This window comes from Mesoplodon densirostris, chromosome 15 (genome assembly GCF_025265405.1).
Source record: "Mesoplodon densirostris isolate mMesDen1 chromosome 15, mMesDen1 primary haplotype, whole genome shotgun sequence".
Classification (NCBI taxonomy): Eukaryota; Metazoa; Chordata; class Mammalia; order Artiodactyla; family Ziphiidae; genus Mesoplodon; species Mesoplodon densirostris.
This window is the reverse complement of record NC_082675.1, coordinates 81,887,837-81,959,925: the sequence shown is the minus strand read 5'-3', so window position 1 is coordinate 81,959,925 and position 72,089 is coordinate 81,887,837. Positions and strand designations below refer to the sequence as shown.

Genomic DNA, 72,089 nt, shown 5'->3' with positions numbered 1-72,089 from the left:
TCAGTTGGAGCTGTCGGCAGGAGCGCTGCACATGGCCACTCCATGTGTCTGAGCTTCTTCTCAACCTGGACACCTCAACACGGTGGACTTCTTACATAGCAACTCAAGGATTCCAGACAAGTGTCCCAGGAGAACTAGATGGAAACTGCATGGATTTCCTTTATCTGGTCCCAGAGTTTAGGCACTTCACTTCTGCTGCACTTGATTCTTTACAAGCTAGTCACTAAAAGGTCCAGATTCCAGAGGAGAGAACATCATCAACCCTCAACTCTCATGAGAGAAATAGCAAAAGATTTCCAGACATGTTGTAAAACCTCCACAGTCCAATAGCTGTTAGAGTTGATTTTGTCTCATAAGATCTGAAATTATTCAGAAGAATATATTATCTCCAATACAAGTTTGCCACTAAGACTGAAAATTACCTCTCTGTTCTATTTCCTATCTAACCTGTGTCCAGTTAAGTAATTAAACAAAGCATATCAGAAGACCTTGAATGAGATTAAATGACACCAATAAGGTAATCCAATAATAAGTTACAAAAAGATATTCCAATAATAAAATTCCAACAGTATAGAAATGTTCCATATGTTGAATATAGTTTCTCATTAATGAAATTCCCAGGAAGAAATTAATGTAAATACTAAAAGTTTTCAATTTCAAAGACTTCAAAATCTGAAGGAATTAAAATCCAATAAAAAATTTCTTGCACTTTTAAGTTAAAGCTCAAAGAAATTAATTCCTCCTCAATTTCTTTTTCTGCTCCGTCTCAGCTAAAAATGATTCTTAATAACTGGACAAATTGGAGGTTCTTTCTGTAGCAGCAGGCTAGGGAATCACTCCCTGAAATGACTAAAGTTCCTCAGGCTTCAAAAGTTGTGTTAATTCAATCCCAAGTTTTCCATCAGCCTCCACAAAGATTTGAGAAGTTCAGATATCTGGAAGGACACGAGTCCACAGAACTTACTCTGACCTGGCTCTTATATAAAGTCAAAGTATATGATCCATTAAGAGACAGAGAATGGGGGGCAGGCAGCGCTGAGGCTTTGAGAGACATCTAGGTGCTGCCTCCCCAGGGTTCTTACTCGCAAACTGACGTGCTCTCTGGATTGAACCATCAAGATGTGTGCAATGAATCGAGGCTTCCAGAGAGCTCAAGGCAGAACTTCCAAGAGATATTTTTAATCTACCTCTGATCACATAGTCAGGTCAGACGGTCTAACCCATTATGCCAGTTGAAAATCATAAGTAAACAAAGCAGCCCTCTGGGTCAGAATTAAATGGCACATTATAAATTCTATTACCCTTATCTTGGCCTAGAGTCAAAGCCAGACGTCTAGGCATCCCCAGAAATAAAGACAGATCCATTACAGACCAACTGTACATTTCCTTATCCTATAGTCTCTCTTTTAAAGATTATCACTACACTGTCCCTATACCCAGAAAATTTAGAAAACAAAGCAATCTGCAGCCTCGAAAAGCAGTTAAGTAAGCAAAATTTGATTCATACTACCCAATACTTAGTAGAACATAGTAGAAGAACAAAGAACATAGTAGAAACCCACTGGCATTGAGGGAAGGAGTGTAGATGAAAAAAATGACTGCTTTCATCTCTGTCAGAACACCCACACCCACCAATCTGCAGTATGGTCCACGAGCAATTAATTTAAACCTACAGAATGGATAAATTAGCCATCAAGAAGTGAATTCTGCCATGGTGTTTATCTTACATCCAGGCATAAATCACTTCTATCAGAGTGACATATGGAATTTAATGGTCTTTTGTGACTTGAATTGTGTCTCCAAAAAGGTACACTGAAGTCTTAACCCCTGGTATCTGTGAATGTGAACTTCAGAAATAGAGTTTTTGCAGAAGGCCTTAAGGTGCTAGTTAAAATGAAGTTATCCTGGAGGAGGGTGGCCCTTTAATCCAACATGACTGGCGTCCTTACAAGAAGAGGAGAAGAGACAGACAGGGAGAACGCCATGTGAAGAGAAAGGCAGAGATCTGAGTGATGCATCTATAAGCCAAGGATGCCGAGGATTGCCTGCCATCACCAGAAACTATGAAAGAGGCATGAAACAAATTTTTCCCCCAGAGCATCCAGAGGAAACCAACCTCGCAGACATCTTGATATTGGATTTCCAACCGTCGTAACTTAGAGACAATACTGTGGTATCATTTTAAGCCTTCACTTTGTGGTCAATTGTTAAGCATACCTAGAAAACTAATACACAGCCTGACTCCATTTTTTTTTTTTTTGCGGTCCGCGGGCCTCTCACTGTTGTGGCCTCTCCCGTTGCGGAGCACAGGCTCTGGACGCGCAGGCTCAGCGGCCATGGCTCACGGGCCCAGCCGCTCCGCAGCATGTGGGATCTTCCCAGACTGGGGCACGAACCCGTGTCTCCTGCATCGGCAGGCGGACTCCCAACCACTGCGCCACCAGGGAAGCCTTTTTTTTTTTTTTTTTTTATTAAGCCTCACCTCTCCTTCTTTTCCTCCTGCCCCGTATCTGGGAAAGCAGATACGGATGCCCAGCGCCCCACCCCGCCTTATCACCTGCTGTAATCCTCACCCTGGTCCCACCCACTAATCACAACAAAAGCCCCAGCCTCCTTTCCCTGCCCCCTCAAGCCATTCTGCACCTCTCACCAGAAAGCCTCGTTATGTGAGTAATAAACATTTATACTTTCTTTGCATGTTTATGGTGTCAACACTTGACATCTGGACCAAATTTTGGATAGTGGTCCTTTCTCTTTCTTCAGGGAGGCCACATACGGAACATACATGCCTGTTGCAAAGTTGAGACATCTGCCACATTGGCGATCCTCTCCCTGAGTCTTGTAGCACAATAATTCCTACCCCATTCACCATATTCAAAACCTCTTCATTCCTGCTTCCTTTTGGATCCCGTTTCTCTGCTACCCCAGGATTGCACTGGAAGTGGTCCTGTTTACTGACAGAGTCATCAGGTTCTCTTGTCAGGAAGAATTGAATCCCTGGCTCAATCCTGTCTACTCAGGAAAGGTGCATCTCTTTGGTTCAGCTCATGAATGTTTGCTGGAGCTGGTTCGACCCCCTGGGTATAAGTCACAGCGTTGGAACCAGCTCTGCAGCAGAGGCTACCCTTGGTCCCATCAGCCCTTCTCTTACAGTTTTCCCAGAAAATGTAGCCAACTGGAATCCTAGAGAATCAGAGCCTGCGTTGAAAGAATGTAATGTGAGAACAAGTGTACATGAACAGTGCAGTGAATACTTAGTTGAATACCCAGGTCCCCTTCATGGCAGGTACACCCACCCGCCACCTGGCAAAACTCACAGATGACACTCTCCCCAGAGAAATGCCCTCAGCCAAACAGAAGCCACTGCCCCTTCCGGGCCACTCCACCCAACTCTCTGAGGGTAACTTATAGCCAATAACTGACTGAAATAGAGGAGGTTACAAAGGTTGACTCCTTTGTCTCAAGATAGGGCCAATCTTGTGCAGTTCACGCTTAGAGCTGTGCTGTTGAATATGGTAGCCACCAGACACACGTGGCTATCAAGCACCTGAAATGAGATATTCTGTTTACACATGGGATTTCAAAGATTTAGTGTGAAAAAAGGGAAGATATTTCATTAATAGGTTTAATATTGATATATGCTGAAATGACAATATCTGGTTTAAGACATAGATATGATATAAATCATCAAGATAAAAATGTATGAAGAAAACATAGTGCAAATATAATAACTAGCACTATGGCATAAAGAAGAAGTTCCAAGTGTGATGTGCTTAACTGATAGCATTAGGACACAATACCAAGTGCTGTGCCCGGAGCAACCACATGAATAATGGTTTTGATCAGAGTACTACAAAAACACTCCTTAAGTCAGACAGGTCTTATGTTGGCTCACACTCAGTTAACATGAATTTACTCTCAAGTTGGGGAGAGATCTTCGTGTTTTACAGATGGCATTCCGGGGCTCAATATTTAAGATTATCATCATTGTTTTGATGAACAAAAAAAAATTCACACTTCTTTAAAAAGGTAGGAACCCACAGAATAAGATGGGACTAGGATTCAAATTTTAAATAATTTTAAATTTGAGACTTTCTCAAAAATGACATCCACTGGGGAGTTTTGCACTTTTTTTTTTTTTTTTTTTTTTGCAGTACGCGGGCCTCTCCCGTTGCGGAGCACAGGCTCCGGGTTCACGGGCCCAGCCGCTCTGTGGCATGTGGGATCCTCCCGGACCGGGGCACGAACACTTATGCCCTGCATTGGCATGCGGACTCTCAACCACTGCGACACCAGGGAAACCCTGCACTTTTGACTGGTGTTTGTCGTAGGACAGCCTTTTGTTACTCCAAATACTTATTTCAAAAAAAATATTTCTAAACATTATGAAAATTCTTGTCCAGTTTAACTCTATTATGCAGTGATAAAATATTGTTTATGTACAAAAAGGTATGGTATTTGGCAAAAAAGAGCTGTTAGAAAAAGTGTATCCGGTCACTAGATTAAACAGGTGATGTTACCAACAACGCTGCCTGCATAACCTCATCCTGCCACATGATGTCGCTCTAATGTAAGGTTCAAAGGATGGAACAAAATCTCTAGAAGAAAATGCAAAAGACATACTTTGCAAATAAAAATGTTCAGTTAGAACTACTGTGAGCAACACATATGTTATAACATTAGGCGTTCCTAATGGGTGAGTTTATACTGTATCTCACATGTCACTTATCAAAAAAAGGACTTCCTGTTAGAGAGTCCTGAACATATGGAAACCTGCAGCTTGGTGAGAGCCCGCAGTAAGAAGTGTCCAGGAAAGTCATGGGTGTGTGTGCACTTGAGTTTCCTTACCAGATCTGCCTTCATGCCAAACAGGTTATGTAAAAAACAAAAACAAACAAACAACAAAAACACTACACCAGGAAATGCTACAGTAGAATTTAAGTACATCAAAGACATAGATGAATTTATAAAGCTTACAGTGTGTTAGAGCAGATCACCTGCAAAGGAACAAGGATCAGAAAGACATTAGGGGGCTTCCCTGGTGGCGCAGTGGTTGAGAGTCTGCCTGCCGATGCAGGGGACACGGGTTCGTGCCCCGGTCCGGGAAGATCCCACATGCCGCGGAGCGGCTGGGCCCGTGAGCCATGGCCGTCGAGCCTGCGCATCCTGAGCCTGTGCTCCGCAATGGGAGAGGCCACAACAGTGAGAGGCCCACATATCGCAAAAAAAAAAGAAAGAAAGAAAGAAAGAAAGACATTAGGAATCACACACACAGAAAAAACGGACACAAGAAAACAAGAAGTAGAATGATTTTTTTAATATTTAAGGAAAAGAATTTTGGATATAAAATGATATACCCAGGACTTCCCTGGTGGCTCAGTGGTTAAGAATCCGTCTGCCAATGCAGGGGACATGGGTTCCAGCCCTGGTCTGGGAAGATCCCACATGCCGTGGAGCAACTAATCCTGTGCACCACAACTACTGAGCCTGCGCTCTAGAGCCCGCGAGCCACAACTACTGAGCCTACGTGCCACAACTGCTGAAGCCCGTGTGCCTAGAGTCCGTGCTCCGCAACAAGAGAAGCCACCACAATGAGAAGCCTGCACACTGCAACAAAGAGTAGCCCCCGCTCGCTGCAACCAGAGAAAGCCCGCATGCAGCAACGAAGACCAAATGCAGCCAGAATTAAATAAAATTTAAAAAAGAAAGTCAAATAGAGACATGGAAAATATTTTTTAAAAAAGAAATTATATACCCAAGCAAATGTCCTTTTAAATATGTTGTTATAATAAAAATATATATATCAGCAATATAAGGCTTCAGATAATTGTCTAAATTAAGAAGTCCTTTATAAACACTCATGAAGGAAATACTGAAATGAGTTGCTTCAAGAGATATGGGAATGATGATCACATGACATCATAAAGTATTGTGTAGTGTAAAAAAACCAAATGCCAAAGAAATTCAAAAGAAAGAATATCCATAAAAGCTCTAAATTCTAGACAATATCAGCAGGTAGAGGAGGAAGAAGACAATGTAACTACTCATACCTTTCACTCCCTCTTTGTCCTGCCAGGTTGTAGGAAATAAGATGGAACATGACTAGAGAATGGCACATAAAATGATCAAGTGTTTCTTTCAAGAAATGCACTTATATGGTTGTGATCTTTGGCCTGAAGAAATATCTGAAAAGGTTAACATTTATGAAAGTCTGCATGGAAATAAATGGGAGAAACTCATTTTGAGAAGAGTTTAGGAAGCATTGCTTTAAATCTGAAATAGACTGAAAACTGCACATAAAAAACCCTTGGCATTTGTGGATTCCTATTTGTGGTTTAAATATACGTGATACATAAAATTTCTCCCTAAGCAAGGTGATGACAGTAATCGCTTGCTATTGTCATCTTGTGGCATTCAAAACATACTGCTGACTCTAAAATGCAGGTTGGATTTAAAATAATACATATATTGGTCCCCTGCTGTTTTGGCTAATCTCTACTTCTGATGCTGCAGCCTTGTGTAATGAACACACTTACAGAGGACACTTCTCTAGCTGTTTGTGTTTTCCAAGCTAGGTATCTCTTATCACCCTGGGCCTCTTAATGAGCCCTGAAACCAACTTCCTCAGGGGCAGCAAACTATTCTTTTCAGTTCTTCCCAGAGGACAGGTTTATTTTTGCAAATATAGCAACCACCGCTAAATGCTTTTTCTCTGGCTTCTTAAGCTTCGTATTGTTGTGTGTCTCTTTGCAAAGATAATGTAGAAGGTTTCAGCTCTTTAGAACTCTTGCCTTAAAAAGCCAGGCTTTGGGGCCTCCCTGGTGGCGCAAGTGGTTGAGAGTCCGCCTGCCGATGCAGGGGATACGGGTTCGTGCCCCGGTCTGGGAGGATCCCATATGCCGCGGAGCGGCTGGGCCCGTGAGCCATGGCCGCTGAGCCTGCGCGTCCGGAGCCTGCGCGTCCGGAGCCTGTGCTCCGCGACGGGGGAGGCCACAACAGTGAGAGGCCCGCATACCGCAAAAAAAAAAAAAAAAAAAAAAAAAAAAAAAAAAAGCCAGGCTTTGTCCATAATAAATCTTTATTATAAATAAAGCATGGACTTTGTTGCTCTCCATTTATTTGTATGTGTATCTGTAGCCTCTCCTGGGAAATGCAGGCACAACTTGGGCAAATAACAGTAGTCAGTTGCTCTTTGATGTTGAAACCCATGGCTCCAGCAGATGTCGCCATTCTCATTATTAAACAAAATTTGAACCTAAGGGTCCTTCCAGGTGGATAGAAACCACCTTAGCTCTTATGAAGGAAATATCACAAAAGAGAAGTAAACACAGGCGATCAAGTATAAATTTTCTTTTTTAATAATTGAAATTATAGAGACGGTTGGTTGGAAGACCTTTTAGGTAAGTTCTCATTTTAGGAAAGTTATTGGTAGTTTATTTCCAAAGTCTTAGTTTACTTGTCTATAAAGAAGAGTTACCAATTCATAACATTTGAAGTTGCTACAAGTGTTACGTAGTAACACATGCCATGAGCCCGGCATGCATGGCATGCGGTATGCATTTGACAAAGAATTTTGCTGTGCTTCAAAAATAGGATTTGCCTGGCAAAGCCAAATTATCAAGAACTCAATCCCTAAGTAGTCAGCAGTGTGAGCAATACAGTCTCAACAAAATGATAGTTCCTTAATATTTTATTAGAAAAACGTTTATGGTCCCATTGAAATCTACATTTTCAGTGCCTCTCTCAAAGAACTTTTTGAAATTTCCAAACTTATGACTCGAAGTTCAGCCTTCCTCTCCCTTGGTTACTATCACAGTATCTTCTCTTCCCTGTCTGTTCCCGGTAACCACGAGGTAGTTCTCAAAGGGACTTAAACAACCAGATTTGTAATTTTGATACATTAAGAAAGTAATATGTGATGTGTATTCCTCTCCTTTCCTTCATTTATTTCTTCATGTGTTTCTTAGTGAACAATACTTATTTTTAAGTCTGAATATGTGGTCTTGTTTTCCACAACAAAGATTATAAGTATGCCAGAGGTATGAGTAATCGGTATCTTACTTTCAGGCCCATCTCATATCTCCCCTTCACCGCCTGAGGCTGACCTGGTTGGCCTTTGGCTTCATTTCTGAGCTGCTTTAGTGCAGAAAGACTTGTGAATTCACATAAGGATCACAAACTGAGCTTGTTTAGCCTCTGCATAACCTTTTCCCCAGCTCTTACATCTCTATACAGTTCTCCTTATAAAATGGACGTCTTCCTCTTGTCCCTAGCCTAGATCACTCTAGGGGACATTCCCAGTCCAAAGATCAGGTCAGATCAGGCCCTGACTGGGTTCCATCGATGTTAAACCTTTATAGACCCAGGTCTGTAAATATGCAACTGGCTTGGCAGGGATGACTCAAAATTATGGTTTTCTATCCATGATTCTGAGAGTCACAATATTCTGAAACATATAAGAGAGAACTGGAAAACTTCAACCCTGAATAGATGAAATCATATTATCTGTGGGCAGGTGAGAGTTACAAAAGAAAGATAACCTGGAGACCTTAATACAAAAGCCCTCAAGAAATGCCAAACACCCATTTAGAGGAATAAGACCTCAAGGTATGATTACTGTTTTCTGAGCCCTTTGTGGGGTCCATCTTAGAAATACCAGAAACGCTTAAAATACACAGGGTACTCACATAAAAGCCCTGAACTCCAGAAAACTCTGCCTGGCCCACATAAAGGAGATTCAGGATCACTTCCCCAAAGCACTATATTTTATTGAAATTAACTCTTCCACTCTCTGAATTTTAACACTTGAGTAACTGAACATGTATCAAAATGGAGACAGTTCCTCTGAGTGATTTTAGAATACTAAAGTCAGAGGATTGAGAAATTATTTTTATTTGAAAGAAAAACATCAGGAAATATATATTTCCTCTAAAAAGAGCTTGGACTACACCAATTCAAATAATTTTCTGAATTTTAATTGAAGTGAAAATGGTGTTCAGACGTTCAAAGTAGAACAATTGTCTGTTTGAAGAGCTTTCTTCTAAATGAATTTGACAATTGATATATACCTGAGTTAACATTATTATGTAGCATATTATATAACAGATATATATTTACATATATATAATTATTAATAAAATTAATGGTTTCTCCCTCTGTCCAGTGAACTGGCCTAAGGGCAATGGCATCTCAGAAGGGACCAGCCTAATACGTAAATTAAAGCCCAGATTATAGTTTCTAAAATTAATTTTCCATGAAAAGGAAGCAGGATTTTTGGAAAGATAATTGAGTCCACGTCTGGGGAAGGAAGGTATAAAAGAATGTAGAACTTCTTCATCAGAAGCCAAGGTTTCATTCAAGGGTTAATGAAATCAGATCAAAAGAGAACAGGAACCAAATTATAGAGGTTTGCTTGTGAAAAGATGAGCATCAAAAACAGAATAATGATGGCCGTTAACTGAAATACATTAAATCTATTAAAGTCCTGAGTCCATGATACACAAAAAGATAAATATTAATTAAATACACCTTCTTGAAGAAGGTCAAGAGATCAGAATATATTCCTACTGGATCTTACTAGTTATTGTTGACACACTGATCATACTGATGAATGATACACAATCTAGTAAGCATTAAATATATCACCTAAAAGACATTTTTTGACTCAAGGAAATGGCCTTATAAGTGAGACATGCAGTCAGATTGAAGACATATGACAACTATGATCAATCTGTCATTTTAAAAATCAGTCAGATTTGTATGCTTTTAAGAATATGAATGAGTCGAACATTGCATTAACGTTTAAAAGTCCTTAAAATTCAGAGGAAAAGATACTTACAGATCTAAGTGTTCTAATCAGCTACTTATCCTGGGTGGAGCTGCAGACTTCTATGAGCAGACAGAATTAGGTGAGTCAATACTCTGTTGAAATTATGAAGGAATTATAATAACTAAAAAGGTTTAAAGTGTTTCTGCAGATCGACAAGAATCTAAGTTTATTCCTCTGGGCAAATTCTCTAGAAGTGAATAACCTAATTAACTAGACTATTAACTGACTTCTATAATTGGGTTAGCCCCTTTCAACCTTAGGGAGATTTAGTAAATACAGGCATTTTTGTGAAAGTTAAAATAGAGCATTGATATTTTTGCATTTCTAAGAGAATCTGACCTATTATCATAGCTTGGAATCTAATCTAAGATATGTAATCAAGGAGTTTATTTAGATGAAACCTTACATTTTATATTCAGGATTAAAACATCTAAGAGAACCTTAGGTCAACTGTCTTCATAAATAAATTTTACTCACAGGGTGTGAGAATTCCCAATGTTCCACAACAACATACAAAATGAAAGCCAAATGGTATGCCAGTGAAGTTAATGCCTTTTTATGAAGTAGAGCATTTTGCAAATTGTTTGATATTTGTGTTTCCTTTTTGTAAGATGCCTGGTCATGTGTTTTGCTCATTATTATATGCTTTGTATTTTTTCTTTTTTTTTCCGTACGCGGGCCTCTCACTGTTGTGGCCTCTCCCCCTGAGGAGCACAGGCTCCGGATGTGCAGGCCCAGCGGCCATGGCTCATGGGCCCAGCCACTCCTCAGCACGTCGGATCCTCCCGGACCGGGGCATGAACCCTCATCCCCTGCATCGGCAGGTGGACTCTCATCCACTGCGCCACCAGGGAAGCCCCTTATTGATTTTTTTAACTAATCCTTTTTTAGTTATCTATGTTGCACGTAACACTTCCAACTCTGTTGCTTGTCTTTTCACTTTTTCTATAGTGTCTTTCAACAAGTGTATCAACACTTTCCTTTTGACTAGCAATTTTAAGAAATCCTTTGAGTCAAATATGATCTTATATATTCTTCTAAAGGTTTTAATATATTGCTTGTCCATTTGCCTTCTTTCAGGCTGGAATGAATTTTTGTTAATGGTATAAGATGTGGATCCAAATGAATTGTTTTGTCTTTATGCATATGAAATCGTCTCAGCACAATATGTTCTATCATAGTTTTCTTCATTGTTCTCTCTGTCACATGCCCTTTGCATTTATGCAGAGTCTGTTTCTGGGCTGTCTATTCTACTCCATTGATCAATTGTCCCTGTGTTGATACCGTATCATCCTCATATGGCTTTAAGTCTTGATATCCAGCAGAATAAATTCTCTCACCTTATTCTTTTCCTGTATGAACATCTTGGATATACTTGAAGGTTTGCTCTTCTATACAAATTTTTAAATCAGCATGTCAAGATCCTTATAAAACACTTAAGATTTTCAGTGAAATGTCATTGAATGATAGGTAATCTGGGGATAACAGACACCTGTGTGATGTTGCATTTTCTATCCACCAAAGTGTTTTATCTTTCCATTTATTGGTGTCTTGTTTAGATTATTTAAATAATGTTTATAATTTTATCCATATGGCTATCATACCTCTTAGTCTTATTTAACAAAAAAGGCAACATTTTTTGTTATTATTATAAGTGATATGTTTGTTTTTGTTTTTGTTTTGCGGTACACGGGCCTCACTGTTGAGGCCTCTCCCGTTGTGGAGCACAGGCTCCGGACGTGCAGGCTCAGCAGCCATGGCTCACGGGCCTAGCTGCTCTGCGGCATGTGGGATCTTCCCGGACCGGGGCACGAACCCGTGTCCCCTGCATCGGCAGGTGGACTCTCAACCACTGCGCCAACAGGGAAGCCCTAAGTGATATGTTTTTAAAATGTATGTTTTCTCTTTATTGCTATTTTTAAAAAATACAATTAATTTTTGCATAATGATCTTAACCTAGACATTTTGCTGAACCTTGACTAGTGCTAATAACTTGCATGAAATCTTTTTTTTTTTTTTTTTTTCTTTTTCTTTTTGCGGTATGCGGGCCTCTCACTGCTGTGGCCTCTCCCGTCGCGGAGCACAGGCTCCGGACGCGCAGGCTCAGCGGCCATGGCTCACGGGCCCAGCCGCTCCGCGGCATATGGGATCCTCCCAGACCGGGGCACGAACCCATATCCCCTGCATCGGCAGGCGGACTCTCAACCACTGCGCCACCAGGGAGGCCCCATGAAATCTTTTTAAATTTTTCAATATACATAGTTTTATCTAGGATTAATAACTGTTTCCTTTTCTTCCCATCCTTTTGCTATCTCCTTTTCTTCTTTATTTTACTAGGACTTTATTTAGCTAGGACTTTCAGTGCAATATCCAATAGGTGTGATAATAATAAACTTTTAATCTGGTTCCTGATATTAAAGGAAATTCTTCTATTTTTTTTTTACCCTTATAATGTTGAGTGTAAATTATTGACCCTTGTTATGTATCTGGTACTTCCCAACCTTTTGAGCATGATTAACACCCACAGAAAATACAGTTTTTAGCATGCAATGATGGAAATGGATGAGGCTTCTCAAGGCAGGAGACAACAGACCAGGTTGTTCTGCCTACTCAGGCCACACCAGCTGCACCTAAGGCTGAGGAGATAACATGGTAGCATAGCTGCAACATATTCTTGTTTTGCAGGTTAAAGCTTTATCTTGATCTGAGGAATGTATTGGGTTGGCCAAAAGGTTCGTTCCTTTTTTTCCGTAAGATGGCTCTAGTAGTACTTAGTTGTCTTTAACTTCATTCGAAACAATTTTGTTAGATTGTATGTGACAGCTGTCATATCAGTGTGCATTTAAAAAAAGACATCAAAATTGGTGAGTTTTTGTGTAGCCATTTTAATACTGAAGATGGAAGAAAAAAAAGCAACATTTTCACGCCTATTGTGCTTTATTATTTCAAGAAAGGTAAAAACACAACTGAAATGCAAAAAAAGATTTGTGCAGTGTATGGAGAAGGTGCTGTGACTGATTGAACACATCATAAGTGGCTTGTGAAGTTTTATGCTGGAGATTTCTCCCTGGATTATGTTCCATGGTTGGGTAGACCAGTTGAAGTTGATAGCGATCAAATCTAGACATTAATTGAGAACAATCAACGTTATCCCACGTGGGAGATAGCCAACATACTCACAATAGTCAAATCAAATGTTGGAAATCACTGCATCAGCTTGGTTACATGAATTGCTTTGATATTTGGGTTCTACATAAGTGAAGACAACATTCTTGTCCGTATTTCCTCATGTGATTCTCTACTGAAACGTAATGAAAACGTTCCGTTTTTAAAACAAATTGTGGCGGGCAATGAAAGGTGGATACTGTTCAATAATATGAAATGGAAGAGATCATGGGGCAAGCTAAATGAAACACCACCAACCACTCCAAAGGCCAGTCTTCATCCAAAGAAGGTGATGTTGTGTATTTGGTAGGATTGGAAGGGAGTCCTCTATTACAAGCCCCTTCCGGAAAACCAAACGATTAATTCCAACAAGTACTACTCCCAATTAGACCAACTGAAAGCAGCACTTGACAAAAAGCATCCAGAATTAGTCAACAGAAAACGCAAAATCTTCCATCAGGATAACGCAAGACCGCATGTTTCTTTAATGACCAGGTAAAAACTGTCAAATCTTGGCTGGGAAGTTCTGATTCATCTGCCATATTCACCAGACATTGCACCTTTGGATTTACACTTACTTAGGTCTTAACAAAATTCTCTTAATGGAAAAAATTTTATTCCCTGGAAAACTGTAAAAGGCACCTTGAACAGTTCTTTGCTCAAAAAGATTAAAAGTTTTGGGAAGATGGAATCATGAAGTTGCCTGAAAAATGGCAGAAGGTAGTGGAAGAAAAGGGTGAATACGTTGTTCAATAGTTCTTGGTGAAAATGAAAAATGTGTCTTTTATTTTTACTTAAAAACTCAAGGCACTTTTTGGCTAACCCAATAACTAGGAGGACCAAACTGGCCCAGTATTTTTATTTCTTTTTTTCAGTCCTTGGGTACTATTAGCAGCAGTGGTTTCAGTTGCTGGGTATACAAAGGCAAATCAAGAATAAATATCACACCTGCATATTCCATTCGAGTCCTCTTGGAACAATAGGAAAAAAGTCAGTGTAATCTGCTATGTGCTGAACCTTCTCCCCAGGAATATTTCTCAGAAATAGCTGCAAATGTTGCTTTTCCTATTGGAAAGCAGCATAATTTTATGAACTATTTGAACTTCAGCAGAGCCCAGTGGTATATGTTGCCATTCAGCCCATCACTGCATGGCTTGAGTTCCACTATGTCTACTCCTTTCCTGGGCCCACTTTGCTACTTCAAGTGATAGAACTAGAGCATCAACTTGATTTCAGTCACCTTCAGAACCTAGAAAGAATTCTTTGGTGAGCAAGAGTTCTACCTTGATTTGCACTCAGGATTGCCATAGTGATTTCTGAAGAATGGTACGTGACACAGGGTCCCTTTATTATTCAGTTATCTATGTCCACTTACCAGACCAAATGGCAAGTCCATAAGCAACTATTCAAGATTCAATAAGCACGTAATTGCGGGGATTTTACTTGTGTCCAGTTCTCTTACTGCCAGGAATAGGGACTGTAGCTCAGCCCACCGGGCTGCTGACTTGCTTTTGCCTTCTTCTGTGAAGGGTTTGTGATGTGCTGGACACAGGACAGCTATTTTCCTCATGGAGCCATGGCTCTCCATTCTGGAACTGCCACCTGTGAATCAGGCCAAGTCCCTCATATCCTTGGGAAATCGTTGGAATGATGAGCCCCATCAGTAAGAGCAGCAGACACGTCTTCAGATGGCCTTTTCGGAGGTCCTAGTGGAAAACAGGCTACTTGCTCATGAATAAGTTATGAATAGGTTGAGTCCCACTGTGTATCATGGCTGTAATATAGCTGCCATTTTATGAAGGAATTCAACATTTCCCTTCTTGTTGGGATGCTTTTTTGCTACTACTCATGACACGGGGGTAGTTCAGCAGTTGATATAATTTTATGTTCTTCAGTTAATGGGGCTGTCATAGTAAACACCCAATAACTAGCTAGTAACTATCTTTAAAATAAATACACCACAGTATATCTGAAAAGTATAAGATAATTTTCTAGTTGACCATGATTATGGGCTTTTGCCAAGAAGACTTGAGTCTGCATGAAGGCAGGTGGTTGACACTTTGAATATCATTTCTGCATTGGTGTCTGTATTAGTCAGCACAGGCTGCTTTTAACAAAATATCATAGAGTGGGTGGGTTAAACAACAGACATTTATTTCACAGGTCTCAAGGCTGGGAAGTCTGAGATGAGGGTGCCAGCATGGTCAGTTTCTGATGAAAGCTCTCTTCCTGGCAGGCAAGTGGCTTCCTCATATGGGGGAAAGAGAGCTCTCCTGTCTCTTCCTCTTCCTATAAGAACACTAATCCCAACATGGGGGCCCCACCCACCCCATGACCTCATCTAAACCTAATTATCTCCCAAAGACCCCATGTCCAAATACCACCACATTAGGAGTTAGGGCTTCAACATATGAATTTGCAGGGGGGCACAAACATTCAGTCTATAACATTATGCCTCTTGATGCCCCAAATTCATGTCCTTCTTGCATGCAAAATACATTCACCCATCCCAACAGCCCCCCAAATCCTAACTCCTTCCAGCATCAACTCAAAATAAGTCCAAAGTCTCATCTAAATTAGACATGGTGAGATGTGAGGTATGATTCATCTTGAGGTAAATTCCTCTCCAGATGAGAACCTGTGAAACCAGCTGCTTCAGTCAGTTCAGGCTACTGTAACAAAATACCACCAACTGGGTGGCTTAAACAACAAAGGTTTATAATTCTGGAGGCTGGAAACCCAACATTGGAGAGCAGCATGGCTGAGCTTTGGTATGGCCCTCCTCCTGGCTTGCAGGTGGCTGTCTTCTCTCTGAATCCTCCCGTGGTGGAGAGAGAGAGCATGAGTTCTGGTCTCTTACTGATCTTATAAGGACACTAACCCCATCATGTGCCCGCTGTGATCTCATTTAAACCTAACTGCCTCACAAACACCCACCTCAAAATACCATCAGATTGGGCATTAGTGCTCCAACATATGAATTTAAAGCTCCAACACAATTCAGTCCATTACGGTCCACACAGGATAGTTTGAGCTACAGACTCTGCAGTTTCAAGAAGGCTTGTGTTGTTCCAGCTTCTAACCAAAAATGACCTTTTCCCAGGTGATGTAAATTAATTAGGCCCAATCATGTCTTTAAGTGGGGGATATGATTTCTCCAAAAGCAAGTAGGCCTATTAGGCATTAGGCCTCTTGTCTAGTCTAACAAAGGAGGTTGGGAAACAAGAACATTGTATTCCTAGTGGTCTGCAGTGTATCACAGGGCACTCCAGCCCATATAATCCTCCCAAAGTTTACAGTCTATGTAAGGTTCTGGATTTTTTTCGGGGTTCATAAACCATCTTCCATCAGTCATATGATCATAGTAAATTTGCTTTCAGGTTGATTCTCTGTTTCAGAAATAATCATAATGTCATCTCTATTGAGCACTAGAACACTGTAATCTAGTTGTATTACACTAGATCTGCCTCACTATACTTGTGACGGTACTTAAGGGAGTCCAAATATCCTTGAGGCAAATGTACATTGGAAAAAATTCCACATGAATGCACACTGTTGATGACACTCCCTAGCAACCGATATTGAAAAAAGGCATTAGCCAAGTCAACTATGGAAAACTGGTCATCTTTAGTTTGTTGAGTAATGTGTAGCAGTTGAATAGTCTGGACTACTGGGGACTGCAGAAGCTATTAGGGCTGCTGTTTACTGGAGTCTCCTGTAGCCCTGAGTCAGCCTCCAAGATCCATCATCTTCCTCACAGGCAACATCAGCTTACTGTGGAGTGAAGGTGTGGGATCAACACACCTGTCCTTAATTAGGATGGTAATTTTTTGTGGCTGTAGGTACATGACTGTGGTTCAAATTAACCACTTCAAAACTCTAAAGGCTCCCATTATTCAAACCCAGTTACTGCTGGATTTAGGGCAGATCTACAAGTTGTTTATCTTCCTTGTTCTACTCAGTACAGGGAAGGATTTTTAGTCAATGACTACATAGATAGCAATGATACATTCAGGTGAGGAAGTTACCCCCACAGCAGAATTTTGAAAATCACTTATTCCAACTTTTAATGACTTTAATTTTTATTCTTCTTATAGTAGCATCATTCTATTCCCCTAAATTAATTCTATCACCTCCCCAAGGGGCTCACGAGCAGGCCAAGGCAGTGCTCCTGTATCCAGCTGACCTAAAAGAGTTTCTTCTCCATCGGCAGGCCACCTCACCCACACATTTGTAAAAGGCCTTGGTTCTGGCACAGGAATTGGTCAGGAGAGCCCATCCTTCGTGTCATGCTCTTCCTCTATTCCTGCTGGTGGTTGGCAGTATTCTAAAGATGTCCTATCAAGATTCACATACCCTGTTGATTCAGTTGAAAACTAATCTAGGCACTTCCCTGAAGGGACTTTAAAGATGGAATTAAGGTTACTAATCAGGTGAATTTACAATGGCGAGAGCATCCTGGATTATCCAGGTGGACCCACTGTAGCCACATGAGCCCTTGAAAACTGAAGAGGAAGGCAGAATCCAGGGAGTTGCAGAAGAAGGGAAAGTTAGAGAGATCTGAAGCATGAGGACTGGATCGACTGCTGCTGGCTTTGAAGGGGACCACAATCAGGGAATGTAGGTGGTCTTTAGAAGCCGAGAACTCCCAGCCACCAACCAGCAAGGTAGCAGGCTGCAGTTCCACACCCACATGGAAGTAGATTCTACCAGCAACTGGAATGAGCATGTAAGTTCTTTTCCAGAGCCTTCTGACACCTTGACTTTGGCTTTGTGGGAACTGGAGCAAGGAAACTAGCTGAGCTTACTAGGCTTCTAATCTATAGAACCATGAGATAGTAAAGTCTATTGTTTCAAGAAGTAGTAATAGAAAACCCATACCTTGCCTTATTAGTAAATGTGTGCATTTTGGAAACTCGATGTTGTAGGCTCATGAGAACCTTTCTCTATCTGAATTTCCCCTAATTTTGGACAAGACAAGCATTTCTGCTTTGATATTTTTATATCTTGGGAAGTTCAAGGAGAGACAGTTGTGTTTCCTTGGCTACATATAAAATTCTAACCAATTTCCTCCTTTTTAATACCATTTTAAATTAACCATCTAAAGACTTCTACACCATTAGGTCATGAATTCTTGCCCTTTACTTGTTTTGATTACTTTTTTTGGTAAAACCCTAACATTTGTATTATCTTGAAGTCTTATGGGAGGAAGCTAGGATTAAAGATCCCAAACTGCCTCTTTTATATCCTCTGAGGTCTCAAGGGCAAAATCACATATGGTGTCGATGGTGGTGGGACATCAAATAGTGAGTTTGTTTCACTGTCACAGAGCCAGTCCAGCACTGCCTGCATCAGCAGCATTTCTGCAGCTTCAGTAGATACTGACATTTCAATGACAAGGGAAGGACACAGCAATTACTCTTCTCTTCTATTCATTCTAGGAATGAATAGCTCCTGTCCTAATCCACTCTTGTCAGCAATGATTTTTCCTAGAACTATCCCCACAAAGATAGCAGCCAAGAGGATCAGGGATGAATGCAAACATCCCCCTCTACTCAACAGTGTTCCAAGCCAGAGACACTGCAACTTGATCTAAAATTCTCAGGAGCCATTTTAACAAGGGTCATCAGAACAGTGCTTGTAACAATTTACAAAATGCCTCCACTTTGTTACTAATTAATCCCTTTCTCCACTGGCTTCCTGCCCTCCATGATCTACTGGCCCTGCCTGGATTACCTTCTTGGCTGTAGTGGGTCTCCCAGGCTAAACTGACCCATCAGAAGTTATATTGCCCAGGTTCCTGTGGTTGGAGCTCCACTTGCTAGCCAAAGAGGATGAAACTCAACCCAAGGATATTCTGAACCTTTACTTTTGCTAACGTTAAAAGCTTCAACTGGAACGGATTTAGCCAACCTGCCATCAGTTTGCTCTTGTCTTCTAATTTTGCTTGCTCTTGGCATTTAGGTTCTATCATTTCTAGATTGCAATGGAAAGTCTTATAATCAGTAACTGATTTCAAACCCTGTGCAACTTCAAACCAAGTGTGGAAACCACCTCTGCACCAATAGTTCATTTTCATCCCCTTTCTCAGAATCATCCTTTTTCTTTCTAATTAATGCCTAAGCCACACTTTCAGCAAAAAGGAAGTCAGAAGTCTACTAAGCAATCCCACGTCTAATGCCAACTGTACCAGAAGAGTGTTTGATTGCTAAAGAAGACTGCTTAGGACCCCGAAACAACAATGCTTATAAATTTATACTCTACTATAGGAAAATGATACAATATAACTATAGTGTTGAAATAAAGGTTCAGATCACTGCCAAAGACTATCTCATAGCGAGGGGTCTGGGAAGGCTTGGTACAAGTTTCTGTCTCCTATAAGGGTCATGGTTGTAAGCACTTTTTTTCTTGGATCAGAAAGATCTACACGTGCATGGAATGCCTTGGAACTAGGGAGCCCAAAATGGAATATCACTGGGTTATAAAATATTTTGCTGGTCATATACACATATTCTTGCTACAAAATCAGCCTTAACAGTAGAAGTTTGCAGCGGGGGGAGATGCAAATCATCAATCTCATTCTTGCCAATAAACAATGCTGACAGGCTCGTAAAAACCACCCTAAAACTCCTCCAAACCATGGTTACAAAAGCGACATTACTAATCAGCATGTTTCACATGTTGGAACCAGAGGTTAGTGTCATGCAGGAACTTTAGCAATACAGTTCAGACAGATTCCAAGTCTGCCAGAAATTAACCTGCACAGCACATCATGTTGAAGAATGGTCCTATTCTTAATTTTCTATTATGACTGGGGAGTTGATAGATATCAAATTCTTTCACTGCATTTAATCATTTCAATGACTACATATTTTTCATCTTTTATCTGTTACTATGCAAAATTTACACTAATTTTCCCCCTAATGTTAACCCACGTTTGTTTTTTCGGTGCTTTGCTAGATCTGGTCTGATAATATTTTATTTGGAATTATTTTCCATTTTTGTTCATGAATGAATTGATGTGTATAATTCCTTTCTCATTCCATGCCTCCTCTGGTTTTGTTACCAAGTTTATACAAGCTTTATTGAACCCCTGGGGAGTGTTACCTATTTTTCTATTCTCTGGAAGAGTTTGTAACAGATTTTTTTTCCATAAAAGTTGTATAGCATATTTTCTTTTTAATTTCAAACTTCTGATTTGACTTTTTAATGGCTATCCAATTACCGTCTTTTTAGTTTTAGAATCTATCTTGGTATGTTGAATTTTTATAACTTTCCGATTTTATTTTTTCATAGATTTTGTGATAAAGTTGATCTTTTTAATCTTGGCTATCTATATTTATGTCCCTCTTTTGGTCCTAATATTATTAATTAGTAATTAGTTTATTGAATAATCAATAATGGCAACATTTTCTCCTTCCCCTCCAAGAGACTGTTGTAGGCTGGAAACATGCAGTGGGATAGAGGGTCTTGATTTACCTTCTCTCTTTTTGCCTTTCCAAGCTAGCTAACTGGGCCTGGACTCTTCAAGACTTGGTATGTAGGGAATAAGAATGGGATGAATGAAGGAGCTGTCTTACTTTAACTGGTGCAAGATTAAAATGACTTCCACTTCCCTGGGCCTGAAGTATGATTCAGCCTGTATCCTGGTGATTTCTGAATGCTTTAGATGTATTTTCATTTCTTCATCCTCTTTCATGTCTTCTCTATTTCTGGATTCACTATAACAAGAAATGTACCCATTTTATCGACTGCTTCAAAAAACACACTTTAGGACTTCTTTGAGTCTCTCTTCTGTATCTTTTTTCCCTATCTCTCTAAATGAGTTAAGGTTTAAAGCATTTAGAACACAGCCTGACTGTATATGTACCATAAATGATAACTCTTATAACCCACTAGGAAATAAACTTCACTAGAGTCCACTTTGTTCAATGCTATGTTCTCAGCCCACAGAACATTTCCTAGCACAATAAAATAAAATGAATGTTTTTTATCTTTTGAGCCTTCTTTTTCTGTTGTTTCTCCCACTTCTTAAAGAGAATATTTATTTCACTAATTTTCATTCTTTTTCATTCTAAAATAAAAGAACATTTACATCTATAAATTTCTCTAAATGTACAGATTTTCCTGCATCCTACAATTTTAATAAGCATATTTTCCTTTCTTGTTTAGTTCTAAGTATATTTTAGTTCCCATCATTTTCAAACATGTTATTTGTGTTTTTAAATTTCTAGATTTGGGTAATATTTTCTTTTGTTATAAATTTATAAACTAATTGTGTTGTGGTCAAAGAATATATTAGTAATAACAAATTTTTTTCAACCTGTTGAAACTTACTTTATGATACACTAGGTATATGATTTTCTCTTACTTTTTCCATGTATATACATTCCCTGCTTGTTGAATGTAGAGTTCTATAAATGTCTACTTTGTTTTCAAACTTTTGGTCTCAGAAACTCTGTATATTCTTAAAAATATACTGAGGACACCAAAGACCTTTTTTAAAAAAATGTGGGTTGTATCTAACAGTATTTCCCATATTAGAAGTTAAAACTGAGACATTTAAAAATAAAACTTTTTAAAATTGTCATTTAAAATTAACAATAAAATCATTAAACAACATCAAGAAACAACAACTATAAAATGTATTTTTTTCTAGTTTTTTTCCTCATATATGTTACACAAATCAATCTAAAAATTAATAGTATTTTCTGAATTTATTTTCCCTCAACACCACTAAGTGAGATCTGCAGACCAGAAGCAACAGCATCACCCAGGAACTTGTGCGAAATACAAATTCAGAACTACTGACTCAGATTCTGTAAGGAGTGGTTGGAAACTGTGTTTGATCAGGCTCTCCAGGTAACTGATGCTTAGTACATATGAGAAGCATCGCTTTAATGCTGTACAATGATGTTTCCATTTAAAAAATATAGTTTTATTCTTATTTTTAAACTTTTATTGTTAGAGTCTATATACAGAAAAGTACATGAACCATAAGGGCAGAGCTCAATGCATTTTCACAAAGTAAACACATCTGTGTAACAGCACTCAGATCAAGAAACGAAACATTAGCTATACCCCTGACTTTTAACACTCGATTAATTTGCTGTTTTTTGAGCTTTAAGCTCAAATCATATCATGTAGTGAGTACCTTTCTTTGGTTTCTCACTTTTGCTCTATATTTTGTTCATGAGATGCATCAATGCAGTTCCCTCCACAAAAGTTAATTCATTCTCTATTGCTACATAGCACATTGCTATAGTATCCATTCTGCTATTAGACATTTGAGTTGTTCAGTTTTTTTACAATTACAAATAGACCTGCTATAGACATCCTTGTACATGCCTTTTGGTTAGGATGTGTATGTATAACACACAAGGCATATATATGTATAATATGTAGTTCATTTGAAAGGGTTCCTAAAAACATGTCATATTTAATACAGAACCTTCTAAATGTCAAGGAAATTCATCACCACTGGAGACAGATAATCAGGAAAAACACACATTTTTAATTAAAAATGTATTCCATATTGTACTATGAACTTACTAAACACAAGTTTTAGCATTTGTAAATTTAGCCTGTTTTCTATACAAAAACCTTTAAAAAGTTTGTTTTGTTTTGACCATTTTCAGATCAATGCTCTATTCTGATTATTTTCAGGTTGTCTAGGTCAGCAGTGTGCAATGGAAATATAATGCAAGCCACATATGTAGTTTTAAATTTTCTAGTAGTCTCATTGAAAAATAAACAGGTTAAATTAAGTTTAATACATTTTATGATCTCATATCTAAAATATTATAATTTCTACATAATCAAGATAATGAGAAACATTACATTCTTTTTTTTACTGTCTTCAAAGTCCAATGTATTTTTAGGTTTTTCCAGTCATACTTAAACATTTTCCAGTAACTGAATCAAGTATCAATTTAAAATGTAAGTTTATCGAAATTAAATAAAACTAGTATTCAGTAACTGCATCACACTAGCCATATTTCAAGAGCTCAATAGCCACATGTGGCTAGTGGTTATGCTATTGGGAAGCACAGGCCTGGGTCAAGAGTGGTTTTGTTGTGCTCCACCTGCTAATTTAAGCTGTGATGAAAATTCTAAAAAAATATATTTCCTTTTACACACTGTGGAAGACAGAATTTTGAAAGAGATGAGAATGAGAATTGTTTAGTCTACTTCTTTTTGGGGGATACCTTTGTGCTTTCCTCTCAATTATGCTGTGAATCTAAAACTGCTTTTAAAAAAGTAAAGCCTTTTTTAAAGAGAGTGCAATATAGGAGATTTTTGCTAAAATAGCAAACACGCTGATGGTAATAGGATTCAATCTAACTAATGAAGATTATTTTACACAAGGTACAAGGGATGAGAACAGCAAGGCTGGTTCAGTAGGGAACTGTTGTGAGCGCTGCATAGTTAGTGGAGGACGGGACTAATGGGGGAGAAATTAGAGGAAACAACAGATAATGAAAGTACTAGCACATAGTATAGAGCTAGGATTTTATTCTGTATCCCAGCGAGCAGTGTTAAAGTTTAAAGTAATCTGATTTTATATTAAAGTTCTGAATTGTATTTCTGAAACATCCATTTAGGAAGTGACACACAGAGTGCCTTAAGAGGGGAAACTAGAGGCTAGGAGCCCAATTAGGAGGCTATTTCAATTATCCAAGCAAGAGAAGATGAGACCCTGACCTGGGGATAACGGACATGAAGAAAATGGGGACAGATTGAAGAGATATTTAGGCAATAAAAGCAACAAGATGTGGTGAGCAGTTGAATATGGAAAATACTAAGTAGGGAAATACCTAGCATAACTTCCAGGGAAATCGGTCAAACATTTGTACCATGAGCCAAAATAGGATGACTGAAAAAGGAGACAAGCAAGGGAGAGGGAGAAAATTCCAGGGCAGAAAGAAATCCTGAGAGCTAAGTCCAGCTCTGGAGTCTGGGACTTTGTTTCAAATGGCAACTCCGTCATTTTAAATTATTAACCAAATTAGCTTCTGAGCCCCTTGGTCCTCATTTACACTATTTCTTTGAGAACTTTCGTGAGGATTAAATATTTACATATGTTAAACTTTTACAATAAACTAGATGCTCAATTTAAAAATATACGTATTTGAATCTGCTGAATGCCTCCACTGGCTACTATGCTGTATGCACAAAAGGGATGAAACCTAGGGTTTGCTCTCAATCAGATTATAACTTAATCTTCTAGTCATTAGGAATGGGCTGACATCATAATCCATTTCTGTTCTCACAACACACGTTCAATAATTGACTTAATCTAAATCCTCTGCTATTTCTCCACCTATAAAAGTTTCATGTTAAGTCAGATGTAGTTCCCGCAGCAGTCACTACCGTATAAAACTAGATCCCTTTTATAAATTACTTTTGTTACGCAGAAAAACAGATAGCAATATAATTTTTTTTTTTTTTTTTGCGGTACGTGGGCCTCTCACTGTTGTGGCCTCTCCCGTTGCGGAGCACAGGCTCCGGACGCGCAGACTCAGCGGCCATGGCTCACGGGCCTAACCGCTCCGCGGCATGTGGGATCTTCCTGGACCAGGGCTCGAACCCGTGTCCCCTGCATCGGCAGGCGGACTCTCAACCACTGCGCCACCAGGGAAGCCCCAATATAAGTATTTTATGGTAAGTGTCTTATTTCAAAAATCAGGAAACTGGAACAAATCATAAAAAAAAAAAAAATCCCATGGTCAGCTTCATGTTTTCAGGCTTCAAGAGAAGCACTTTTTAAAAGGGGACTCTTGGCAAAAACGCATTCATGGAGCAAAATGAGACAGACCTCGCATTTTGCAAACAGGGCCAAAGAAAATTCCAAATTCACTCTGGAGACATATGTAAGGTCACGCAGCACCCAGAGCCTTCCATCTTTCTACCCACTGCTAACACCCACCTCTTTTCACGAATTTGATTGCTAACTGCTCAAGAGCAGCAGGTGAAAGAGACGGCAGGATTCAGCCTCAAGCGTTGCCAGTCTCCCTCAGCTTCCGCTCAAAGTCTAGCAGGCGTTTAACTTGCCGGAAACGCCCCCGACCCCCACGCACACACACGCAACACTCCGCCCCCACAGGATAAGCGCCCCTACACTAGGTTCCCACGCTCCCCGAGGCGGTCCCCGGAGCAGAAGCTTTGAGGACGCGACCGCGCAGGCGTCTCAGTTCCACGCAGGCCGTAGTTCCACGCAGGCGCCGTAGTTCCGCGCATGCTCAGAGGCGGAGGTCGGAGGGGTCCTGGGACGGTAGCGGAGGTCGGCCTGCCCCGCCTCCGCCGCGCTTCCCTTCCACGCCCAGGCCGACCGGCTTCCCTTTCCGGGAGCGCAGGCGGCAGCCGCTGGTGTCTTTTTCTCTCCGCTCTGCAGAGTCGGCTCTTGCAGCTCCTCTGCGGCGAGCATGGCAGCTCGGAGACGCGGGGCCGCCTTGCGGCTCTGCGCCACAGGTAAAGGCCGCGCGGGGCAAGGCGGACGGGCGCGGGGACCCTTTCCCGATGGGATCGGGTGCGGGGGCCTGGCAGGGTCTTGGCCCGGGGTGGGGAGACGCCTGCGGGGCCGCCGAGATGCCCTCCGGGTCCTGGGTCCCGAGACTGAGCGGACGCCTTAGGGTCCTTCCCCGGCGCAGCTTCGCTGGGTATCCGCGCCTTCCGTTTGCTTCCGTTCTCGGTGCGGCAGGAAGTTTCAGGAGCGCTGACTCCGTCGATGGGTGTCAAGGATGCTGCCTTCCCAGCTGGTGGCCAAACCTGCTTTGCTTTTAGGTTCTGAGTCTTGTCACATCTGAAGAGTCTTTACCCACGCGGGGGCCAAGAGAGGGAGGTTCAAGGACGGGTCCTGGTCGGGCCTCCGGGGGCTGTGCGATGTGAGAAGTGACCTGCGGGCGTGTTGGCCTTTCTCATCCTCCGGCCGGCATCGGGTACCCTGGTTCTCACCTCAGTGTGTCCACTTACACAGCAGCCGTTTAGTTCCCGCTACGTGCCAGGCACTGTTCTGTAATCAGTATTAGGAGCGTAGCTCAATTTTGTTTCTATCAATTTGGGGGCGGGGGGGACGGTATTTTGAATGGCGTTTGAACTTTATACTGAGAAGATAATTGTTACCAGAGAAAAAGAAATATAGAAGAACAATTTTCATCTCTACTCCAAAAAGATGGAGTAGTAAGGAAAAATAGGGCTTCCCTGGTGGCGCAGTGGTTGAGAGTCCGCCTGCCAATGCGGGGGACACGGGTTCGTGCCCCGGTCCGGGAAGATCCCACGTGCCGCGGAGCGGCTAGGCCCGTGAGCCATGGCCGTTGAGCCTGCGCGTCCGGAGCACCGCAGCGGGAGAGGCCACAACAGTGAGAGGCCCGCGTACCGCAAAAAAAAAAAAAAAAAAAAAAAGGAAAAATAAGATGAAAATAAACATATATTTAAAGAGAAATTCGGTGTCTCATATTTACTAGACTACATAGAACTTGCTGTCACCATACGGTCGTAAATATTTATTAAACAGGTGAACTGCAGTACTTATGCTTTTGCATCATTTGTGCCCTGGGATGGATGAATGATGAGTTTTTTGGTAGGCTGTAAAAAACCAAAAACATTTTATAGGTGAATAAGCATATAAGCCAAAAGATAAATCAGCATTTATTATACTGTATACATTTTGTCTTTTTATTTTTTTCAGTTTTTTTACTTGATATGGCTTTCTGTAAAGGATATGTAGAAGATTTAGATGAATCGTGAGTATATATTTTTTAAAATAGTATCTTCACTTCCAACTGTGATGTTATCTGAATATTTGTATGAATCTAATATTTTTTTAAAATAACACTTGTTTTATTGAGCACTTAATCTACACTACATAATTTGCTAATTCTGTATGGAGGTAGATTTTTTTTTTTTTAAGTATAGTTGATTTACAATATTATATTAGTTTCGAATGTACTACGAAGTGTGAATGGAATCTTTTAATAACAGAGACAGTAATGACCAATGCTGATGTAGCACCAGTTTTGTTCCAGGAGTTGCCTTAAGTGCTATATATGTATGAAATGGGATTGTGCTCAAGAGTTTTATGAACAGTTATAAGAATAAAAAATTGGCAAACTCTTCTATCTTACCATTTTACCTGTACATTTGTTAAGTCTTTTGGCCTTAGTCACTACTGAGTGGGGGCTGGAATTTGGTAATCACACAGTAACACAGCATTAATCACAGGGCCTTGCTTATAGTAGGTGAGGAGTGCTGCTTCAGACCAAAATCCTGTGTGTGATTGATCTTTCAGGCCTGACCATAGGCAATTACAAGGCTTTTCCTGGCAGGCCTCCAGCGGGAAGCTGCCCTCCCCACACCAGACTTGGGGCACAGCCAATGCACTGCAGTCTCTGGAGGGAGTTGTAGTCGTAGACTCAGGCCCCCAGGGCAGCCGTGCTCATGTGCGTGTCTTCATTCTTAGCCCAGTTGCCTCTTTTGAAGGCCTCCTTGTTGGGGGTCTCACCTAAGGCACTTCTTAGGAAAACCTCCTCTGGGAAACTCCTTATCGAGGGGTGTGGCTGAGGCACTTTCCTCCACTTGGACTCAGTACCCTTCCACTCCTGTCCTTTCCCTCCTCCCTCCCTCTGCCCACGGGTCCTGAGAGAGGCAGGAGCCTTTGGTTCAGGGCTCCTCAGCAGTGAGGGGAATTTCTCCAACTGTGCTGTGTTTGCCTGCCCCTCGCCTCTTCCAGTTCCACTCAGAAAAATGGGACACTGAGGAGCTGGCACCTGTTTGTTCTGCCTCTTGGCTTGCACTGTCGTAGTAAGTGAATAAAGTCTTGATTGTGACTTTCAGTTTGGCTTGTTGTCCTAATTAACCACTTGTACACGACAGAATTGGTACAGCAGCAGGGTGGTCAGTTGAGCACAGTCCTGCTCTGGAAGGGAGGAAAGCCCAAAGATCCCACGGGGCACTCGGCAGCCTTGCTAATGGGTACTGGGGCGCCCTAGTGGGTTGTTGATGGGCACTTTGATTCTCAGGGAAACCATTGTTAACACAGAGGTGATTCTGTTAAACTTCATGGTGCCTGGAAGGGTGTCACTCTAGACCTGGTCCTTGAGAACGCCCCAGCAGTGTGACTTTGCTCAAGGAGGAGGAAGCAGCAGGGATAGGCAGGTGCGGATGCCCAAGGCCCTAACCTTCCTCGGCCGGGTGCCACGTGAACTAATGGTTTGGGCCCATCTGTAGTGAGTTTCCGGGACCTGAAGAACACACGTGGCCCACCTTCACAGAGGCTGAAGTGGCCCTGCAAGCCTCCTGGTGGTCTCCTGGGCCTGTGGGGAGGGCTAGGAACAGTGGGTAATGAGACTGTTAGCCAGACTCAGAGTTGTAGTTTTGTCCTTTCTGTTCCTGTTTGTTACTGGACCCAGTTAAGCCTCCTCATGAAGTCAGGTCAGTCAGGCTGTGATACAATCGAAGCCTTAACTGACAAATTTCTGGACATGGAAAAAGCAGCCACCGTGAAGAGCACAAAGGTTGACCAGCACAGAGTGACAGTAAGTGGGAACTGCGTGCCCTCTCCGGGTGACCCATGCAAGAGCCTTTCCAGAAGCTCTGAGTGAGGTTGCTCAGTGATGGGGTCTCAAAGGAGGGGATTGATAGGCTCCTTACCAAGGACCTCATGGCCAGGTACCAACCTGTGAGGGGTCTGATGGGATTTTTCAAAGGTCAGCATGATGACAGCCCTTTGGCTATTAGAATTACACCCACCATCCTGCCTGTGAGTCTGGAGACAAGTCAGAGAGTCCCAAAACCTTTACCCAGACCTTGACAGGGTGTTCAGTTGAGGCCTCTCTCTCCCCCAGGGGGCTGCCAAGGTCAGAGTTGATTGGGGAGGTGGAGGGGAATTGCACGTCTTGGGCCTTTTGGAGATGAGTATACAGGTGAGTGTGATGCCTAAAACCCCTGCTACCAGGAGGAGGAGGGTACACATAATGCCCTCAGGGTTTGAGTCTGTGATGACCAGTACCAGCACGCTTGCCCAGGCCCGGTCCTGGCTGAGTGCTTTTGGGCCCCTACTCATCAACGTGCTAACTGGCACAGTTGTGTTAGCTGTGTGCAGTCCTGCTCGCCTTGGTCCCCAAGCCCCAGTGGGGATTGCTGCACTTCAGGCCATCTTCCTGCAGCACTGGAAGACTGAACCTACCTGACATTCAGCTTTCAGTGCCATTGTCTCCCCAAAACGGTGTTGGCTGCCTGGTGAGTAAAAGAAATAACTGAACTGAAGGAAGCCACAGTGCTCTGTGAGCCTTTTTCTATTCAGGAGCCCCACCCCCACCCCCTTCTGGCCTGTGCACAAGGCCTTGGGTACCTGGAGACTCAACATTGATGACAGGTGGCTCAGTACCATGGTGGCATCTGACATCAGGAAGATGCTACTAGAGGGAGCTTGGTCTGTGGCATTAATGATGTCCCGTGCCAGCATGTGTCTTCACTGGGCTGATAAGGATCAATTTCCTTCATTTGGAATGGATTCAACACAGCTTTAATAGCCTATGCTTATCTAAATTCCCTGCCTGTCTGCTCTCAGTAGGTAGGCCATGACCTGGAAAAACTCCTAGAGGGAGCACAGACCTTCCACTATATTGATACCAGCTCCTAGATTGCCCAGACATGGTCACTGTCCAACAAGGACCCGACACCATGATGACTCACAGGTGGCAACATGGCTGGGCTGTTAATACCAACAAAGTGTAACAACTGAGATTCCTGGGGGGTGATCTGGGAAGCTGTACAACATCTCATTCTAGAGGAGATCATTACCAAACTCTTGGCCCTTTCTGACCCCCAAAATAAAAAAGGCTCAGGGATTGATGGGCTTATTGGGCTACTGATGTTTTCACGTAACTCGTGCAGGGACCTGGCACCCATCTGTCAGGTACTAGAAAGGCCACTGCCTTTGAGCTGGGCACCAACCAACAGGATACTCTAGAGGCCCTTAGGCCGGCCGCCAGGCTTCCCTTCTCCTGGGTCTCACTGGTCCACATCTGCCATTTGAGTTACATGTCTCAGCAACCTCTCAGTTCACTGATGGGAGCCTGTGGCAGAAGGATGACATCACAAACCAGCACAGACCTGGAAAGCCCCCCAAGTTGGCTGAAAGATACGTAGCTTTTGAGAGGCAGTTACTGGCCTGTTGGCCCTTGGTGGACGAGTGTGGTAGTAGACTCACGAGCAGATGTTCTAATCATGTTGCTGAAGAACCATAGCTTTGGAATCTCATGAACTAGGAATGGCACCTCCAGGAGCTCAGCTGGAGTCTCACAATTCAGTGAAAAGGTCTCCCGAGTGTCCCTCCACCTCCCAGGAGTGACACCCAAGGAGCCACTGCCTCCTCTGGCCCAAGGGGGACCCAGACATAGAGACCTCCCATACCACACCACCTATGGGCCTGGTTCACTGGTGGCTCCTCCTGGGATGCAACTCGAGGCAGCCCACTTCCAACCTGAGAGAGACCTGTCCTTCCCAAGCGTGGTGAAGGACCTTTGCACAACGGGCAGCTTCATGCAGTGTGGAAGACAGATCTGTTCCGCTGTTCCCCCACCTGCTCCTTGCTCCAGCCCTCGCATAGGCCCTGCTGTATGTTCACCGACTCGCTGAGCTCTGGCAGATGGCTTGGCCATTGGTTGTGTGGCATATAAAGCAAACCCCCTGTGAGGATGGGACATTGGGATGAAGATCGGTTCTGCCCCTACTAAGCGTTTTGTTCCCTCCATGGTTGCTCACCAGTAAGGCCCCCTGTGCTGACAAAGGGAAACGACCAATGAGCATCCCATGCTTGTCCACTCAACACGGGAACTGAATTGTTCTCCACCCCAGAGCAAGCAGATGTGCAGCTAACTGCCTCCTCCTGGATCCACAAGAGGATGGCCCTTGGAAATTCAGACACCGTTGTAGGTTGAGCTGGCAGGCACAGATTGCCACTGCTGTGGGAAGACTGAACCAGCGTGAAAAAGCTGTCCCGCTTGTCAGACCCTGGTCAGGGCTAAACATAACTACCCAGGAACACGTTACTTCACGTTGGGCCAGGGCGTTCTCAGTAGATAGAACACATTAGGCACCTCGTCCCACCCACAGTATCCCCCGGATCCTGACCACAGTTGACACTTTGTCTAGCCATCCCCACACATTCCACTGACTCGGGCCACACTGTCAGGCCCTATAGGACGACATTTGTTTCCTATCCAGGTTCCCTGAGAGCACTGTATCTGGTAACAGCCCTGGATTTGCAGTCCAAGCTACACATCAGTGAGCTCAGTCATGGGGCATACAGTGGATTCTCCGTATCACCCCTAATCCACAGGGGTGTTGAGCATTTTAATGAACAGTTAAAGGACAGGTTTAATCAGCAGATGGGAGGGGACAAGACTACCACAGCCTGGATTACACATCTCAGGCAAGCGGCCTGGGGGCTGAAGGCAGCAGTTCCCCAGTCCGGTACTTCTCATGAACCCTGCACGTGCGAACACGTTGTCTGCCCCTCCCTTTAACTGTGTGCCCTTCTACAATGACGACACTTTCCACTCCATGTGGGGCCCTGTAAGGGACTTCTGTACCCTTCGACTCCTTCCCAAAGACTCAAACTGGTGGGAGAGGAGGATGGCTATTAAACATCAAGGGCGGGGGGACGGCAGCCTCCAACATTGGCCGCTGGGTGCAGAGCGTGGGGTTTTGTCTACAAAGACCTCAAGAATAATGACCGTGAATTAGAGGGCTCTGGTTCAACAGCTTGCTTAAGGTGGCCGTGACGCTTTCCTGGGTAGCCCCACGAGATGAATATAAAATAGAATTTTTTACTATAAACCACAAGGGGAGCCAAGCCAAAATATTTGGGGGATTGATTAAGGGCGCTGTCCTTGTCCATGGTACACAGCAGACTGTGTTGCAGTTGTGTAGATGTGAACACCTTTGGGCTTAACAGCTACGATATGGGGATATGTTCTCTTTGTCTTACCTATAGGGTTAAGAATCTTATTAAAATATCCCCACAGAGAATTTTTGTCATTCATCTAGTACAAATTGAATATAGATCACTGTGCAAGGCACTAGGAGATGAAACAAATACACTCCTTCTCACTTAGTGTATCTGTGGTTGGATAATATGTAAGTAACTACAACGTGTGGAAATTGAGGAGAATCATAAAGAGGGTGAAGATGATATGGAGAGATGGTTTCTAGCTTTGAGGAATTTAGGAAGGCATTACAGAGTTAGCAGTGCTTTTGGCTGGATAGGATTTGAATATGAAAGAATGTAGAAAGTCAAACATTGTGAATTTAGCTGTGGTAAGTACCATAGTCTGATTGGAAATCATACTCATATTTGAGTATGATTATATACTCAAATATATAATAATATATATTGGATTGGGTGCTTATATTTGAGTGGTAAGATAAGTTGGAGCCAGAGTAGTGTAGCAATTTGTACTTTTTTTTGTAGGTGGTGGCAAGGGACCTAGAAAATGTCAGATAAGAGTAACATGATCAGAACTGTGTTTCAGGAAAATTCTTTGTATTGTGTCAGGGTTCCCCAAAGCACCCCCAGCTTCACTGATTGACTGGGAACACTCAGAGGACTGAGCCTGTCTGGAAGTCAGAGCCATGATTTGTTACAGTGAGAGAACACAAAGCAAAATCAACAAAGGGAAAGGGCACGTGGGGTGAATTCCAGGGGAGACCAGGAACAAGTTTCCAGAGTCCTCTCAGTAGAGTCACACAGGACGTGCTTAATTTCTTCATCAGGAGTTGCAACCACAAGTGTGAAATGCTACCTAACAAGGAACCTCATTAGAGACTGCCCAGGAACTTTTATTGGGGATTGGCCATGCAAGCACCCCTCTGCCTATCCATTACCAAAATTCCAGAGTCCCTGAAGGAAAGTAGCTGTTCATCACAAAACCACGTTGTTTGTACAGTGGCAGACCAGTGAACCACCCTTAACAGGAAATGGTGGGAACCCTCCTGAAATTCAGGTTCCCAGATGCCACCCAGGGACCAGTCCTGCAAGCAGACCTTTCTAAGGCTAACCCCTCAGGCCTGCTCTGTAATGCACAGGTATAAGTGGAGTAGCGGGGTACAAGCTAAAGCATTTGTCTGTCTGTGTTTCTACAAAGTCCCACTTTAATTGGTTTTTTTTTTTGACTCTTTACTCCTAATTATCATTTCTCTACTTTTATTAAGATGTTTAATGGATAAGATCTAGAGGTCTCTCAGTAAAAATAAAAATTTATTGAAAAAATTTGTTCTATGCTCCTATATTTATCAATTATCTTTACCTGTACTATTCAGTTGTAAAGTGGAAACCTACAATCAAAGATTTGTTTTCTTGTTTTTTGTTTTTTAGATTTAAAGAAAATCGAAAAGATGACATTTGGCTTGTAGATGTGAGTATGTAAACTTTTTGTACTAAGTAACCGTCCCTACCATTTTAAGTGTTATTTTGCATTCTCTTCACCCCAATATGTAATAGACAGTACTAATGTATATTACCCACTTTGTTTGCTCAGGTAGTACCATTTGGGTTTTTATATTAAAGTGAACCTCAAAGCCTTAGGATTCCTGGCAGGGGAGTGATGAAATTCAATGAGGTCCACTTGTGGATTATGTCTGAGGTAGATCATGGTATGATTTTATTACAGAATTCACTCTTATTTTTTTCATATTATCCAAGAGATTGAGTATATTAATATCACTTGGCAGTCAAAATCATATTTTCATCTTAGTAGTGAACAAAATCAGATTTTCATCTTCCTTTCCTCACTTTGACACTTTGAATGTATTTAAACCTTACGATGTTTCGGATTCATTTTGACATGGCTCAGTAAAAAAGTAGAGTGGCAGCAAAAGAGATGGAATGAGAATGGCAGAGCTGACAGTTATTGAAGCCAGGCAATGAGGCGTAAAGGTCCCTGGTTTAATTCTGTCTGTTTTCCTTTTGTATATGTTTGAACATTTCCATAGTGTAATATTAAAAGAGAGATAAGTCTTGTTTCATAAAAGTACAACAAGCAGTTTGTTACACCATTTCACTGGAGGAACCTCAGTACCACCCCAGCCGTCTGGTGATTCTGAAGAACGAACTAGGGTTTTCGTTTCATCAGCCTGACTTGTCACTGTACCGAACCAGTCGTCCTCATGATCCCCCACGTCTCACCAGTGATTATGCTTAGAACAGCAGAGGCACCTACTGTGTTGGAATTTTTGTAATAGAAATTTTATCATTAACACTTAAGGGGTGTGCATATGATATATGAAGTGTATTTGGTGGTTTAATTTTATATATAACATGGACATACTTGGGAGCAAAGATGCTTTATTGTAGATCATCTACTTTGAATAGGTATCAGTAGTCATTTAAACTTAAAGTAGTATCAGTGTTGAGGTATATCCTAGGAGATGACCTGTCTAGTTTGTGTATATGTGTGTTCTTTTATTTTGAAACCACTTTTTTTTTTTTTTTTTGCGGTACGCGGGCTCTCACTGTTTGTAGCCTCTCCCGTTGCGGAGCACAGGCTCCGGATGCGCAGGCTCAGTGGCCATGGCTCACGGGCCCAGCCGCTCCGCGGCATGTGGGATCTTCCCAGACTGGGGCACGAACCCGTGTCCCCTGCATCGGCAGGTGGACTCTCAACCACTGTGCCACCAGGGAAGCCCCTATTTTGAAACCACTTTAAAACTTATATTTAGACTTCTTGTCTAAAATAGATTATTATCCAATCATGTAGTCAAAAAGATTCTTTTAAAATTAAGATTGATACCCAAAGTAGCACAGCATCTTAGTGGTTTTCTCTCTCTCTTTTTTTTTCAAACAAGTTTTATGCACCATGGTGTGGCCATTGTAAAAAACTGGAACCAATTTGGAATGAAGTTGGTCTCGAGATGAAAAACATTGGTTCTCCAGTTAAAGTTGGAAAGATGGACGCTACTTCCTATTCCAGTAAGCATCTACTCAGTTTATCATTCTACTGTTCTCGTAATGAAAGTGTTTTAATTACATGAAGCAGTATTCAAGGTAAGAGGAAGAAATATATATATATATATATTTGCTCATGTAAAATTAAAATAATCTTATTAGAGATTTCAAACTATATTTTATGAGTTAGATGAATTAACCATTGAATGTGTAATATGCAGTCTATGTTAATCTTATACCCAATATAGATGTATGAGCCATTGTTCCTATTTTGAGCCCACTTGAGATAATCAGTTGCCTGAGACAGCCACAGAAATTTGAGTGTTGAACTCTTGATATAGCTGCATGGCTTAAGAGTGAGAGTTTGCTGTCTGAGTAGCCTGAATGGCATGGAAGAGGAGTAATGGGAACTCGAAGGACAAGCTGAGTTAGGATAAATACAAGTGAGAATTGGGAAAGTGTTCACATTAGAGAGAACATTAAACCCAAATCATAGAGCTGAGAAAGAGTTTAGTGAGTCTGTACCAGAGACTAGAATGTCTTCAAGCAGAAACTGGCAAACCACAGCTCTGGACAGTCTGACCCCTGCCTGCTTTGTATGTACAGCTTGACTGGAACAAGTCACTCTCCTTTGTTTACCCTTATTTATGGCTGTTTTCATGTCCCAGAGGCAGATTTAAGTAGTTACAGCAGAGACTGTAGGCCCCACGAAGCCTGAAGTATTTATTATCAGACCCTGTACAGATAAAGTTTACCAACACCTGTCTTAAAGGATTTGGGAAAAGGCAAAATTAAGTTTAGAGAAGTATGAGGCATCACACAGATTTGGAAAGAGCATGGCTTCAGAAAGTAGATCAGATACGGCTCTCCTACTACTTTTGCCCTGTAGCATGGGAAAGTTTCTTGACGTCTCTAAGCTTTGATTTCCACACGGGTAAATATTTAATTATAATGAATTTTTTATTGGTGATTTTGAGATTAGAGTGAGGTAGCACATGTACAGTCCCTTGTAGTATGCAGTAAACGTAGGTTCCCTTTTCCTTTAATTCATGAAGAAAGTGGAAGTATGAAATGCAAAATGCATATTTCATTTTAGGAAATCAGCATTGTACTCTGGATATAAGTTTGGAACAAGACAGACGTGTGTTTTAAGCCCAAGTCTATGATCTCTTGCTTTTGTGGCTTTGGGGAAGTGCTTAACCTCTCTTAATTTTAGTTTCCTTGTCTGTAAATGAGAGAGGGATAATTCTCAAGGTTGTGAGGACTGTATTAATATTTCTTATTCAAAACCCCTAGCACAATGGCTAGTACTTACAAGGTGCTAAGGGATAATACCAGATTTTAAGAGCCTCTCAGGTGGGACAAAGTGTTTTGGATTTTATCAGTTGTCAATTGAGAGGTAATAGACATATTTGAGAAGGCATATGATTTGATAAAAATGTTTTTGAAAAGAAGAACAGATGAAAAGAAGAACAGTTAGAGATAAACAGATCATCTAAGTGGACTTTTTATGCATCTTGGTATAGGGTGCTGGGAGGGCAGACTTGGGTGGTTGGCAGGGCAGTAAAGAGGAAACAGTAATTCTTATAGACATTTGCAAGGGTTAAATCACGGATGGTATAAAGAAAAACAATTGAAAATAGTGTAAGATTCCTAGCACAATTCACACTGAACTACATTACCACTGGTTAAATGGAAGAGAATAATACATTTAATTTTGTGTGTTTTCTCATGTTAGCAGCTGTTTTGAATTTGTGGTATTTTGCTTTATTGATGTTTGGGAATATGGGGAACTAGAGTGCAGGTGTGAGATGTTAGAACTGGAATTACTGAGTCACACAAGTGACTTGCTGCGACTTTGAGAGGGGATGAGATCGATGGCAGGAAGTTATCTTAGAGAGAGATAAGATAATATTCTTGAGTTGGTATTTCTTGAAATAAGCTTTTACAGTGTTTAAGAAATTATTCCTTTTAACTGTTGTGAAAGTAAATTCTTGTGTCTAGGCATATATGTTGATTAGACATGCATACACATACATTCGTCCATACAGTCATTCATTTATTTCAGTCAGTCAAAGGATAACTAATACACATAAATAAATTGTCTGGCGTTTAATGTTTGATGTCAGTGATGGATGAATTTTTCATTCTGTTTTAGAATCAAGAAGATGTTTTATGTGCTATGGAGAAAAGAAATATCATCTTCTTAAAAAAAAAGTAGTTAAGTATTCAAAAACTACCGTCTAGAGATTACAAATAGATTTTTGGCATATAATTCTTAAAGTTTTCTTAAATATTTCAAGGCAGCTCAAATACAGGCATTTTAGTAGAACTTGGAATCAAATAGGTGAAGAAATTGAATTTCTTTTTTCAGGCTAGCTGTTGGCAGTATTCTGCATCTAACTGTAGAGCACTAAATGATTGGTTGTTTTGTACATGTTTCTTCCATCCCCATAGATTACTTTTCGGACGGTTATAGCATCGGTGTTTCCCAGCGTTTATTCTGCAGGCTGCCTGTATTAGGATTTCCTGGGGTGCTCAGGATAAATTCAGAATTCAAAGGCCCACACCAACCCTACCAAATGAAAATCAGATTGAGTCATAAGAATCTGTATTTTTAACATGGACTTCAGGTGATTATGCTGCACACTCAAGTTAGAGAATCACAGAGTGAAGTATTATTTTGATGGATAGTTATTTATAGGATCTCAGTTTAGGGTGGGATAGGATTTTTCAGTGATCAAGTGTAGAAAATCTCTTAGACTGTTTGATGGTATCTTATTTCCCAATCATGTAATTGCAGTGATTGAAATAAATGCCATCACACTCAGTCCAACAAGTCTCTGTGTATAGAAGTTTTGAACAGGAGAGATTTGAACTTTCATGACTTAGCCTGCCCTGTGTGTATCAAAAATTTCTTGATGCATGGTTTTAATTAATAATATATCAAATAACATTAAAAAGTTGTATAATGTTCAGTGTAAATTCACATATTATTTTAGCCTTTCTTTTTCTACATATTCCTTCAAAAATGAGCACAAAGGGCTTCCCTGGTGGCGCAGTGGTTGAGAGTCCACCTGCCGATGCAGGGGACACAGGTTCGTGCCCCGATGCGGGAAGATCCCACATGCCATGGAGCGGCTGGGCCCGTGAGCCATGGCCACTGAGCCTGCGCGTCCAGAGCCTGTGCTCCGCAACGGGAGAGGCCACAACAGTGAGAGGCCCACGTACCGAAAGGAAAAAAAAAAAAGAGCACAAAAATTGTTTCTCATTCACCGGTTAAAATGTTATGATGTTACCTGTAGTCATGTACTGATTTCTATTATGAAACCACTGAAATTCCATTTATTCCTCAACCTAAGTGTGACATCATTTTATAGTAAAGATCATATTTTACCCCCCTTTCATGTATAAACTTTCAAGGGCATTTGGCCAATAACATTCTTATTCTGATTCTTAGATGTCAGATATATTTGCAGATCAGTCTTACCTTTCTAGATTATAAGCCCTTTTAGTCAGTGATTATATTTTCGCGTTGCTCAAACTTGGTACTGTTGACATTTTGGGCCAGATAATTCTTAGTTTTGTTGGGGGGGGGAGAAGAGTTTTCCTATGCATTGTAGGATATTTAGCAACATTCTTGGCCTCTACCCACTAGATGCCAGTAGCTCCCTTCTCTCCCCACCCCCTAAGTTGTGGCAACCAGAAATGTCTCCAGACATTGAGGGCAAAATCACCCCCAGTTGAGAACCTCTGCATTATTTTATTGCCTTCCCATTTTAGACACATAGTGACACTCAGTAAACACTAAGAAAAATAGTATTTTTGAGCTGAAAAGGATTTCAGGTTGAGTTCAACTCCTCACTTTTTCCCTCCTTTCATTGTGTAGATGAAGTAACAGAAGGTAATTAACAGTGAACTGACTTTACTAATTTCAGACATCAAAGTTAGCAACAGAATTAGGCCCAGAATCCAAGGTCACCATGATTCAAAACTGGGCCTATCTTCACCATCAAGTTGTTATCATTTCAAGGAGAAAACAAATGAAATAGGGAGCTTTATGCTTGACCTTATTTTCTGAACATTTTAAAATTACAAAATTTCAGGGGAAGTTACTCACGTTGCACATGGATTCTTCAGTTTGTAATGGAATCGATCTCAGGTTTCTATATAAACCATTGTTCTTTGATAGGAAAAGATAAAGAACAAAAGATTTAAACTCAGACTTGAGTTTCAGTATCGGCCCTGCTGCCTAATCAATGCTTGCTTTCTAACAAGTTAACAAGTCTTCCGAAGTATTAGCTTATCTGAAAGATAACATTAGCATCCGTCACCCCACCTCACAAAATTGTTTTGAGGGGTAGTTGAAGGCATATTAATGCCAGTTATAAGATATCTACACATGCTAATTCTTATTAATATTTTTTGCACATTAGTGTGTCAACAGGTAATTACTTAACAGTGAGGTCAGGACCAAGAATAGAAGAAAATGGACTCAGCATTTGAGCATCTGTATGTGCCGAACTCTCTGTTAGATTCCTTTCCACACTTCCTGTTTTAAATGCCACCCATAGCCCTACAAGATGAGTGGTATCCCCAGAAGTGGAAACAGAATCCAAAGTGAAGGAGCTTACACTGAGCTGCATGGACAATAAATGGAGACGTTGGAACCCTAACCTGGGTCATTATGTGCCTGTAACTCATGCCTTGCTGTGTGCCTCTCTAATTATACAATCATTTACATTTAGGAAAACCTACCTTTGAAGTTTTAGCAGTCATTGTCAGTTGAAATTCTGTCAGAGATGAAAGTAATGTTCAAAGAACCAAAAGGCTAAAGGGTGGGTGGTATCATCTCCATCTTATAGGTTAAGAAAACTGAGGTCAAGGAAATTAAGTGATGGGGTGATGTGTGGAGCTGGGATTTTCTCTCTGAAGCCTATCATGAGAACCATGACGTCAGCTATAAAATACCACCACTGTATTTTCTCATTGATTGCATATTTCACTTTTTAAATTTGATTTGTGTACAGTTAAATTTTACACTAAATTATGTAAGCAATTGCTACTGGGCTACACCACCCCCTCCAGTCAATTTTATTAGTCTTTATATTTTGGCAGTTTTTAATGAGGTTTAGTTGAAAGTAATAATGGCTTATATTTACCTGTCTTCTTAATTTGGGATGGGGAGCATTAAGAACATACATTACACACATAATCTGTGTTTTTTCTTGGAAGAGGGCAATCTCAATAACAGCAGTATTCAATTAGAATATGCTTGACCTGAAAATACTTGCAAATGATGTAACCAATAAGGGTTTAATACCAAAATATATAAACAGCTTATAAACTCAATATAAAAAAAAACCTGATTAAAAAATGGGCAGAAGACCTAAACAGACATTTCTCCAAAGGGGACATACAGATGGCTAACAGGCACATGAAAATATGCTTAACGTCGCTAATTATTAGAGAAATGCAAATCAAAACTACAGTGGGATATCACCTCTTACTTCTCAGAATGGCCATCATCAAAAAGTCTACAAATAACAAATGTTGGCGAGGATGTGGGGAAAACAGTTGTACACTGTTGGTGGGAATTAAATTGATGCAGCCACTACGGAAAACAGTATGGAGGTTCCTTAAAAAACTAAAAGTAGAGCTACCATATGATCCAGCAATCCCACTCCTGGGTATATATCTGGAAAAAATGAAAACTCTAATTTGAAAAAATGCATGCACTCTAGTGTTCACAGCAGCACTATTTATAATACCCAAGACATGGAAACAACCCAAGGGCCAACAGACGATTGGCTTAAGAATATGTGGTATATATATATACAATGGTATATTACTCAGCCATAAAAAAAGAATGAAACTCTGCCATTTGTAACAATGTGGATGGACCTAAAAAGTATTATGCTTAGTGAAATAAGTCAGACAGAGAAAGATAAATACTTTATGTTATCACTTATTTGTGGAATCTGAAAAATAAAATGAATGTGTATAACAGCACTGAAACGGACTCACAGATAATAGAAAACAAACTAGTGGATACCAGTAGGGAGAGGGAAGCAAGGAGGGGCAAGATAAGAATGTGGGATTAAGAGCTACCAACTAGTATATATAAAATAAATAAGCACCAAGGATATATTGTACAGCACAGGGAAATACAGCTATAATAACTGTAGATGAAGTATAATCTATAAAAATATTGTCACTATGCTGTACACCTGAAACTAATATTGTAAATCAACTATACTTCAATAAAATGTATGTGTGTATGTATGTATGTGTGTGTGTGTATATATATATATAATATATATATATATATATACTTGACAGAATAAGTCCTAAATTAGAGATAGGCACAAATAAATTACGTAATTGGTCTAAGTTCACATGACTATTCAGAGGCAGAGCCTGTATCTTCATATATATATATACCAAGTTCCTATTTTTGTTACCTCTGTTGTTTGTGTTGCCTCTAATAAAAACCATTGTTGATCACTGTCTGGAACCTTCTGGTCACCTCTCTCCATGCGTTTAAGGGAGAAGCTCTAGAGTTGACAAGGAAAGGAGGAGAGATTTTTGATATTATTTGCCACAAATTCACTTTGTCTTTATTATTGTGTATTGATGGGGAGTGATGAGAAACCAAAATTAATGATTACTAAAGTGATGAGTAAATCAGAACTCACAAATAGAGGTAGTTTTCTTATACCAAGCTATCATAAGAATATATTCTGGAAATAAAAGAAAATTAACAAAAGGAGAGATCATGTGAGTAAATACAGTATACTTTGAATATACTAGGATAAGTATAAGTATATTGTATTTTGTCTACTAACTGAGAATATTTTATTTCTTCTTTCCTGTCCTAATTGCCTTGAATCTGTAAAGTAGTATAGTATTAATTTCCCATAGTGATTACTATCTCTTAAAGCCCTAATTCTCTATTGTTTGCTTGTTTTCATTACTATTTCTCCTTTCCCTCAAAAAGATGCCACTGTAGTGACTGCATCTCATTTTAATTAACGTGCGATTTCAGAATAATCTTTGAAATAACTGGAATTACTCTAGGTTATTACAGAAGCAGAAACTTTTAAAACAAGTAGATAAAGTTGCTTTTAGATCATATATTAAATTAATTTTGCAATTATGATTTATGCTTTTAACATTAAAATACAAAGCAATTCTTTTAAGACTCAGAAAACACTAAAGTAAGAGATGGGCCTTTTTTGAAGAAATATTTGTCCTGGAAATGAAGTCAAATGAGGAGTGAGTCTTTATTTATATATGTGTGTGCATATATATATATTATTTTTTTAAAACAAGAGTATCTTTTAAAGTAAGTACTTTAGAGATAAAAATTTACTCTTTTGGCATTTTTTAAATTTTGTTATAGTATTTTTGTGCAGGTCATAAGTTGGATTATTAAGTAATTACTTTGTATGAGAATGTCATGTTTTTTTTTTCTATGTGTTTATATTCTTTTATAAGAATTGAAAACAGCATATCTATATGGGTTTGTATAAATACATATATTTTTTAAGTAAAAGGCTCATTTATTACCTAGTTTCTCATTTTAAAAAAATTTAGAATTATTTATTCTTTTTCTTATCAAGGCATTGCTTCAGAGTTTGGAGTTCGAGGTTATCCAACAATTAAGCTGTAAGTTGAGTGTTGTATGTTTATATGTGTATTTTTATTAGTTCACTCTACTTACATTTTATTACATTAATTTCTAGTAGCTTCCTTGGAGGACTGAAGATTTGGGTTCCGCAGTTCTTTCTAGGTGCAGTGTGTGATCCAGGGAGAGGGACTTCATCCGTGCTTTTCTTTGCACTTAAGTTAATGTGTGGTTTATGGCTAATTCACCAAATGTGTTTTGAGTTTACTGTGACAGGTGCTGAGCAGGACAAGGTATACAGTTGTAAATTAGGAAAGCTCTACCCCTGAGGAGCTCAAGGGTATATTCTGTTTAACTTGTGAATCCTGTCTCCTAACCAATTTTACTTTTCTATGATTGAAATAGACTTATTTCATTAGAGATGAAGGAAAAGAGAATCAAATTGATGGATGTTAATTCTCATCTGTAGATGTTGATCACGTCTAAGACAGAGCATATACGGTAGAAGAAATACTGTGATAATTCTAAAGGTCTTGTGTTTTATAATCATAATGTTGAATTTTCTCATGAGTTTAATCCTGATCTCATCCTTATTTCAATAATGTGGAGAGTTACGGAATTATTTTGAAATTTATTTTTATTATAAAGTAAGTTATTTTAGTATTTTAAAATCTCAGATTTTAAAATTTGACTAATTTTAATTTTTGTATTTCTTGGATTTTGTGTTGGCCTCCCTTCCTTCCCCCACTGTTTAAAAATGTTTGCTAAGGGAATTCCCTGGCAGTCCAGTGGTTGGGACTCTTTGCTTTCACTGCTGAGGGCACAGGTTCAGTCCCTGGTCAGGGAACTAAGATCCCACAGGCCACATGGGGTGGCCAAAAAAATAAATAATATAAAATAAAATTAAAAAAACACACGCACATACACAAAATACTTCCAGGGCAGAACCTTTAAAAAAAAAAAGTTTGTAAGCCTCTTTGACTTTCTTGTGTTCAGTAAATTATCTTTTCTATTCTTTCTGTTTAATTATAGATGTTCTACTGTGCTTTCACAATTTTCTTTAAAATTTCAGTTAGTTGGACAAAATTCATTGGCAGGCTTTTGGAAAAATATCTAATTTTCTAGAAGAGGTATTTTTATGCATTGTTTTACTCTTTAATCTTGGAGCATCTGTCATGTTACTCTGATGTTGTATTGCTTAAAACTGGTTTTACCTTTACCAAAGTACTTTTAATTCCCTGTCCTTTCACTTACTTTTTAATAGAGAAGATAGTGAGAATTAAGCTTTGATGAGTTCTTGACTGTGAATGTATATATTTTTCATTTATCAGAAGGCATAGACACAATGCAATTATCAAATACAGAGTAAAATATTTTCATGTAATTTTAATAAAATACAGCCTTTTTCTTTGCATTTTGGTTGTTGGTTCCCTGAAGCCAGTTATTGGCTGTTTTTTACATGATTATGCTACTTCTAAAACTCCACTGCATTTACTATTTTATATGCTGTAACTTGTGTTACAATAGAGAGTGATTATCATTAAATGTGAAAATAGTTGAAATAATCTAAACTTTTACCCTATTTTCTTTTTTTAAGATTAAAAGGGGACCTGGCATATAATTATAGAGGACCACGAACTAAAGACGATATAATAGAGTTCGCTCACAGAGTGTCTGGGTAAGTTCGTATTATGAAGGGCCTTTACTATATAATATTAGTATTTGCAAATTAAATGTATTTGAGTAGGCAATATTGAACATACATATTTTTAGGTGTTTAGCCTAAATAAAATTTGTCTATTTATTTATAAAGGAAAGCTAGGGTTGCGTAGCATATGCAAAGAGCTCCTCGAGAGGAATAAAAGGATCCGTGATCTTATGTACTTGTTAGCCTCACATTTAAATTCACTTTGTGTATAGAAGAATATTTTCCCCAATGGATTTTTAATACATTTTCAAAACTTGATTAGTTCTAACAACTTTGTGAATCTCAATTTTTTTTATTATAATTTTGCCTTTGTACTGCCTGGTTTACATTCATTTATTTTTCTTGTTATCTAATTTCAGTTTTAAGAGAAACCCCACAGTATTATATTCTAAATAAATTTGGGCTTTAATCCCTAGCCTTTAATACCAGAAAGTTCTTTTTAGATGCAGCTAAAATACCTTCCCTCATCTTTTACATGGTGCTTTATGCCAACTGTGAGGTATTATTGCACATTTTGCTTAGAAGGTAATATAATTAGAACCCAGAGATCTTTTTGAGTTACAGATCTCTGAAGTTTAACTGCTAAGGAAACAGAAATTCTTCTGTGTTTCCTTTTGGTTTGAATGTGGTGATTTTTTTTTTTTTTTTTTTACTCTACATCTTGCTGGTGTATAAAGAAAGTTGGTGCATATAATTATTTAATGTGATTATGTGTAACTTCTGGAAGAGAACATTTATCAAAATAGGTTAACCTACTTTGACTTTGAAAGTATGGTTGCTTATGAGTTTGACAGGATATATTATATTGATAACTTTAAATAATTTTAAGATAAGTTAAAATATTGGAATGGATTTGTTGGGTGGCATGATACTATCTAGCTTAAATTATTTGAGAAAAGGCACAGAATTAGGAATGGTCTTTATATATTAAAGTTTGCAAAGCTTTAGTAAAGTATAATTTTCACTGTATTTTCTCATTGATTGCATATTTCATTTTCTTTATTTGTTTTGTGAATAAATAAATTTTGAGATAACTTTATATTACATGAGGGGGTTGCCAGTAGGATTATTTTATTCCCCTATAGTTTAAATTAGTCTTTATGTTTTGGCAATTTTTAATGAGTTTTAGTTTAAGCTTAAGATGGCGTTCTGATGTAACTGGGAGTGACTCTACTGCAAAGGAAATTTCAAGAGTCAGTTCTGGGGTTGCATCACTTACTTAATTACTAAAGTATTAAAATAGAGGCTAGAGTATAGTGATGCAATGCATTTAAAGAATTGTGTGTTTCGAAAATGTTTGCCTTTGCCGAATACATTTTATTCTGTTTTGCAAATGTGATGGAGTAAAAATCTAATAATATAGACCACACTAAAAAAAGACTGCCTCTTAGCTTTTAGTAGTATTTCATAAATGATATGTTTTATAATAATCTTTGGTATAATTCATTTCTCAGTCTATTTGGCTTTGAAAATGACTGTATAATAAAACTTATTGTAGTTTTGTTTTCTCTTCATGAGATTCTTATATGCTATTATGACTACCATTTTCCATTTTATTTTTCCTGAGAAGAATAACATACTTAGGAAACATTTTAGATTTTAACCTTTATAGCGTGTTTTAAAACTAGCATTTAAATGGTCAGAGTAAGACATAAATATTCTAAACATAATATTATAAACTCCTGGGATAGTATTTCACAGTGTGTTTGTGTGAATGATCTTCCGAAAGGGAGAAAAAAAATAATTCTCATGCGGATTGTTTTGTTTTTAGCTGAGGATTCTAAATGGATTATAGTTCCATCTTTGCCTATCAAAACATTTGTTAAGATGATACTCTCTAAAGGGATGTATTTAAAGCTTATTTTTTAAACTGGTAGATTAAATTGTAGGTACTGTATTTTTATTATATGGGTATAATAGTGGTCATGGGCCATAGTTTATTAGATTTATATAGATTGAGTGATATACTTAAAATGCAATTCATACAATATTAAAGCTTTGTAACTTTAGATATGATAGGATGACATATAAATAGGAGTAAATTATGTACTATCCTTAGTTCAAGTGCAAGTTTTTTTGTTTTGTTTTATTTTCAAACAGGGCTCTAATTCGGCCACTTCCAAGTCAGCAAATGTTTGAACATGTGCAGAAGAGGCATCGTGTATTTTTTGTTTATATAGGTGGAGAGTCACCTCTGAAGGTATCAAATGATTTTATTCTTTAATCCACAAGCACAGATATATTGTAATTTAATTTTCTGTATAACGAGGGCTTCACCAAAAACTCAGGACTTATTTCACTCTTATTAGAAATACTTTAGTTGAATCTAAGTATTTTTATAATAAAAACACTTTGTCATATACCCTCTATAGTATTTGCCTTTATGAAACAGAATTGAGTAAAAAGTGGGTGGGTGTTGCCTGTGTTAGTATATTTCTTCTATTGACCTGGTTATTTAGATTTTGTATTGCTTTTTAGCATTTTGAGTCTTTGAAACTGCAACATGCAGTTTGAGTGTAAACTTTTTAAAAGCGAAAGCTTATTGTCTTAAGATTATTGTATGTATGTATGTTTGTGTTTGCATGTCAGACACACACATCTCTTCCTATAATCATCAAATTAAATTAATAAATATGAATTGAGCTTGTTATATTTAATGAATTTTATTTGAAGGCATATAAAAGCACTTAGTTACAATGGTCTTTTGCCTTAGAAACAGTTCATTTCATTTTCTTATATTTAGTCTTTTCACATGAAAAGACTTAAGGTAGCTAATTGTGATGATACTACTTAGCAGTGATACTACTTGCTCTGAATGTTTAATGAGGAATGAATTTTGATCTTGATTAATATTTAAAAGTCACCTTTTTTCTGTTTATATCTTCACAGGAGAAATACATTGATGCTGCTTCAGAATTAATTGTATATACATACTTTTTTTCTGCCTCAGAAGAAGTCGTCCCTGAGGTAATATTTAAAGTTGGATTTTAAGTAGTGTATTAATTACTATATATATTCAGCAACTGTTTGTTGTCCTTTAATTGTGTGCCATGCACAGTTTTAAGTCCTGGATTATTGATGGCAAGCAAAATCATCAGGACCCTGATAGGATGGAGTTTACGTTCTCATGGGTGGGGGAAGTGGACTAAGTTTTAGTATTGTAGATAAGAGCCTTCTCTTGGGTCCTCAGACTGAGATAGTGGTCCTCGGTAAACAAAGCTATAAACAGGATATCATAACTGCTCTAAAAAATAATAAAGGAGCAGTGTGAGAGTAAGGACGTTTAGAGGTGGGATGGCTACTCTCGACTGATTGATCAAGAAATGTCTGTCTGAGGAGAAAATACATCTGAACTGGGACTTACAGGATGTGAAGGGGCCACGCACAGATCTGTGGCCATAGTAAACCAGAAGCAAGGAACAGATGTTACAGATGGCCAAGATGAGAACCTGCCTGGCATAGTGGAGTAACAGAGCCGTAGCCAGGGTGGCTGAACTGCAGTGAGAAAGGAGATGGGAGGTGGGCAGAGGCCAGTGGAGGCCTTCTAGGTCATGGCCACGCACGTGAGGACTTGGTCTCAAGTTCATTTTAAGGACATTACTCTGTGCTAAGTGCAGAAACAATTGGATCAGGATGAGACTAGATCAGGAAGCTCAGTTGAACTCTTGAAATAATCTAGGATTTAGGCTTGAATGTTGGTAAGAGAATTAGGAAGAAGTGAAAGAATTGTATTTGGAGATCGAATTTTTTGAGCTTGTTCTAGAGGAAAAGAGGTGCATCAAGGATGACTCTTAGGTTTTGGCCTGAACAGCTGGTTAGATGGTGGTGGTATTTATGAGCTGGGGGATACTGGGGAAGGAACAAGTTGGAGTATGGGAGGAGTGATGGAGTTTTGAAGGTTTATTTATTTATTTTGTGTGTGTGGGACATGGGCCTCTCACTGTTGCGGCCTCTCCTGTTGCGGAGCACAGTCTCTGGACGCACAGGCTCAGCGGCCATGGCTCACGGGTCCAGCCGCTCCGCAGCATGTGGGATCTTCCCGGACCGGGGCACGAACCCGTGTCCCCTGCATCAGCAGGCGGACTCTCAACCACTGCACCACCAGGGAAGCCCCTGAAGGTTTATTTTAATTTAAGTTGATGTATTAGGCATCCAAGTACAAGCATCAGATAAGGGTTTGGAGATAAGTCACAGCTGCATAAATGAAATATACTTCTTAGACATGGGATGCAAATCTTGGGGGAGATAAGAGGGTCCAGGTCCTAACAGCAAAGGACAATGAGAAGAAATTGCCAGTAAAGTAGGAAAACAAGGTGAATGGGAAGCCAAGATAAAAAGTGTTTAAGAAGGGAGTGGCCAATTGTGCAAGATGCTGTGAAGCAACCAAGGTGAGGAGAGGAAAGAACCATGGTGTTTGTCCCCATAGAGGTTGTTGGTGGTTTTAAGAGAAACAGTTTCAGAGGAGTAATGGGGACAAGTGACTCACTGGTGTGATTTCAGAGGCTGGCTCACTCAGGGATATCCTTGAAAGGGAGAGATGCTGAATGCTGTGAAATACTCCCAGGGTACCTGTGTGGATGAGTTGCCAACCATGGGTGAATAGAGGCATGCTGGATGGTAGAGCCTCACCTGAGAGCTTTACCACTGCCCTTACAATAGTTATTTTCATGGTGCTGTAATGTAACCAGATCATTCCAGATCACCTGTGACATACCTTCCTCCCTTTTTAATCTTTCCAGGATAGCTGTCCTTATTTTAATTTTATTATTATTTTTACTTGATTAGTTATCTACTGATTTATTTGTTGTTGTGTTCGGTATTACCACACTCATGTAGTAATTCTGTGTGGCTTACCTAAATTATATCTTTTCTGCTCTGATACTGATTTCTCTACTGTAATTTTATTATTTTGAAATAAGTACAACACAGGTATAAGAAGCAGGTACCCACTGAATGGATTCCTTATTATTAATGGCCATTGTAAATTCCCATTCATAAAGCAGTTTATCGTTTAAGCCTGCTCTCACCTCTCAACGTGTGTTAGCAGATCTCACTCTCCTAACTCCCCAGTGAGGTGGGTGCTCTGAGTCCTGGATTCACGTGAAGCCGACTCCCCAGATGAAGTGATGGACTCGTTGTTTCACAGCCTGGGAGTGCTGTGAACCTACCTGTGCTGATTGCTACCTTAGCCCCTGCTCTTCTGCCGTTTCAGAGTGCCTCCTGGCCTTCACTTCCTGTGATATCTTTGAGTCTGTTAACAACTCTAAGAATATTTCATGGTTTCACCAAGGCAAACAGGGCACCGTGCCAGGGGGTGTATAAAGAGGTATCAAGCCCAGTCCTTGGATGAGCTAGGGATTGACTGTGTTCTTTTTAACTGTTGGTAACTTTTTTGTGGTTGTCATTGTGGTTTTTCTCCCCCCGGTAACTTTCAATGCTTCTGAACTCACTGCTACCAACTGAAATTTTTTTTCTGATTTTCGCAGTATGTGACCCTGAAAGAGATGCCTGCTGTGCTTGTTTTCAAAGATGAAACTTACTTTGTTTATGATGGTAAGTTCCAAAGTTTTAACTCATGTAAACACTTTATAATTACAATGTTGTATCTATTATAGGGCTGAGGTGTTGATGAAAGATTTAGTAAATGCAGCTACTGCTTACATTTCCTGTTAGTTGAATGACTGCTAGGTTTTTCTTACCCTTCAACTTTAGTTTTTCCACTCAGCGTTCTTTCATTCTGAGTTTGGCTACAGTAAATTTCTCTTTTTGTCAGATCATTTGCCTTTTTTTTAGAAATGAGCCCTATGCAATTTCTATACATTACTTTAAAATATTCAAAATTAATTTTAAAAAGGTCTAACATTTGAGACACACAAAGATGTGAAAGAAGTAAACCATCTTCAGTAGTGGTGAAGCCCTGGGGTGTTCTTCTGTAGCCTCTTCTCTCCCTCCCTGACCGAAGTAACCACCCACCTGCTATTAGCATTTCTTTGTTGAAGCAAATACTTGGTCTATTTTAAAAATATTTTTATTATATCAAACACACATTATAGTAAAGAGAATGCTAAAATAATAAGACTCTACATACCTGTCAGCCAGGTGAGACAGTTACTAAGATCTTACCACGTTTGCTTCAACAATTTTTTTTCTTTGTTGAAGCATCTTAACAAATCCCAGTGGCATTTCATCGCTATGTGCTTCATTATACGTCCTGACTACATGTTTATTATGCATTTCTTTAAAAATGGGGGCTTTTTGGAGTTTCTTTCTTTAAGATAACCACATGCTATTGTAACACTAACAAAATTAACAGTAATTCCTTGGTATTATCAAATACTTACTACCAGAGTTCGCAGACTGGGCTTTGAGGTAGCTTAGGGCAGTGCAGCAGACTCACAAGGGCATGCGGAGATAGTTCGGATTTCAGGAAGCATTGAAACTCGACATCTGTTGGACAGTACACAGCCACTGAAAATCAAAAGCGAATGCAAAATCTCACCTACTAGCGATGTTAGTAACATTGTAAATTACATAAAATTGATGAAATAAAAAATTCAGTTTCTCATTCTAACTAGCTACTTTTCATATACTCAGTGGCCTTGTGTGGCTTTTGTTGGAGAGCACAGATAGGGACCATTTTATTCGTACCAGAAACATTCTAGAGAGTTATTTTTACTGAATCAAACTTGGGTCCACTCTTCCTGTGTGCAGTAAAGCCAATCTGCTGACACTGGGTTGTGGTGAAGGAAAGGGCGGCTTCAGTGCAGGGCACCAAGCAGGGAGTCCAGGGCAGATAGTGCTCAAAGGCCAGGTGAGGGAGGGGAGTCACAGGGTATGTGATCAGCTGGTGCACAGTCCTCTGATTGGTTGATGGTGAGGTAACAGCAAGGGCCATGTCAGTTAACATTGTCCATCCTCAGGCTCCAGTAGGCCTGGGGGATAAGTGCTCCTGGTCATCAAAACAACTGAGGAAATGTGCATCAGATACGGTTACATAAGCAGAGAATATGGGGGAAGGGTCGCCCAGGACTGCCCCTTAGGGGTTCTGCTCAGTCATTTTATGATGGAGAAGAAACTAGAAGTGTTTGAGAGCTGTAAGCTTTGAGTTGCTTAAATGACTCAAATGAATAGAAGAATATCTAATAAAAGGAATATTTTGATTGTCTTGTTTTAGTCAAAGGAGCATTTTAATTGTTTTGACAATAACATGAAGACAAAGCAGTTCTAAAATCTTATGTCTTCACTATCTTTAGATAAATGTGAGGACCTTAATCTGGTAGTAAGGCAGATAGATAAATATCCTGAAATTACAGAGAGAGTAACTAAGAATGTTAGATAAAGGAGAGAGATATGTAGTTAAATTGCAGGTGCATTCCTTTGCTCATTCATTGGATATTTGTTGAATGGCTGCATGAGACATTGGGCTTAAAAAGGAAATTAAGAGGAACTTACATATGTGAAAATGTGTTAAGGAAAATTCATATTCCATCCACTTATTCTTTATCTACACTCCTTGTATGATAAGCACTTAGTATATTCAATATATTATCTTATTTGATCATTACAACAATCTTTTGAGATCAGCAGTCTTACTGTTTTATAAACAAACAGGATTAAAGAGATTGTTTTTGTTTTTTCCAAGTTAAAATAGTACGTGGTATAATCAAGATTCAGCCTTCAAATCTCTTGTTCTAGTTGCATTATGAGTTTCTTAACTCAGAGAGCCACTTCGCTTTTTTTGGAAAAAGGCCTGATTTTCTTTATTAAGGAATGCATGGAAGTCTAAATAATGGCTAAGAAGTGCCCTTCCCCATCCATGTTTCAGATGTGGCCTCCGATGCATAAGAAAGAGAGGGGTAATGTGTTCAGTATCTACAGCTGTTTTGAAGGCCAACATTTTCTAACTCAGTAGTCAGTACTTAGAACCTGCCTGAAGTCTTCAGATAAAAGGTTACTTTGGAAGCTTATCCTACTATTACATTGTTGTTAATAATTTCAGGAACAGTGGGATGGGGCTTAGGAGGATAGTTTATTTCCTAATGAGTTTTAGATTTATCACTTTTGTGAATAATCTTTAGAAAATTTGCTTTTGACCTGGAGTGGAGATTATGGCCCAATAATCAACTTCTAGTTTTATGTTTGTTTTCCTAATTCGTAAATCCAAATCCATAAATACTTTCAGATTTGTATTATATTACTTATTTTATAGGTTTGATAACTTGAAAATGTTTTGTTTAGCAATGCAAGTGACAGAAAAAGCACATCTTTCAAGAAATCAGTAAAATCCAGTCTTCATCCATATTGGTAGGCTTTTACATCAACTTCTTTTTCATGCAGTTGTAATAATTTTTCAGAATTACTTCAGAATTATATTTCTAATCAGGACATAATTCTCTTGGATATTGTAAATGTTTCCTGTCTGCTTATCAGAGGAAGTATTTGACGTTGAAAAGGACTGAAATAGTACGTGTGACTTTATATGTGAGTTTGTTTTACATATGAAGGAGGGTTGTAAACTGAGGTCAAAATGTCATAAAATAGAGAAGAACAAAGAAATTGTAATAAGAATTGCCCATAATGCCATCATCTAAGAATAACCATCAACTCAGGAAACCTATTTAATAGGAGTATATATATGCCTTCATTTTATCATTCTATCAGTTTTTTCATACTTTATTTTTTAGAGTTACAGTCATATTGTAATATTGTTTTGTTACCTGATTTACCACTTAATTACTATAATTTTTTAAAATCTATAAATGGTCTTTCTCAACATGTACCATAATGATTTAAATTATTTCCTGTTTAGGATGTTTCAGTTATTTCCTTTATTTTTATTTATCTAACTTTTGCTATTTTCAGTGGTGCTATAATGATGAATTGTTTTGTGCATTAATCCTTTTTTTACATTTGATTGCTTCAAATAGCTTTCTAAAAATGAAATTTATGAATTTAAGATTATGATCCTATGTCAGGCATTTTATACATGCTGCTAGATTAAACATTATAAACATTTTAACGTCATATTTCCACTATAATTTATCAACTTTGTTTTGTTTTTTTAAGAGTACGAAGATGGTGATCTATCATCCTGGATCAACAGGGAGAGGTTTCAGAATTATCTTACAATGGATGGCTTCCTCTTGTATGAACTTGGAGATACCGGTAACAAGCATATATACAACTCTCCATCACACTACAAAACTTTTCCTTAACTGATTACTCCAATCTGTAGAAAATGAACTTTTTAAGTTCTATTTCATAATATCATTCCTTCTTTCAGATCTGAATGCCACTTCAACTTTATGAGAATATAGATTAACATTAACCAAAGAACATACCTTTGCATGTGGAATAAAGATTAGCTAGAAAGCATTTACTAATAGAAGTGATAGTGACAGGGAAAACAGAGCCTGGAGAATAAGGAAATGAGAAAAAATAACCAAACAGAAAGCTGTCTGCAGGACGCTGATTTTGTAATAGGAGTTGGAATACAAATTATCACAACCTTTGAAAGCCCACTTTTACCTGTGAAGAAAATATGGGCATCAGATTGGCATGGTTTCTTGAAGTTATGTAATTGAAAATGATAAGCAAAGCAAATATAAATATAGATGCAAAAAAGAAAGCTGTAAGGAACTACAGCTGTAAGGACTGGTCTAAGATGTGAACTACAAAAATTCTAAGAAGCTAATAAGCATGTAAATTGTAGGAGGAAGTGTTTTGTAAATTTATAATGAATTACAAATAAGAAATAAGTCATGGTTATTGTTGCCACATTTGTTTCCATTCACAACTTTATGACAGTTGGATGAACTGTATAGTTTTAGATTAAGAATGGGAAAATGTTACTCAAGGCTCAATTTTTTTATCTGAGAAATAATAGGTATAGAGTTTCCTCTTCATGATTTCCTGCTCTTGGATCTGGTTAAGAATACAAATTAGAAGCGCTCTAACACATTTTTCTGTTACTTTGTAACTTTCACAGGATGGTATTTGTTCTGGTTCCTGAGCCTTCTTTTAATGTTCTGTGTCTGATGATGCTTCTGTCTTTGCTTTCCTTACAGAGGGAGGTGTGTATTAGCTCAGTATTGGAAGTTGATGCGGAGACTGTCAGAGACTGTGGGTTTACTTGCTGATTCATGCAGGCCCGTATGAAGGGAAAAGGAGGAGAATGTAGGAATACGGTAGTTCTGCTGTCAGTACAGCATCGTAGGAGGCGGCAATTAAAATAGGCAGCTTTGCCAAAGCTCTTCAGTGTCTTCTCCCAGATTGATTTGGAAAGAAGTTGGCTATGGCAGTGTTTCTTTCTGTTCCCAGCGTAATTGTCCTGGTTGGGTGTCGGCTTCAGCTGTACCCTGCTTGTGGTCCTACCTGGCCACTTGTCATATAAGCCCCGCAACAGACTCCTGGCCCTCGGTGGCTTCAGACACCTAGTGTATTTTCAGGACTTCTGGCGACTGCAGGTCCCTGCATCTTCCGACTCCTGCTTACTTTCCCGTTTTGTCCCACTCTCTCCCGTCTCCGGCCACGCTGACTGTTCAGTTTCCTGAAAAGGCTGTGTACCTTGCACCAGAGCACCTTTAAACATTCTGTTGTCTTTGCCTGGAAAAGTGTAGTGAATTTATATTCATCTGTCAAACTCAGACCAAATACTGCTTTCTTAGGAAAGTCTTTCACTAACCCCCTGGAACTCATTAGTTTACTCTTATAAAATGTTCTTTTATAAACCCCATGTCCCCGTCCTCCCCAAGTCTTCTGATTGTTAACCACACGTCTCTGTGTGTGTGATTGTCTTCCCCAAGTGCAGAGCTGTGTCTGTGTGCTCCTCACTGTGGCCTCGGGAACTAGCCCTGTGCCGGGTCCACTGCTCGGCACCCAGTGACTGTGAACTTAATACGTGAGGAACCCCCCGTGTCGGCCTGTGGGAAGATGCTGGACATGTAGGCATTTTGAAAAAACTCATGAAGCACTTCAAATTAAAGACATAACAGTAAAAACCAAACACTGAACAGTAAATGCAGTAATATTTCAAGAGGGGAAATAAACATTATGAACTAATGTTTTTAGCTGAGGGTTAAAAGAAGTGTCAAGATTGTGTAGAATTTAAGGTTTGTATAGACTTTAAGTATGAAATTAGAGAAGATAATGGGGATGAGATTGAAAGATTGTCGATTTAATCCTACGTTTATGTACCTACTCTGAGCCAGAAACTATCCCAGTATTTTTGTACATGTAATCTCATTCAACTCTCCAGATGACTTTGAAATAGATAATAGTTTCTAAAATAAGTTGGCATCCGCTGAGGTTAAGGCACATGGCTAATGGATGCTGTGCTTCACTGTTGTTCTCCCAGGCCTGGAACATAATAGACCCTGCTGGGTCTGGTCTTCTGACTTCCATACCAGTGCTCTGGTTGTTACATCACGCTGCTGTCCTGGAGGATGTCAGAGATGAATATGATTTATGTTCTGTTGAGGGTTAAATAAATTTGAGTCAGTTTTATTTTGTGCATTAATTACTAGCAAACAGTGGCCCGTGGTACCAAAGGGAATAACATTGTAAAAATCATTTTCTTGTTCTATACCATTTTTTCAGAGCTGTAGTAATTCTTAGTATATTTGTTTTATCAACTGGTTCCTTATAGATTTAGTTTTCAACAAAATACTTACTTTAGTTTGTGGGTTGTGTGAAAAAAATAACAATTTGAGTATATGAATTGTTAAATGTTTACTGTTATTGATTACTGATATTTACTGTTACTGATATTGATATTTGCATTTCAGGGATGGGAAGTAGGTAGGAGTTTATCACTTGGAGTCAACAGTTCACTGTTTCACTCTGCTAAGCATAACATGTTTAAGATAATTGGAATTGAATTCTGGAAACTATATACTATTTTCCTATTCATTGCTACAGTAATAATTGAAAAGTTTAATGAGGATTATTGAATTTAGATATGTCATTCTTAATTTCAGGAAAGCTTGTGGCTATTGCAGTAATTGATGAGAAAAATACATCAGTTGAACATACCAGGTATGGTGCCTTGAAATAGTTTTAAGCTTCAAATATCATCCAATTCAGACTTTACATGGCTTCAGATAAACTTGACATAGTATCTTTCTTTTCCTGCAGTGTTAGATATTAGATAAGGCAGCATATATTATAATTGAGTAATTATATTTTTCAAGTTGATGAAATGGAATATTCATGTATTTTTTGTTTTCTCACAGATTAAAGTCAGTTATTCAGGAAGTTGCTAGAGATTATAGAGACCAGTTCCACAGGTAGGTGTTTGCATTCTAGAAGGCTCCATTATCTTTGTCTAATTAGGTTTTGTAATACAGTAAAGCAAAAATAGGAGTATTTCATACTTTCAAAGATGAATCAAGGAGCTGAAGTGAATTACAGCATGTAGCATTTCAGTATGAATTGTTGGGACTTGAAATTTATTGATATATGCCTTACAAGTTTAGAAAAAACTTGTAATTTGTATCATACCTGAGTCTTGATAGGATTTGGGATAAGTTGGTGGTAAGAAAATATGCACATACAGGCATATACCTCAGAGGTATTGCGGGTTTGGCTCCAGCCCAGTGCAGTACAGCAAGTCACATGAAATTTTTGGTTTCCTAGTACATATAAAAGTTATGTTTTTGTATATTAAGTGTGCAGTCGCATTGTGTCTAAAAACTGTACGTACTTTAAAAATGCTGACCATCATCTGAGGCTTCAATGAGTTGTCATCTTTTTGCTGGTGGAGGGTCTTGCCCCGATGTTGATGGCTGCTGACTGACCAGGGTGGTGGTCACTGCAGGTCAGGGTGGCTGTGGCTTTTTCTTAAAATGGGACAGCAGTGAAGTTTGCCTCATCCATTGACTCTTCCTTTCATGAACGATTTCTCCGTAGCATTGGTAGCATTTTACCCATAGTAGAACATCTTTCAAAATCTGAAGCAGTCCTCTCAAACCTTGCTCCTTTGTCAACTAAGTTTATGTAATATTCTAAATCCTCTAAATGTTGTCATTTCTATAGTCTTCACAGCCTCTTCACCAGGAGTAGATTCCTGGAACCACTTTTAAGGAACCTCTTTGTTTGCTCATCCATAAGAAGCAGCTCCTCATCCATTCAAGTTTTATCACAAGATTATACCAATTCATTCACATCTTCAGGCTCCACTTCTAAGTCTAGTTTTCTTACTGTATTCACCACATCTGCAATTACTTCCTCTCCTGAAATCTTGTACCCCTCAAAATCATCCATGAGGGTTGGAATCAGCTTCTTCCAAACTCCTGTTAATGTTGATATTTGACCTCTTCCTGTGAATCATGAATGTTCTTAATGGCATCTAGAATGGTGAATCCTTGCCAGAGGTTTTCAGTTTACTTTGCCCAGATTCATCAGAGGAATCACTATCTATGGCAGCTGTGGCCTTAGGAAACGCATTTCTTCAATAAGAAGACTTGAAAGTCAAAATGACTCCTTGATCCGTGAGCTGCAGAATGGGGGTTGTGTTAGCAGGAGTGAAACAACATGAATCTTACTGTGCATCTCCATCAGAGCTCCCGGGTGACCCAAGCGCACTGTCGATGAGTAGTCATATTTTGAAAGGAATCTTTTTTTTTCTGAGCAGTAGGTCTCAACAGTGGGGCTTAAAATATTCAGTAAACCGTGTTGTAAATAGATGTGCTGCATCCAGGCTTTGTTCATTTGTAGGGCAAAAGGCAGGATAGATTTAGCATAAATCTTAAGGACCCTAGTATTTTCAGAATGGTAAATGAGCACTGGCTTCAACTTAAAGTCACCAACTATGTTTGCCCCTAACAAGATAGTCAGCCTGTCCTTTGAAGTTTTGAAGCCAGGCATTGTTGACTTCTCTCTAGCTAGAAAGTCCTAGATGGTGGCTTCTTCCAGTATAAGGCTGTTTCATGTACACTGAAAATCTGTTGTTTAGTGTAGCCACCTTCATGTCTTATCTTAGCTAGACCTTCTGGATAACTTGCTGCAGCTTCTACATCAGCACTTGCTGATTCACCTTGCACTTCATGTTACGAAGATGGCTTCTTTCCTTAAACCTCATGAACCCACCTCTGCTAGCTTCAGACTTTTCTTCTACAGCTTCCTCTCCTCTCTTAGCCTTCATAGAATTGAAGAGAGTTTGGGCTTTGCTTTGGATTAGGCTTCGCCTTAAGGAAATATTGTGGCTGGTTTGATCTTCTACCCAGACCACAAAAACTTTTCTGCATATCAGTAATAAGGTTGTTTTACTTTCTTACCATTTGTGTATTCACTGGAGTAGCACTTTTAATTTCCTTCAAGAAGTTTTCCTTTGCATTCACAACTTGGCTAATTGTTTGCTGGAAGAGGCCTAGCTTCAGCCTATCTGAGCTTTCAACTTCCATTCCTTACTAAGCTTGATCTTTTATAGCTTTTGATTTAAAGTGAAAGACGTGGGACTCTTACACTTAAACATTTAGAGGCCATTGTAGTGTTATTAACTGGTCTAATTTCAATATTGTTGTGTCTCAAGGAATAGGGAGGCCCAGGGAGAAGGGGAGGGAGAGAGATGCGGGAACGGCTGGTTGGTGGAGCAGTCAGAACACACAAAACATTTATTGCTTAAATTCGAAGTCTTGTGTGGGCACAGTTCGTGGCACCCCGAACATCACAATAGTAACATCAAAAATCACTGCTCACAGATCGCCAGAGCAGATATAATAATAATGAAAAAAGTTTGAAATATTGTGAGAATTACCAAAAATGTGACACAGAGACATGAAGTGAGCAAATGCTGTTGGAAAAAATAGCACAGATAGACTCACTCAAAGCAGGGTTGCCAGAAACCTTCAGATTGTAAAAAACATAGTATCTGGGAACTGCAGTAAAGCAAAGCCCAATAAAAGGAGGTTGCCTGTATACTCATACGTTTGAAATAAAATTAAATGAGCAATCACAAGTCAGATACAGACAGATGACGATTTTAATAGGAACTCAAAGAATAATGGAACATAAAAAATAGGTGATATTTTTTCCTGTATGCTAAATCAGTTTATTACTGTCATAAAAGACAGTCAATATAAATTTGTTGCATTACTTAACTATTATGCCCTTTTTATTCTAAGTCTTCTAACGATATATCAATGGTATATGTATTTCTTGTGTTACACAGTATGAAACAAATAGAAATGTCTTAAAATTAGCTTAATTTGTTACGTGTTTGTATCTCAAAAGCCAGTAGAATTCATACTTTTTTATATTTATTGTATGTGATTGATATGTTAAATGTTTACAGTGTTTGCATGCTTACCAAACCCTAAATTCAGTGCTTTGTATTTATCTTTTTTTTGTATTTAATATTGTCCTCTCTTTCTCTGTTCTTTTTGGTTGTTGTTGATTAGGGATTTTCAGTTTGGCCATATGGATGGAAATGACTATATAAATACCTTGCTGATGGAGTAAGTAAAATGCTAAATGACAAAATGATTTTGCTATCAACTCTATCAATTTTTTTTTTTTTTTTTTGCCACACTGTGTGGCTTGTGGGATTTTAGTTCCCTGACCAGGGATTGAACCTGTGCCCCCTGCAGTGGAAGCAAAGAGTCCTAACCACTGGACCTCCAGGGAAGTCCCAACTCTATAAATTTTTAAATTTCTGTTTTTCAGAGACAGGCAGGACTAATAGCTGAAAAAAGCAAACCTTTGTATATGCTAATGCAGATATTCTCTACCATTAAATGTTTACTTCAGTTTTAAAATCTGTATTTGAAACTTATTAAACTTTAAAGTTCTCTATACTAAAAAAAATCACTCCCAATTTAATGTTGACAATTTATAGTATTTTGGAAAGAAAACATCATTCAAAAACTTGTAAACTTTGTAGTTTCTGTTTAATATGAACCCTAAGTTCAGTTTTAATGAATAAATGTAACTTAGAACATTTTTAGCATTCAAGAGTTAATTGCTGGGCTTCCCTGGTGGCGCAGTGGTTGAGAGTCCGCCTGCCGATGCAGGGGACATGGGTTCGTGCCCCGGTCCGGGAAGATCCCACATGCCGCAGAGCGGCTGGGCCCGTGAGCCATGGCCGCTGAGCCTGCGCGTCCGGAGCCTGTGCTCCGCAATGGAGAGGCCACAACAGTGAGAGGCCCGCGTACCGCAAAAAAAAAAAAAAAGAATTAATTGCTATTCTAGAAGAATTTAACAGACTAAAGTAAGTTTATAGGGAAACTTTGCAGCTTTAATATAATATTGATTATGCTTATGATGTAAAGATCTGATTTGTCACTTCAGAAAGTTGATATTAGAAAACATTTACCAGACCTATACTGAATTAATAAGTTTCAAATAAAAGCCTACTCTATTCAGCGGACGTTTAGTGAATATTTGCTGTAAGTCACACACTGTGTTTGGCATTGCACTGTTGATGCAAAAAAATGAGTAAATTATAGAGGCCCTGTCTTCAGATGCTCACCGTCCGCTGGGTGAGACAGCACGGTGACTCCAGCACTGTGTGGGAAGGCCTGTGTGGTACGGAGCTCTGGAAGCACGGAGAGACCCACCCACACCAAAATGCACAGCAAGGCTCAGGGGCTCAGGAAACGCTTGCCACAAGAGCCGGTAATTAAGGGAGATCCTAAAGAATGAGAAGTAGCTGAATGAAGAATGCAGCGAGGTTATTTCAGGCAGAGTGTAATAGCAAACACAAGAGTGTTTGGAAAATGGGTCTTAAAATAGCCCGGACGGGAAGATGGCAGAAGCCCTCCAGAGCTTTACCAACTTATAAACCCAGAATAACATTAATAATTTTCAGTTAAGAGCCTAAAATTACGAAGTAAAGTACCTTTTTTTTTTTTTTTTTTTTTTTTTTTGCGGTACTCGGGCCTCTCACTGTTGTGGCCTCTCCCGTTGCGGAGCACAGGCTCCGGACGCGCAGGCTCAGTGGCCATGGCTCACGGGCTCAGCCGCTCCGCGGCATGTGGGATCCTCCCGGACCAGGGCACGAACCCGCTTCCCCTGTATCGGCAGGCAGACTCTCAACCACTGCGCCACCAGGGAAGCCCTAAAGTACCTTTATTTATTTATAATCAATTCATTATCCTTATTCTAATAAGAATTTGAGAGGGTTTACCGAAGACATAAAGTACCAGATGTAATATATAATGAAGAAATCAAGACAAAGGGAAATAAAATAAAGGATCTATACAATTACTAAAGGTACTTAAACAATTTGAATTTTTAATACTCAAGACAAAGTAGAAAAACATTGTTTATACATTTCCCTTCCCCTATAGAATAACTATTTCTTATAGGAGTATGGCTGACCTTGTAGAAACCTAAGAGAAATTGCTATGCTATATAATCTCATAAAGGGGGGCACATTATAATAGAAATGTATTTTTAATAGGATCTTTACAGTATATATAGTAGGGACTTCATTACAACCATTTATAATGTCCTTGGAGGCAAGCCAATAAAGTGATGCAGTAAAACATTTTGGGCCAGAGGCCAAAGCAATTTGCATCTGATAAATAACTCCTTGATTCAGGATAATATTCAGAATTTCTAGAGATGGATGGACATTCCTTCATGAGTATTATTTCTAATGTGAGTTGTGAGATAGAAGTTTTGCTACAGTTATGATCAGAGAACAATAATCTCTACCACCAACCCCTTATTGTTTTTTTTTTTAAATTCATACTTGGCTTTTTTTTGAGAGAAGTGAGAAGGCATATAATGATGGCTATATAATAATCGAAAGTCCTTATTGAGCACTTACCCTGTGACCAACACTGTACTGAGTTGTCAATGTATGTTTTCTGACTTTTACACTAACTCAGTAAGGTATAAGTACTGTTATTTCCATTTTATATAGATAAGGAAATTGAAATTTCTTAGAAGAAACTCAAGGAAGTTAAATAATAAGCCAAAGGATGCTCGGCAAGTAAGTCAAAGAGATGCAGTCCTCAAATGCAGATCTCTTACTGCAAAATCTCCTAGCTACTATAAGATCAGTATTGACACATAAATTAGTAGAATTTAATAAGTATTGATGCCTAAAAGTTTTTGACTTAGGGCAAATACGTGATATCATATAAGATAGTTAACACTGTAGCATTGACGATGTTTTTTACTTTTTCTCAAAGTAAACAGGGTACTCTCAGACCTTTGGTCTATTAAATTATTTTGTGTTTGATTTTTGTGAGTATAGTTAAGAGGGAATAGGATGAGGTGCTATTTTTCATCGTTATTCAGATGGAATTATTTCAGAACAAACTGTTTCTAGTTCAGCTGTGTATTTAACTTTTTCATAAGATATATTTTTATAGGAAGACCAGGTTCTACTTCATTCCATAAAAATAGAATTTTGCTACTGATGCAGTATGATGATAACTAAACTGCTATAAGTTAAAAAGTTGTCTCATGTTTTTATAAACAAGAATGAAGCTAAGATTTTTTTAAAATTACAGTTAATTATTGCCTAACAATAACACTGGATAACAAAACACCCTGATACCCAGTGGCATAAAACAGCAATCCTTTATTCTCTCTCACTCGTCTGCACTTGGCTAACCTTAGCTGGGCACAGACGTGGCTCCAAGCTCCCAGTTAAGTCCAGGTCTACCCTACGTGTCTTCCATGTCCTTGACCCTGGAGGGATATTTTCCTGGGGGATATTCTTCTCATGGCAATAGCAGAAACACAAGAAGGCAAGCGCATTTCAAGCCTCTGCTTCAGTCATTTCTGTGCCTTCCCATTGGCCAAACCACACGGCTGAGCCCAACATCAGGGATCATGTTTTGCCTCAATGAGAGAAGGACGTGGTGTGGGGAGGGATAGAGAATTAGAAACAAGAAAGCAACCTCCTGGACCCAGTTACTTACGTGGTGATAATACAGTGCTGTAAATTGTTTCTACTGTAGAGTTTTGTGCTTTTGCATAATACATTCATATAGACATATGAATAACAGTAAACTGGTATGTAGGTGGCATACAGAATTAAGCACCTTTTTATGATTATGCAAAACCCTATTCTTGAAGGGAAAAAAATTATTTGAAGTAAATGACACATTAGTAATATTATGGTTTTTGTCTGCAAAGTGAATTGATGTCTAGTATATCACTGAAGCACCCATGAGGATGGGGTGATTATACCATAGGGTAGTGGGAGTTCAGAGAATTTGGAATAGTATTTACTGAATGTGTATTATGTATTGATACAAGGAATGTGCTGGATATTTAACTTGAATTTTCTCATTTAACTTCTGTAGCAAGATAGGTACCCTGCCCCCCACACCTTTATTCATTTATAAATGAAAAAATATTAGACTTAAACAAAGTTGTGGGAAAGCATCAGATCCGAACACAGGCAATGTAATTCTGGAGACCATGCTGTTCCCTCTCTAGTTGCCTGAACGCCCTTTAACTGAGTTGGGCTGTATATGATTAAAGTGATGGTATTTAAGATGAACTTGTGGCCAGGAATTATATTGCCCAGAAATTGATACTTCATACATAATAATTTTTATCCTTAGGTTTGATAGTGAATATTCATTTGTCTGATGTTGTATACTAATAGTTTTCATAAATGTTAATTTAGCTGTTGTTTAAATTGATGCACAATTAGAAATTTTCTTTATGTAAACAAAGGAAGGCAAAGCTATGATAGCTCCCTCCTTTTGTACTTCTAGTTATTTAGATATAATTCAAATAAGTATCAGAATATTTGCTGTCTCTGTGTTTAACATGTATTTTGATTTCTTTTGTTTTTCTATTTTCAGTGAATTAAAAGTCCCAACTGTGGTTGTACTGAATACTTCAAACCAACAGTACTTTTTACTAGATAGACAGATTAAGAATGCAGAAGACATGGTCCAGTTCATTAATAACATTTTGGATGGCACAGTAGATGTGAGTTTTTGCTTTAACTGCAATGGGGTGATGGGAGGAGGTGGAGGAGAAATGAGTTATTTTCTTCTGATTCTGAAAGAAAGAGTCGGCCATCACCCGGGGTGAGGGGCAGGCCTCCATCCTTGCTTCTCTCACATGATGGGCAGAGTCACACTCCCCAGGACCTAAGTGGCAGAGGCTGCTAATGGGTGGAATGTTATTTGGAGGACATAGGTTGTCGTAGTGACGGGGGGAGGTGTTACTGGCATTTGGAGTCAGGGGCTGGGGATGCTAAGAGGTCTGCAGGGTACAGAGCTATCCGATAGCGAACTTCCTGACTCTAAGTACCTCTCTGGATTCAAGAATACAATTGCATTAAGTTACTTGGATTGGTTTTCTAAAAAAACCTGTGAGTAGCACCACAGTTTCTTAAAAGATCAGGAAATGTATTTAAAACCAGCCCCAGTGGAGTGTTCCAAATATAATCCTATAAAATATTTCTCAGAAATGATGAAAGGATAATCTTAACTACTTTTTTTCTGTAAACCATATTGCAGTGTTTTTCAAACTGGGTTGTAGCCCGTATTAGAGGGTCATGAAATCACTTCAGCAGGTTGTGGCCAACATGCATCTTAATTCAATATACTAGAATAAAATAAGAAAAGAAGAGACTTCAGTGCTTTTGTGACGTGTAGTTATTACTTTGTGAGACTTGTTTCAGCTTTACACAAACTGTATTTGAAAGTTGCCTCACAGAGTAACAAGTATTTCTTCTTTGGAAACGCTGTTAATCACATAGTAGGAATTTTATATTTGTGAAAATAACACTTGGTGAAATGATGCTCACCTGTATGAGTGAGAACCCTTCTATTTGTAAGTTAGTGAAATTCAAGGAATGAGCCAGACTTTAGGCATGGCTGAATGCAGGGGTTTGATGGATTTTCATCAGGAATTTTTCTCCCTCTGCCTTCCAGCACTTTTTTCTTTTTGGGTTTCATCATCGGAGAGACTTTCCCTGCAGGACAGTGAGGATATCCTGCAGCAGCTGTAACACTCTCAGCTAAACTGAAAAGCTGAGCAGGCTGGCACTTGGGTGGGTCAGCCTCAGCCGAGCTGCTCGGACTGTGACCAGGGAGGATGCATTTTCAGAGGAGAAGCAGACTGTGTTCACACAAGAGAGCAGAAGGAGGGTGGGGCAGGAAAACCAGTAAATATTTACTCCGTGGCTCTGTCAGGTGCTCTGTGTAATCTTTTGTAGTCAACTCTGGACCTGCAATTGTAAGATTATCTACCAGAAAAATGAAATAATAGTACTGAAATAACAGTTGTTTTTTGCTTGTTAAATTTAAGGCCCAAGGAGGGGATAGCATTTTCCAGAGATTGAAAAGAATAGTATTTGATGCCAAATCTACTATTGTGGTAAGTTGTGACAGTGTGTTTAGTGTCACTAATAATTGAGACTATATAGGTATATAGGTTATGTCTAACTAAGGTAAAATCTGGAATTTCAAAGGATTCGGTAAAAATACGTATTCTTAACTTGCAAGATAAGAACTAGTACATATTTACGTTAAGAAAAGATACTAATCAGGTGGATATTAAGTTTCTCCAGTTATTCATTTCTGTATGATTGGTGAGTTAACTGGAATTTAGAGTCACTTAACCTGATAGCATGACTTAAAGTGTTTTTCAGAGTTTCTTTGCTCCTCCTGCCCTTTTCAGTCCTTGGATATGAAGCCTTCTTGCTGAGAACTCTAAGACATCTCTCTTACTACCCCAGCTTCAGCTGTCAGTCAGCTTGACTGCAGGGCAGCCCTAAATTTGTTGGAGCCTTAAACTTAGTTCTAGTTGTCTGTCTTGAGCTCCTCCACGGGTATTTTCATTCATTACGGCCAAAAGCAAAATAGAGCTAACCTTCTGTTGGTGAGAAGTCAAGTCATGCTAATAACTCATTAGTTACTCCGTGCATCCTTCAGTTTGTCAGTGACCTCCTTGCCACGGATTGGGCCTTTATCCCATATGTGTGGCTGCTGCACTAGCCTCCACTTGGTGTTCACACTTGCTCTTGTCCCGCCTCCAGTCCTCTACCTAATTAGTATTACTTAAGTAATCAGTTCTGATCACTTTCCTTCCCTTTTCCAGTGATGCCCCTCACAATTCTCTGTCCGTCTCACATATTCTCCTCCTCAGTCTTTGAGCTCACACTGTACCCTGGCCTGCCCTGTTCTTACGCTTAAATTTCTGCCTCAAAACACCTTTATTCTGTGATGCCTTTTTCCATTATCTCAATCCGAAGTGACCCTGCTCTCCTCTGAACTTGTCTCTTTAGTTCTCAAGAGTTATAGTCACAACCCATAGAATATATTATAGTTGAAAAACCTATTCAGTTAAATTGCTTTTACTTTTCTGGGAGCCGAGGAGACAGTATATAAACTGAGGGAAATTATTAAGTTAATGTTGCTTTACTACTAACCAGACAAGTAAAAAATGTTAAAAATGTTATGTGACGAGAATATTACCTTCTTTATGGTCAATAACCACCCTTCTCCATAGCAGATTCCTACAGCCAGGATATAACTGTACAGCTCTTGGCACATAATAGCCATCTCAAAGAGACTTTTGTGATTAATGTGAGAAAAATCAACATCCTTTGAAAAGGTAGTGGAGAATTTGGTGCCTTTTTCTGCTGCCAGTAGCTGGTTATACATACACACATACATGGGTATAAAATTTCTAAAGGGTCTTTCACATGATAGTCACAACGGAAATATTGACATTGATTCACTGGAGCTAAAGGCAAGTTGGATGGCAGCAAGAGGAAGAAATCTGTAGTGGCTTTAAATTCATTTGTGCTTTTTATATCAGAATACAAATGAGGGATGTAATTCTCTTTCCACAGTCTATATTCAAGAGCTCTCCACTTATGGGCTGCTTTCTCTTTGGCCTGCCACTGGGTGTCATCAGCATCATGTGCTACGGCATCTACACGGCTGACACAGATGGAGGTTACGTAGAAGAACGGTATGAAGTGTCCAAAAGTGAGACGGAAAGCCCAGAACCGGTAGAAGAGAGCAGAGAAAAACAGGAGCCCAGGAGTGGGGACTCTCTGGTGCCTGCAGGGCAAGAACCCAAAGATGTGTTAGAAAAGAAGAAAGACTGAGACTTTACTAAGATAAAATATTTCATAGGATTTCAAATTATTAAAGAGTCTATTTATTGAATTTAGACATTTAATCATGACCTTTACAGAAGAGAACATGGTGTTTGTATTTTGCTAACATCAACTGCATGGGTTATAAAATAGTCCTTCCGTAAATGGGGAGATGTTTGGAGCAAAGAGATGAAACGTTTGTCTAAAACAAACAAAATCAAAACACACCTTGTAGATGTTGTTCTGCCAGATCAGTTCTATTTGCATGTTTCTCCGTCTGAATATTCTGTGACAAAATTAAGATTCTTGGGCAGAATATTTAAATTGGCCAGGCAGGTAGAAGATACATGTATGATAGAGAAAAATAACACCTCCACCTCCTACCATCCATTCTCCTCATGTTTTGGATAAGATTTATATGGACAAAATTAAGTCTTTAAAATTTAGGCACTTCAAGGAGAACTAATAACTTTTTCCAAGGATCAAATTAAGATTATGAGATAAAATAATTTGGTTTTATACAGCATAGTGATTTTATTTTGTTATTTTTAAAGGAGAGGAAATGTTACTTTTTACCTTTATACTCAGTTGCATTATAAAACTTTCATATGGGCCTATATCATGGGAAAAAAATAGTCTTACGTTTAATCTTTGCAGCAGAAACAGGATTTACTTGGATCAGTGATTTCAAATGATGCCCTGGACACTGAGAAGGTGTCTCAGCCAACACAGCAGGAAGGGAGGGGGGGGTCTCTGTCACCCCTACACTGCTTTAGCCAGAACAGCATACTTTTATTTCTCTGTTTTATATATTGGAATTTTGTCTAAAATTTTTTCTTTGGTAAAAAGCTCCTGCTGCTTTTTAAAAAGTAATATATATCATGTTTTTATTTTATGGTATGGTAACTTTATAGTAATTTATAATGTAGTGTGCGTGTATGTATATCTGTATATACACATACACACATACATATACACATATAAAATTTATTGACATACATCTGTTATGTAATATTATGGGTGTGTCTGTGTTCATAATGAGTAAAGAGTGGCATAATTAGCCTGTTTAGAAACTTCATGTCCGGTGATGAAAGACATCTGCCAGTACCTTCTCTATCCTCCCCGTTGTTATCCATTTCAGCTAATGACCTCTCATCTTCTCTCCATAACGGAATAACATAGGAATTCTATCCCAAGTTATGTACAAAAACTGGTATTTTTTAAATAACAGTGTGGTATGTTTATTGTAGATTAGTTTATGTTTGAGACCTTCATTTTAGCTAAGTTTAGGATTTTTATTAAGTGACTATAATCTGGGTGGTTATTCATTGAGTTATGAAACATTTAAAAATGTTTCATCACTTTAAAACTATGTAATTCATGGTCCTGATAGGGAAGCTGTTTAGCATGGCTATTTCTGATGCCATGCTCATCACTACTAACCTGACACTCTTATGCCTTTGTCCTAAGGAGTTACTAGGAATTGCTCTCCCGTACCATTTAGTATATAGTCATTACTTGTGCTTCATGTTCGGCACCCCATTATTATCATTTTTATAAATGAAGCACATATGCAGTCACAGGAAATTTCACGAAATACTAGAATGAAATGTTGTTCTTAAATGGAAATTGGAGATAAATGCTGTTAATTTAACAAGGAAATTTCTCTCTAAAGAGTAATGAGAGAGTCTTTTGGAAAATAGATATTAATGTTGGCAGCAGTCAAGCTTACTTTGCAGCTGTGAAAAGCTTAGCTAAATACACATGCCTCACGTTAGTCTCAGCCTGGTAGGGAAGTTACAGCTTAGCCACTACCAGTGACAGGAGGAAGCTGTAAAAATGTCATGGCTTTTTTCTTCATGTTTATCACTAACAGATGTCTGTTATCTGCATGGTTCTGTCTTTTGTCAAGCACACCTATAAATTAAAGACCAAAACAGGGAAAAGAAAAAAAAAGGAGCAATGCTTAATATGTATCAACAAAGTCCAGTGTTCTTTGTATTTCGAGATTTTCTTGTCTATAAGTTAATGCCTTAGTTCTCTGTTATCTTTTTTCACAACACTATACTGTTGCCCCATATTCTTACTTGTGTTTTCAAAATGTGTCTATTTGGGAAACAAAAAGCGTAGCTGGTTTGTAAGTGAATATTTTTTTAAATTAAAATTTTGCTTTTTACTCACCTCTAGGATATTGTCACAATATCCTCACAAAACAAGTTGAAAACTTTTGCTCACTAGTATGGTTTTCCCCTCAATGTGATATCAGTGTTTACTAGAAATGCTATTTTCATTTTAGGAAAAATTACTTCAAAATAAAGGTAGGTTTCTTAATGAATCTTGTAGAAGAACATAGATATCATCCTAATTCAGTGATGAATCTCACTGTGATTACATATCAATAGGGGGAATACCCTTCAGTAAGTTGGAGTTTTGCCTTCTCTTTCAGTTGCAATAAAGTTCTGTTTCTGACTTCTAATATTCAAGATCCTAGATGCTTGCTGTTGCTGAATCTGGTGCTCAGACAGTTTTTAAAGATATTTCAGAGAGAGAAAGTGCATGTTTTTAATGGAGCAGCACACCTCATTATAGCTTGCAGTCCTTTTTGTTTCATTGTATACGTTAATATTTCTCTGTATCTGAAACTTAGGTGGATTAGACCTGGAATTTTCATTTGCTTCTTTATCCATAGTGCTCCCTGGTATCTGAGTTAGAAATAACATGGAGAGCCAAATGTCTAGAGGCTGAAGGATGGGTCTATATGAATAGTAAAACAATTAGCTATATTGTTTTTATTCAGTGGATATTTGTTCTTGTTGATATTTCTTGTGTTTTGTTTCAGGGGCTTTTGGGTTTTGATTTTGCAAACAGTAATTTAAATATTTTCATCTTTGCTTCATATGATATGGAAGTAGGACAGGGAAAAATCACTCAGCTATTCTTTTTATATAGAGAGTGTTCAAATAAACAAGTGTAGGATGTTAAGACTATCAATTAATTGGTGGGATTAGGTTTGCCATTTTATTTTTATAAATATATATTTTTTCTGAATGTGTCTGAGTCCAAGAGTGGGCAAAAAATAATTTTCTACTTTGGACTAATCTATAAAGGTTTTTGAAAGTTTGTGTTACTAACTCGTTGAATTCATGATATCCTGCCTTAAGGCACCAATTGTAAATCTTCATTTTTTAAAATAAATTAATTGAAAATATGTAACCGTTTGTTATTTTTACCATTTATCTTTTCGTTGTCTGGGATGTAAATAATTCTCTATGCAAAGCAAAAAGGACAGTTGAGACTTCATCTTCCACAGTGTTTTTCTTTTTCTTTTATTAATTGTAAGTTATTTGTAATTATAGAAACATAGTTCTAAAATTTAAACAGACTTGATAGAGATAAGATTGTAATCTAATTCTTTCATATTGAAGGTGAAGAACCTGAGATTCATAGGTTTGATATATTTTGTATTTGTAAAACCTGATCATTTTAAATATTAATTACAGAGTTTAAAGCTAGAATAATTGGATTGGAGTCCTTGATCCAACTGCCAGAGTGTCATCTTGGATACAACACAACCACCCCTCACTTTCACTGTCACTAAAATGGGAATCTAAAGCCTCAAGGTTTTCTTTTTTAAAATAGCAAACAAATGGGGAAAGTATATTATGAAAAAACAAAACTTTATGCAGATTAATGTTTTGTAATTTGTTTTTACCATTTTATGCCATGAGCATATCTTTTAGTGAGAATCACCCTGGCAAAGGAATAACAGCCACAAAATTGGTTCCACACAGCCTGTGGATGTGTGCAGACTGACTGGTTAGAACAGGCCTCTTCTGATAAGAGCCCTCAACTTTTTTTTTTTCTAAGTCCATTCCTATAAACAGAAAAGATGTTTTAAACAAGTAGTAAAAAAAGGGGGCTATTATTTTGTTGCAGTTTATTCTTTCAGCAAATGTTAATTACATGTCTTCTATGTAGCCCTGAGGATACAGCAGTAAAAAGGCAGTCACAGCCTCACTCCTCATGGGGTTTTTAGCTGCAATAACTGGTACTCAGGCTTACTTAAAGCACTCATTTGTAAGTTTTCTACTTTTCTGTTTTTCTTAGTTTCCCTTCTCATATAATTTGTTGTTCAGCATCTCATTGTTGCTATTAGATCTTTGGGACTCAGAGGGTAAGAGACCAGGACAATACAGCTGGCATCAGTATGAAGGGGTGGGATTTACTCAGCGCGTCTGTGACTGTCTGTGGGTGGATGACAGGGAGGGGGAGCAGTTCAGCGTGAGGGACACTGGACAAAAGGGACCTCCAGGGACACAGCTGGCTTCCTGGGGGGTCAGAATTCCCACATGGAAAATATGTAAACATAAGCCGACATTTCCTTCTGAGACAGATTCTGTAAGGCCATAAATGCAAGCACTAAAGCCACCCTCTACGCCGATGTTTGCAACCGTCCCTTCCCTTTCCAGCAAAAAGTCCAGAAGGAGTGTTGGCCAGCTTTTATATAGTAAATTTTAGTTGGGTGGATGAAGCAGTCAAATGAAACTGATGAATATGTAATAGGAACTGAGGATATTTTTTCCTCTCAGAGTTTTCATATCGATCCGGCATCCCTGTCTTCATCACTAGGTAGTCACTTAAAGATTTATAGAACAGTGGTTTTCCCCCTTCAAAGTTGTTTGATACTCTGCAGTTTCTGAACATGTGTTTGATGTTAGTAGAAATTCTGTATCAAACCATAAGAATCCAGTCAAAACTACAGTAAATGATCAGATT

General features: G+C 38.9%; 1 protein-coding gene and 1 long non-coding RNA gene across 4 annotated transcripts; one reads left to right on the top strand and one right to left on the bottom strand.

Annotated features, from left to right (window-relative positions):
- Window positions 1-12,747: 12,747 nt before the first annotated feature.
- Window positions 12,748-25,162, bottom strand: LOC132503125 (uncharacterized). Of its 2 annotated transcripts, XR_009534552.1 has the most exons (4): window positions 24,924-25,162; window positions 20,575-20,715; window positions 14,370-14,700; window positions 12,748-12,949 (listed from the first exon to the last, which is right to left on the bottom strand). It is a non-coding gene; the product is annotated as an uncharacterized LOC132503125 (long non-coding RNA). The 2 variants fall into 2 exon arrangements; XR_009534551.1 differs by lacking the exon at window positions 14,370-14,700.
- Window positions 25,163-25,254: 92 nt separating this feature from the next.
- Window positions 25,255-70,643, top strand: TMX3 (thioredoxin related transmembrane protein 3). 2 transcript variants are annotated; one of them, XM_060119005.1, is made up of 16 exons: window positions 25,255-25,465; window positions 26,682-26,736; window positions 33,372-33,411; window positions 34,841-34,964; window positions 42,566-42,611; window positions 44,168-44,248; window positions 46,379-46,478; window positions 47,168-47,245; window positions 49,765-49,831; window positions 53,345-53,443; window positions 56,257-56,314; window positions 56,512-56,565; window positions 59,677-59,733; window positions 64,054-64,183; window positions 65,513-65,581; window positions 67,062-70,643. In XM_060119005.1, exons 1-16 carry the CDS (start codon window positions 25,420-25,422, stop codon window positions 67,320-67,322), a joined length of 1,365 nt encoding a protein of 454 aa, XP_059974988.1. In that variant the 5' UTR covers window positions 25,255-25,419; the 3' UTR covers window positions 67,323-70,643. The 2 variants fall into 2 exon arrangements, with proteins under 2 accessions (XP_059974988.1, XP_059974989.1); XM_060119006.1 differs by lacking the exons at window positions 25,255-25,465; window positions 26,682-26,736; window positions 33,372-33,411; window positions 42,566-42,611 and having other exon boundaries at window positions 34,904-34,964.
- The last annotated feature ends 1,446 nt before the right edge of the window (window positions 70,644-72,089 follow it).

Excerpts from the sequence above, each read along its gene's own strand:
- TMX3 (XM_060119005.1), top strand. The coding sequence starts at position 25,420 with ATGGCAGCTCGGAGACGCGGGGCCGCCTTGCGGCTCTGCGCCACAG. Across the intron at positions 25,466-26,681 it reads CTTGCGGCTCTGCGCCACAG|TTTTTTTACTTGATATGGCT; the intron begins GTAAAGGCCGCG and ends TATTTTTTTCAG. Across the intron at positions 34,965-42,565 it reads GGACGCTACTTCCTATTCCA|GCATTGCTTCAGAGTTTGGA; the intron begins GTAAGCATCTAC and ends TTTCTTATCAAG.